Source organism: Strix aluco, chromosome 17 (assembly GCF_031877795.1).
Source record: "Strix aluco isolate bStrAlu1 chromosome 17, bStrAlu1.hap1, whole genome shotgun sequence".
Classification (NCBI taxonomy): Eukaryota; Metazoa; Chordata; class Aves; order Strigiformes; family Strigidae; genus Strix; species Strix aluco.
In genome coordinates, this window is record NC_133947.1 from 15968611 (window position 1) to 16019466 (window position 50856).

The 50856-nt window shown below is 44.4% G+C and overlaps 2 protein-coding genes and 1 long non-coding RNA gene across 3 annotated transcripts in view; 2 read left to right on the forward strand and 1 right to left on the reverse strand.

Moving 5' to 3' along the window:
• The first annotated feature begins 600 nt into the window (after positions 1-600).
• MMP24 (matrix metallopeptidase 24) lies at positions 601-46863 on the forward strand. The gene is made up of 9 exons (XM_074843383.1): positions 601-751; positions 2742-2890; positions 7860-7976; positions 9988-10292; positions 28359-28520; positions 40337-40551; positions 41719-41857; positions 42774-43040; positions 44317-46863. The coding sequence occupies exons 1-9, from the start codon at positions 653-655 to the stop codon at positions 44652-44654; spliced, it is 1791 nt and encodes a 596-aa protein (XP_074699484.1). The 5' UTR covers positions 601-652; the 3' UTR covers positions 44655-46863.
• On the forward strand, positions 20535-22557 carry LOC141931364 (uncharacterized). The gene is made up of 2 exons (XR_012625557.1): positions 20535-21025; positions 22144-22557. It is a non-coding gene; the product is annotated as an uncharacterized LOC141931364 (long non-coding RNA).
• Positions 46864-50314: 3451 nt separating the features above from the next.
• The window catches only part of EIF6 (eukaryotic translation initiation factor 6), a 6141-nt gene continuing 5599 nt past the window's right edge, over positions 50315-50856 (reverse strand). Inside the window, exon 6 of the mRNA XM_074843385.1 lies at positions 50315-50856. This exon is cut by the window's right edge and continues 701 nt beyond it. The gene's annotated coding sequence lies outside the window, so the exon portion shown is untranslated.

Consider the following 50856-nt stretch of genomic DNA (forward strand, 5'->3'; position numbering starts at 1 on the left):
CTTCAACCCCTCCAGGGATGGGGACTCCCCCCTCTGCCCTGGGCAGCCCATTCCAACGCCCAACAACCCCTTCTGCAAAGAAATCCTTCCTAAGAGCCAGTCTGACCCTGCCCTGGCGCAGCTGGAGGCCATTCCCTCTTGTCCTGGCGCTCAGAAGCATGTCACCTCCTTTCAGACGGGGCCGGTTTCAGGGCAGGACCAGCGGCCGACGAGCTGCCAGCCCCTCTTCGGGGCTTCCACACGCGCCTGCTGAAGACCGTCCGGCTGCGGGCAAAGGCAACGCGAGGCAGCCCCGGCAGGGAGGAAACGACCCCGCCGTGAGATAAGAGGCCCCGGAGAAAGACCTCGGTCCTCCCGCATCTGCTCGGACTGAGGCAGGGCCAGGCGCCGCCGCGAGCCCCTCGGCGCCCTCCTGTGCCCGCAGCCAGAGGCGGGTGCGTGGAAGAATCCCCGAGGGACGGCGACCTAGAGCTGCCGGTGCCCGGCTCTGAGCCCTTCCCGCGGCGGAAGCGCACCCAGGGCCGGCCCGCGGCAGCCCCGGCCCGGCGCAGGAAGAGGCGGTGCGGCCGCCGCCGTCCCCTTCCGGCCTCCCCGCGCAGCCGCAGCCCGCGCCGCCGGGCCGGAGCGCTGCCCGGAGCCCCGCCGCGCTGCCATGGCGCCGAGGCGGCGCCGGGGCCTGGTGGCGGCGGGCTCCCTGCTGCCGCTGCTCTGCGCGCTGCTCCGCGCCGCCGCCGACACCAGCACCGGCCGGGTACGTCTGGAGCGGGGCCGGGCGGGGCGCTGAGGGGCGCGGGGCTTGGGCGGCTCAGCGGGGCGGCGGGGCTGCAGCTGGGGCCGGGGGAGCGGGCGGCGGGGAGCGCGGGGCCGTGCGCTGTGCTGGCGCGGGGGCGGGCGGCGGCGCCCCGGCTCCTCCGCGCCCGGTTCCAGCCCCGCCGCCGCGCCCGGGAGCTGCCGCCCGCCGGCAGCCTGCCCGCCTCCCCTGCAGGCCCGCGTCGTGCCGCTCTCGGCAGCTGCTGCCCGGCTGGGCTCAGGAGTGCGGCCGCAGGCGCTGGCAGCTCCTCTGCCTGTGCCTGGCAGGTGGAGGCAGCGTCCTCTCCTGCCTGCTCTTCCCTGAGCATCGGCCTCCCGCGAGGAGCCTCTTGGTGCCTGTGCGGGCCCTTCCCCCGCGTCCGAGCCTGGCCGGGAGGGGCAGGGGGTTCGGTTCGGTTGGTGTGCGCTGCCCTTGCTGCTCAAGGACGGCTTCTTTTGGTCAGACCACTGGGGCGTGAGTTCCAGCACGCCGTGTTTGTCAGAGGCCAGCGCTGGAGGCCAAGGCAGGGGTAGCAAATGTCCAGTTTCCACGCAGTTTTGCAGCTTGGCTTGTCCTGAGCCACTGGTGATGCCCATGTTGAATAGCGCTGCGCGTCCATTGACTTGGTGAACTTTAATATGCCCAGACCAGATGCTGGCTTATACCTTCTTTCTCCTGCTTTGGAAGCAAGCCCCTTCTCTCCTCCCAACGGATTCGGGTATCTTGTTGCCCTAAAGAAATGGGGATTGTTCTCCTTGTGCTGCTCCTGATTTGAGCCCCTTTCCTCTGTAATGTTACGGGACGACGTGTCTCTGCTCTCCCCCCTGCTCTGAGTGATCAGGCTGCGGGTGTGAGAGCAGCACACGCAGCTGTTTCATCAGCGTTTGTGTGTTGAGGACTGCGTCCTGTGGGTCAGATGAATTGTCCTTGTGGCTGGAAAAAGCTTACAGGATATCTGTCGATCTTGTAGTAATCCTGGTCTAAGTATTGAATCACAGGGCTGGGGTACTGGCCAGAAAGAGGAAGCACTAGGGTGTGTGCATGAAAAGTTATGGTGAAAAGTTTTTGCAAGCAAACCTTCATTCACGTTTTATTGGCACTTGCACTTAATGGTGCATTAATATCCCTTGTTCTCATGGTATCAGAGTGAGAGGGGGTGAAAAGAAGGGAGGAAAAAAAATATCCTGAATTAATGGGTGGTTTTGAAAATGCTGTCCTTAGTATTTTGACAAGTCTGACGTGGTTTTTATCTAAGGCTGCATTTTGGGGGGGAGGCGGGGAAGGAGACAAAGCTCCTTGAGGAGAGTTGGCTGTTTTCCTGTTCTGACAATTTGCTGGATATCTGCTATTAGTAGAGGAAGAGTCCATCTAATCAGAGTCCCTGCACACTTTCTAAGTGTGGGGTTTTTTTGTTTGGTTTGTTGGTTTTGGTTGTTTGGTTTTTTTTAAAGAAATACTCCTGTGCTCAGTGCAAGCATAAAGCTGAACTTGTGTTTGTGGGGATTGCCCAGGCCTGTTTGTTCAGCTGTTTGCTTGGAGTGATGGTCCAAAGGCAGGAGTAGGTGTTGGGCTGTGGGTTACTGGAGGCGTGCTGCTATGGGGACTGAGGAATCTCGTAATAGCGAGATGACAGAGTGCACAGGAGGTCTCTAGAACAAGGACAGAGCTTCTTGGGCATTTCTGGTGCTCCAAAGACCTAAGTCTGCCCCAGTTACTTATTAGTGATGACAGCTATTTTTAATTGGCAGGTCTGCATTGTCAGGACAAGTGATATTAAGTTGGGTCTTCAGCCCTTCCCAGGGATCAGATGATATTACCAAACCTAACCAAAAAAAGAGAGGTGCTTGAGTTTTTTGCACTAGTCCGTCACTTTTCCTTTGGAGGAAATGTTCTGATCTGTTAAGTTGAAAACTTACCGTGGCATCTTACCATCTGTTTCTTTCTTTTTCAGGGTTGGTTAAAAACTTACGGCTACTTACTTCCATCTGACAGCCAAATGTCTGCCTTGCAGTCAGGAAAAGCTGTGCAGTCTGCGGTTGCCACTATGCAACAGTTTTATGGGATCCCAGTAACAGGAGTTTTGGACCAGACAACTATTGAGTAAGATTAACGTAGGCTAATTGTCACATTACACGCTGTAATATTGTACACATTGTCATATTACTTGGATAATTATTTAAGCTACAAGAAGCCCTCAAAAGGGATATATTTGACTGACTCAACCAGAACAGTCTTGATTATGAAAAGGTGACCCTAACAAAAACGTGGACAACTCCACCTTTTCTTTTTGCCAACAGTACTGTTGGCAAGTGTGAGGAGAAGCTCTTGTTAAATGTTGTCCTTTGTACATAGATGCCCATTGCCAGTGCACAGGCAAAACATGAATCCTGTGAGCTTCTGAAAGCAGAGAACATCAGGGATTTCATTTATTTCCATCTCCATCTGGATTTAGGTGAAAATCTGGCTCTAGAAATGGCTTCTAATGTATTGCTTGCTTAATTGGAGTTGTGGATCTCCATAGATGCTATTTGTGGAGATCTGTAATTCCAAGTTGAAGTGAGTGGTTGCAGTCTTATGATGATAGTCAAGACTACTTAGCTGTTGATAGTTGCCATTTGTTGCACATGAGATGTTCTCTGCTGTATGTTGACCGTGTGTTATTTGTTGTTTGTGATCAGTGTCTTGATAGCACAGAAGCATTGGTATAAATCACCTAGGCCAGAGGGACTCTGTTCTTTGAAGGCTGTTGCCTTTAGTCTGCTGCTCAGCGTGTACTGCGAAGCGTGGTGTGGAAGTGGTGTTTGTTGCTGCTACTTGACTGGCTTCCTGTCCTCTGATTGCCTGGATGTCGTGTATTGTCTGAATCTTTCTGCTCTTGGTCTGGACTAGGGGAGCATCTGTTGACTAAAGCAGAATGCAAATAAGGTCTTACTGATACTTTCTGGGAAGAAGCAGCATCTTGTGGTGAGCAAAAAAAAGAAAGCACAAATAATAGAACTTGTTTAGGCCCTGCCTAAGAGTCTTCCCTTGACCTTTTCTTACTGTATTAGCAGACCCTTTTAGAGTGTGTTCTGCCTAGTTTTTCATCTCTCCTGTTAGGGCACTCTGCTGGCAAAAGGGACACAGCAGCACAAAAGAAGGGGACGCAAAGTAACCAAATAGCATGAAGAACAAAGGGGGTTGGTTGTATGCCTTCCAGACTATAAGAAGAGGGAGAAACAGAAGAAATTAGTGAATTAGGCAGGAGGGGATCATCCTGGACTGGGAGTGCCTCTCCAGTGAATGTAATGTTCCCTCCTTTAGCTCACAGGAAAAGCCCTTTGTTCTCCATTAAGGGATAGAGAAAATCCTGTTTGTTTGCTTTTCAAATAAGTTGAAAATGAAATGCTTTGTAAAGGTGGGGATTTCCCATCTGAGATCTCTTTGCCGTTAATAATACAGTTTGTAAGTGAATGCTGAAGCAGAGCCAGAGAGCAAGGTTGTGTATGTGCAGTTGCTGTGTAGAAGCTTGCAGCTGGGATGCTTTTGAGTTGGAAGGGGGTGGGGGAAGAAGGAGCTATGATATTGGGATGCGAGTTTGGAAACTTAGGGAGCTGCTTCTGCTGCCCTGTGGGTGACAGGGGAAGGGAGCAAACTGCATGTGGGAGTCCCTGCTTTAGTAAGGAAAAGTATTTTTCTGGACGAAAGGAGGATGTTGCCCACGTTTTACTGAGTTTATATACAGTCAGGGCTTGATGGGTGCATGAATACCCAAAGGCTGATTGATGGGTGTAACACCTAGATGGTTCTCTCTTCTGCAATTCGAGCCTCCAAAGGCTTGAAACCTCAGCTGCAGCCAAACGCGGGTGTGCTTTGCTGGCAGTTCAGTTGCTCTACTTCCATCTGTCCTGCATCAGTAGGTCCATATGTTGTGTGGCAGGGTGGAGCAGGAGTACCTACCTAGAGATTACAGGAAAAGAAAAAGAGATCCTAATTGCTGTTAGCAGTGAGCCTGTGTTTTGAGTTGGAGGGCATGTCTGGCTGGGCCTTCTTGGGCTGTTGCTTCCTCAGACTTGGTTCTGGAAGCTGAGCAAAAGGAGAACTGGCAAGGCAGGCTGGCTGTGAGAGCTCTGAATTACTTGGGCGTTTGCTAAGCTGTTATTTCAGTCTGTGTTACGAGTTTTGAGACTGCAATTACAAGTTTTTCTGTCACTTCTGTCAGTGTCATAAGCTCTGTCCCTTTGAAGTGACTTTAGAATCAGTCAGAGTGCGAAGTTATTATTTTCCATGGTTTCTTTGTTAGGCAACAAATTCTGCATATTCTGTTTACACTTACTATGGGAGCCTGAAGTTTTTCATCTCTTTCCCCACACGCCCCCAAATCCTGAGCTTGTTCTTTCCTCCAAGAGTGGTACCCAAGTGTGTGAAAGTTACCCTGCAGGTGCTGCCGGTGGGAGTGGGAAATGGGAAGGAACAACACCATTGATGTTGCTTACTGGTACCCGAAAGGCAGGTGGGATGGGAGTCTGTTCAGCAGAGGGGCTGCCTTGAGGTAGCAGGTTGAGGATGTTTAGTTTCCTGTAAGGAGATCAGGGGAGAATATGTAAAATGGCCTCCTCATACCCTGCAATTGACAGTGCAGCAGCAAACTTTGTGTCTGCCTGCAGCTAGTGGGTTGAATTGTAATTTTGCTCAGCAACTAGGCGAGGGTATAGTCCTGGGAGCGAGCTGGGAGAGAAGGCACGCTAGCACCTAACAAAAGCGGTGGCTGTTGCGTTTGTCAATCATGTGGCCCTGGAGGGAACCAAGAAATAGTCTTGCTTGTGTTGGAAGTGTCTTGTGTGTATTGTGCTTTGTCTGGAGCTTGTTGTGTAGGTCCCTCACCTTGGGATGCATGACACAGATATTTAAAAATACCACTTCCACCAGCTCAATAGTAGGTGATTGAGAGTGACAGCTTCCTCTGTTTAGGAGAGTTTTGTGGAGGGCTTGGAGCCTGAACTGGGGAAAGCAGCTGTATCTGAACAAGAGCTGTATGTCACTGCTTTTTGAAATGACCTGTTTGCTGCATGCCGAGCAGCTGGAGGAATGCAATAGTTTATGTATAAACAATACCAAGTATAAATTTTGATGATCCAGTGTTATTGGTGCCCCCATTTAAAAACAAAAAAAAAAGTGGGGTGGAGGGGGCAAGCCACCATAAGTTTCTGAATCCTGCTTCAAGTGATTGTCTTTTGTTGTTGTTTCTGATGTGGTGTGTTTTTATAAATCTGCTGGAACACAGAAAGGGTTAATCCAAACTGCTCAGTAGAGAGTGGCTGTCAAAAAACTCAGATAAAGAAGGTCAACGGCAGCAAGCTACAGCTTTGTGATTATTTTGCCATAGATCTGTGTTGTTGAGAAAAGAAGAGATGACTGGACTTGTACCCTGGCCCATGTGATTAGATGAGGGCCCATATGTCTGGGAAGTAAGTTGAATCAGGGAACTGATCCAGATTCATTCTCAGCTTGACATTAGCACAGGCTGTTGACAAGTTGAGTGCTGCCTAGCTCTAACCAGGTAGTTGGGCTTTTTTACAAAGTCTATTTCAGAAAGCGTGTAGCTGAGCTCTGGAACAAACTGTGGTAGAATATGGGGGTTCAGACAGGCCTAAGTGGAGCGGGGTTGGAAGAGGAGTTAGACAGCTGTGTGTAACGTAAGTCTGTCGCAGCTCTGCAAATGCTGATACCTTGGAGGCTTTGGCTCAAGAAGCCCTTCAAGCCCAGGGTGCCGGTATTACAGCTTGCTTCTGGAGCAGCCCCATGCCCTGCCCCGTGTCCATACATTGTGATGGAGCTGCCGCAAGGGCAGGGAATTTGACTGTTATTGAGGGAATTAACTTTTGGTCAGGTCTCTTCTGATGGGCTTTGACAGCATGAGGCTGATCTGTGTGTGGGCTGATTTCCTGCAGCCTGCTCGGCATAGGGCAGGTGTTGGGAAGGTGCAGCTGGTGTTCATACAGGAAACAGATGTTGAGGTGTGAGGGACTGGGTGATGTATTGCTACTGTGTCAGCACAGCCAGCACTGGCCTGGAAAGTCCTGGTGACTTGTCCTACACATCCACGTTGGTTTGGTAGTACTCCCCTGTTACCTTTCTGTCTTCTAGATGATACTAGTAAAGATAAAACAGAAGGTCACTTTCTGACTGTAATCAGGGCCTGATGATGGTGATGTTCAGAGTACCGGAGTTCTCATGAAGCTCAAGAGATGAAAACCTGATTCACACTACAGTTTGTGTAAGGTTATGCTAAAAGCTCTGTACCATATCATATGACTGGAAATGTAAAAAAAAAAAAAACCCTTGGGAAATATCTAGGAGAATACAGGCTACAGGAAGCCTAACATCTCTCTAGAAAAGTGGTAGAAGCAATGCAAAGAACACAAATAAAGGACACTTGGAAAAACACAGTGTGTTGAGGTTGAATTAATACGGCTTTTCTAAAAGCAAACCTTAGATGTACCACTTTTCTTTGAAGGTGGCAGCAGTTGTGTGGGCAAGACAGATCTGATTTCCACAGTTTGCTTAGATTTCTGAAAGACATACCATACTGATAAATGTAAAGTAATGTAAGTGGGGAAGATCTGTGCTAGCTTTATATACACAGCTTGGGTTCTTGTTATATATGTTGTACTGTACCTGACAGCTCTCATTTGCTCTGTTCTTGGTGGGCAGAAGTTGACAGATGACTGTACTGAAATTTGTAAGCACCCGTAGTTTTTGCATATAGGAAGTGGACCAAGGAAAGGTCGGCTGCTTGGCCTGAACTGTGAGCAGGTATGGGTGCTGTGAAAGAATGTTCTTGTGAGGCTGTACAAGGCAAAGTGTCTGTCTATTTGTTTTTTATTTAAAAGGTGTTCCAGAAAGAAGTCTTGCAAACCATCTACTGGTGTTGGGAAGACACTTCCTTCCTGAAGGTGGGGGGCTAATATTTTTGATAGATAAGATGTACATTGTTTAGGCTTAGAGGTCTTCCAGTCACCCCCTGACTTCTTTTGAATCTGATTTCCAAGCTCTTTGTTAGCTTGCTCTTTCTTTCCTTCCCTTCCAGGTGGATGAAGAAGCCTCGCTGTGGAGTTCCAGATCATCCCCACCTACGCCATAGCCGGAGGAAAAAGCGGTATGCACTAACTGGACAAAAGTGGAGGCAGAAGCATATAACCTACAGGTACAGCCCCCTCCCTGCCCCTTTTTGTTTGGGGAAAAAAATGTTCTGTACTTGTTTGGTATGCAAATTTTGTAAGTACTTTTAAAAACTGGATTTTCCCTGTGATGCCTTGAGGCTTTCATTCTCAGAACATGGTGGAGGGAAATACTTTCAGAGAGCTGAAGTAACTGAGAAGTCTATTCTTAATTAGAAAATAACTGATCAGTAAAGACTTCTAATTCCCATCCATCAATTGTGTAATTTTGGCAGGAAAATCCTAGTATGCCCCTTTCTGTTCCCTTAGAAATCTAAGGCTCTAGCCCTTAGATCACGTGTGGTCTTTAACAAACCATTAAAGCAGAAGGAACATCTTTGTCGAAAGGTGTGATGCTTTCTCCCTCTACTGATTTGCAACATGTTACTGAAAGTTTATTTTTGCAGAGGTTTTTCTTTTGCTCGTGTAGTAGAACTCTTGCTTTTGTCCAGACTTGGTTGAGGCAATATGCTGAAGTGAGCTACAGGTGTCAAATGATTGTTACATAATGATGATAGTTTCTCAGAGATGTGTTTTGTTTGTGTCATTTAGGCCCTTAGCTTTTGAAAGGCAATTGCAGAATAATGGAAGTTTCTGACAATAAGAATGTCACTTAAAAATAAAATTAAACACCCCTCTAGTTCAAAGTATAGGCTTCTATTTTTTTTTTGAAGGGGGAAAAGAGGTTGCAGAGGAGAAAAAATTAGGAGTGTAGACATTAAAGAAAAGATACGGGTGAGCAAAGCTAAGACAGAAAGAAAGTGTGGTGAAGAGGTAGAAATATGAGTGACCATCATGGGGAAGGTGCCAGAATGTGTAGGAAGAGGTATGATGGATTGAAGGGAAAGAGAATTAGGGGCTGGGGCACCCTGTTGCTTCTGCTGAGAGCTCTGAGAAAGAAGGAGAATTCTTCAGGTAATAGTGAGGGACTGCAGAGACTGGGAGGAGGGACTCATTCAAAACTTCCACCAATAATCATTCCTTTAACTCAGATTGTAAAGGGACATTTCCTGTATGTGAAGATCTGAGAGTCAGATCCTGATTTTAACCTTTTCTGGACCTTGGGGCAAACTGGTATCTAATCATATAAATAAAACATACCTTAAGTTTATGCTTAACCACAGGAAGCAGGTTGGCAGATGGCTTCACTTCTGCCATTGTCAACTAGTAGTTGTTTAACTTTCCAATTTCAGTATTTGTAGTGTGCCATTGAAGTGATAGATATCTTGTTTTACCACTGAATGTATTACAGTGTCTTTCCTCTGTCAATCATTGTATTAAATTGAACCAGTTTCATTAAAAACTGAAAGTTGTTTCCATGACATAGATATTTCAATATTCCCCAAGACAAGTTTAACAGATTTTGAGTCTGTTATATGCACACACAAAAAACACCCCATGAACAGCACTTTTTAAGCTAAAGTTTACAATTATGGGAAATTTATGTGCACTTAATCTCCACTCACCACTCCCCATAAACTCTGTATCACCAGCTGTCATGGACTGGGTTGCACAAAACTGGCAGGTCTGTCGCTCCTATGAGCTCTTAAGTATTTTGAGTAGTCCTGAGAATGAAGCTACTCATATAAGTAAGGTTGTATAGTTTACTGAAAGGTTTGTTTCTCAAAAAGAATTTTAGTAGTCAGGTTTTTTCATACATTGGATTCCATTATAGCGTGATAATTTCAGACAAAATCTGAAGTAATTTACATTTTTAAACTAAGTTACACCAGGATTTGAAAGGTTGTCAGGTTTTTAGGAATTGATGCAAGATCAACCAAAGTATCAAGAAGATTCTTACTAATAAATGTAGACTTCAGGGCTGTAGTTTTGTTGGTAACTTTATTTGTAACAGCAAAGCTTTGCATGCACAAAGTAGTGTCTGCAAGAAATAAAGACCCTTTGGAAACTGTAGATGTGGTTATGTATTGAAAATAAAATAAGAAGTCTCAAATGTATTCTGCAAATTTAAACAACCCTTCTTTTTCATTCACACAGTGTACACAACTATACCCCCAAGGTTGGAGAGATTGATACAAGGAGAGCCATTCGTCAGGCATTTGATGTTTGGCAGAGAGTGACACCACTTACCTTTGAAGAGGTCCCTTACCATGAAATTAAAAATGACAGAAAGGAGGCAGATATTATGATATTTTTTGCTTCTGGTTTCCATGGAGACAGTTCTCCGTTTGATGGAGAAGGTGGATTCCTAGCTCATGCTTACTTTCCTGGACCAGGAATAGGAGGAGATACTCACTTCGATTCAGATGAGCCGTGGACCCTGGGGAATTCTAATCATGATGGTAAGAGCGCAGGTCATTTTTTTGAAACAAGGATAAATTGAATGTGGATACATTGACAAGCTTTCAGTTAGAAAGTATTTGGTTAGTGGAGCTTTTGCCTCCCATACAGCGGTTCCAATGTTTTCTAAAACATGTATTCTATCTTAAATGGGTAAATTTACTAGTAAGTTTGTGACTTTGCGTGCCTCTGTGCACATGTGTGAGTGTTGAGGAGTGAACAGAAGTATGTGCTGGCTTTTTACATCTCAAGATTTGGACCATAGTTGCTACAGAAACCACATCTCTGGGAGGGAACAGGTGAACAAGAGAGTGTTGAAATGTAAACTCTATCTCATGGAATGCTTAACAAGGGCTATTAGAGTTAGTTGTAATGGTGAATAGAAAGTTGAGAGAGTGAAGACATTTGTATGTTGTCAAGTCATTTTGATCCATATTTGTTTTCCCACAGTCTGAGTATGATCATAATCCCTCCCATCAGAAGTTGGGGATGGCAGATTTGTTGAGGAAGACTGATGATTAGGACAACTCTCTGTGTGATACTAAGCAATGAAGAGTTTCTGCATCTTTCTAGCTTTATTTTACTCTCTAATGGCAATGAGCACTTTCTGATCTATCTTCAAACCTTTGCTTGAGGACAGTGATGACTTGTAAAGTGTTTAAGTTGGAAAACCAGAATTTTATAGTGGTCTCGTAAAATATCACTCCGATTTCCACAGTCTTAGTGATTTGGGAAGGACAACGTGTCTTTAAACCTTTAGAGGTTCAAAATTATGTTTTGAAACATTTTATAAGGATTAGAAGTTTCCTTGGAATGTAAATATGGCTCGATTTTTAAATTGTGTAAAAACATAGTAGTGTTGTTCTGGCCATGATGTCTAAGGACATATGCAGAGGTAATGTCTTTCATTAGACCAAACAGTGTAGGTTGAAAAGGAGAAACACTTTCAGTCATGCAAGCCATCTTCAGGCCTGACCTAAAAGTGACAGCTTGCTTTCAGAATGGAATGCAAATTGAGAAAATCCCTCAGAGTTTTGAGTCAGTGTCTATCAGATTATCTTTGAAAGGAAATGGAGCTGGCAAGTTCAATGTGGGAATGCTAATTTGTAGGAAAGCAGAAATGATATGGTACTTGTCTTCTCAGGGAAAGAGATGTAATGTTTCCTGGCATGTTTAAACGACTACATTAGATGTAGGCAGAGAAAGAGAGAGGTTATAGCCTGTGGGATGTGGATAGTGTGGGAGGTTATGGTGTGGCAGAACAGCAGTGTCTTGCTATCCTGAAATGTTCTGAATTTTTATTCCTAGGTTTGTGGCTGGAGGGCAGTTTATAGGTTTCTCTTGAGGATCAGGATTGACAGTCCAGAGACTGATTATCTTGTGAGAGCTGCTTTTGCAGCAGTTAAGTGTGTTTGTGCTTTATCAGTGGTCTGTGCAAGTTCAGTCTGATCTTGGTAGTTATTTGATCTCGACTATGGGGTGTGAGGGTGGCTTGTGTGCTGGATATGACTTCCCAGGTAAGCCCATGTATGAGACCTGGGAGTGCTGGTGTCTGGGATAGAAGGTCTTTACAGGAAGATGGAAGGGAAGATTTTGACAAGTTGTACTTGTTTTTTTCTTTTTTTCTTTTTCCGCACGACAATCTTCCTTCTGATGATAAGCTTACCAAGGTTGGGAGGCAGTTTAAAGACTGGCAGGGATGCCTCTGAGGACAATTTTCCACTGGGTAGGATGTTCTAACATAGATTATAACTTTTTTGAGGGTTTTTTGTGTAGTTTTTAGGATGGTCTTGGAGAGCAGTGTATACAATGAGTAGAGGGTCTCTTTTTTTATAAAAGCTATTTCTTATGCAGGATCCACGTGGCCCTTTCAAAAACATGATGTATTTCTGGGGTGTGCTGAGTGTCTGTCATGAGCAGTGTCCTCGGAGTGCATGTAAGTGGTATTTGACAGGCTAGTGTTGGTTTTGAGTGTAAAAATTGATAGAAGAGTTGAGATTTCCATTCTGGAGGATACATGTCATTTGTGTATTTGTTTTCAAATAACCATTCTGCATAGACTGAGTGGCACGGTTATTTGAAAACTCTTTTTTTAAAAAGTCACCAGCAAGGATGTTGAGAATGGTGGGGTCATATTTGTCCCCTCCACCTGGGGGAAGTGCTGATGATAGAAAGGGAATTTCATGTGTTGAGGATGACAGGGGTAAGCCTATAGTCAGAGCATTATAGATGTGAGTGTTAAATGTGAGGAATTTGGTTTTGCCTGTGTTCTTCACCTTGGTATGCAAATGTGAACATGGCCTATCTCCTCATTGGATGATCCAGGCCTTTTTAGGAGGGTTTTCCCTTCTGTTTCACGATTTCTTGTCATTGGAGCTCTCACTAGCTCCAGGTTCTCACCTCTGATGTGTTTTATTTGAAATGCTGTTAGCAGGTCTTAAAGAGTTTCTTCTTGGTCAGAGGTTTCCTGCACTAATCAGTTCATTACCTTTTTTCATTGGAAATAAGGTGTTAGTAAGGACAATATTATCTTTTTAACAGGAAGTATTCAAACATAGTCTTGCTTGTCCTTGTATGTATTTTAGGGCGGTGGGGTTGTTCTGGCTGGAACTGAGTAAGTCTATCAGTGAAAGGATAAAAATACCCTACCAGTAGATCAGTAGCAAAGCTCTCATTTGTTCACATGCAAAAAAGGAACTGTTTTGGCCATTCAGCATCCATTCAGTGATTATAGAAATCTTAAAATAGCCGTGAAGTAACAATAGTATCTTTACATCAACACGCAAAATATCACCATGTGAAATGTTCCATTCCTGACAGGAATGTGTATTAGTTGAAGGGAAAATTTGAACAATCTGCCTCAAAGCTCTCTTAGCCTTGCAACAATTATAAAGGTAAATCTCTGGTCTGCAAAGCAGGATACTGAAACTGGCACTGTAGGTCCTCATAATATTTGGCTGATCTGTTTAGTCCCTATAGTTTTGTAACAAACCAGTACGGTCTGAAGCTTTGCTTGTGTTGGTGTACATTTGTCTTACTGTGTGGTGGCACCTGAAGAGTTTCAGTAAGTCCATGTTTGGATGCGGCTGTCACCCCACAGAACTGTTTTGGAGTCCTCGCTAGCAGTGCAAATCATGTGGATAAAAGCAAAACATTTCAGATGAAGTACTACCCAGTCAGAAAAAATGAAGAATGATTTGAACAGATCTTTCTGTGAAAACAGATTTGTACATGGAGAACATGATATATCCTGTTGATGGAAGTGTCTGTTTTGTAAAGATACCTTGTGGTAATCTGCTAGGGTTCATGAGTGATTCATCACACCAGCTAGTCGGTTGTTAGTTGGGATTTATTATTCATTACCATTTTGCATGATCATTATTATACTGATTTTTGCCCCTTGTGGACAGCATGACCATTACCATGTCCCTTAAAATTATTAGTATAATCATAAGAGCTGTTGGTTGTCTTTATGAGACTGTGGTAATAGGGGCACGTGCACCAGCACTTCTGTTATCTGCTGCTGTGAAGAATGATCCTGCATAAGCTTTCAAAGTGAATGCAAAGTTTCCTTCCTCCTGAATATTAGTTACAGTTCCACTCATGCATACAATTCCTTTAGCTGAGTAATACTGTACTTTCAATTCAAGATTGCTGATTTATCATCTTAATTGTCCTGCCTTCTCTGACATTCCCGTAAGCAAGCTGTGGAAGATTAATTTAGATAATACTATGATGAGGATGTGCAAAAACAGATAGGAAGTTGACTCCTGGAGCAGTCCTTATTAACTGGGGTCATGGGATACAGAATTCATTTGTGAAGTTTTCAGATGAGATGTCAGTGGGAGCACCTAGAAGCATGAAGCAGACTACTGGAATTTGGAAGGATCAAGGCAAATCAGAAGTGATATGGCAAACAGGATGCAACAGAAAAAGAGGAGGAATGTGGTTTTACATTTAGAGATAAATCATCTACACAGCCACACAATGAGGAGCAACTGGCATGGTCACGGTTGTGGGGACTGCCCATGTTTTTCCTGGAAGGTGCTCCTCAATAGAGAGGAAAGCAGCTCTTGGCCTTTAGTTTATCCTGGACTTGTAGCAGTAAGGGCTCCAGTTTATCAGACTTTGATGTATAGGCACTTGGAGTGCCTATTGAAGCTGGTTGGAGTCTTTTAGTGGTACGTTGTGTGTAGCTGCTTGCCAGCCAAGTGGCCCCTTTTGGCTGCTTAGATGCAGCGTTTGGTCGCTGAGTTACACGTCAGTGCAGACATTCTCCGTATCCCAATTGCTTGCGTTACCAGAAGGGACACCAAAGGTGACTATGTTCTATTTTCTCCAAGTCTTGGGCTTTTTTTACTTGAAATGTGCTGTAGAAACAGCCAAGCAAACTTTAAACTGCCCATCTCACAACTCGCAGCCGCTGACATACGTTGCTCACTGTAGGCAGCCAAGCTTGTGCCTGAAGGAGGACAGACAGACTTGGCTGTGCTGGGATCTCTCTCCCTTGGCTGCCTCAGTATCTTACCTAACTTGGCTCAAGCACAGAGGTGCTGCATCAAATCTTTTATTAACTGGCCAAATCAAGGATTTCCTAGCCTTTATATAAAAATAATAATGATACTTATATATTATCTCCAACAATGGGTTGAAAAGGAATCCTGAGTGGCTGAAAGTAAGTTGTGTCAGTTTAAATATCCACATTACACATAACTGCTCTTACACCCCTCTGACAACTCAAACGTTTGTTTAATCCAGGTTAATTACAGAAACTAAATTTTAATGTCTGGTTTAACATTGAAAATAGTATCAATAGTAATCCCAGGTAAATCTTCTTTACGGTCTTTTAAAAGTAAAAGACCATTGCTGATATGCGTGTTTTCAGCACTATACCACTAAGTATTTGGTGTCTGCCAACCCACTGCAGATATTAACTTTATAGCTATATAGTTATAGCTGTATATAGCTATGAGCTATATTCCTCTGTTGGTAGTGACAATACTTGCTCTGTCACCATCACTGCAAATAGCAGTACCTGTGTCTTGCTGTGCTGGTGCTAGCGGCACGCACCTCCGCAGTAACTGCCCGTGGCTGTTGCTGCAGGGTGGGTGACCAGAACTGCCACTGCTGGGGCTCTGCAACAGTGATACCTGCTGTCAGTCTTCCTGCGTGATCCAGATTTCATTCCAAAGCTTATGTGTACCAGGCACCGCACTGGTCAGGAGATGCACTGAAGCAGTAGTAGAAGGCTTAAAGTGGAGCGGGATTGATTTAGGGAAGACATTAAGAGAACTGTTTTAATGCTAAAGGAGCGTAAGTACTGAGGTATCCATGCCCTGCCAGGGATCACCAGAATTTTTTTCCTTCAGCATGCCCAGAGTTGAGCCCTAAGACCCGCTCTATCATCTGCTCTTGTGTGGCATTGTAAGTGAGAGTGTGCCCAAGGGCAGCCACTTCAGCTTCTTCAGGAAACAATCCCAGCTGACAAGTTATTCCCGTCTCAATTTCACATCAAGTTTGATCATTTTGCAGTTCACAGGATTAATCTTTCAGTATCCTCTCTCACAGGGACTCTCCCACACTGCACAGCTTCACACCTGTATCAGGTTCCCTTTGTAAATGTAGGATTAACGCTGTGACTGCTCTTAAGATATTGGCAAGAAATGCTAAGCTTTGCTAACAGCAAGTAAACAAATATTGTAGTTGTTACAACAGACATGTCCTCATAGATCCCGGTGGGTTCCTCCAGAGGTTTCTTTGGAAAACATTTTGTTCAGGGCTTCTGAAGAAAAGCCAGGTTTACAAGGCACTGCCAGAACCAGTACAGGAGATGAGACCTCGTGGGTTGCTTTCAGTGCCAGAACACTGCAGGATCTTCTACAGAAGTTCTGGAGGAGAAGGGCCTGAACCACCTTCTGGGAAGGCTTCTGTCAGCCACAGAAGAGAGGAACTGGACAGATTTTCCTCTGTGATTCCACCACAGGGACTAGTGTTGTTTCAGTGGGCGTCTGCCTGGACAACAGAGCAAGCACTCCTGAAGCCACCATCTGTACACCGCATATGTTCAGGAACCTGAGCAGGTTTTTCAGGACAGCCAAATACTAAGCTGACTAATCTGAATGTTCGGCAAGGATCTCCAGGAGAAAGTTATGATTAGAGTAGCTAATTTTGGAGAAGAATCTTGCTGATAGCCAGTAAGTGTGACAGCCTATTGGACCTGTTGGTGGGGTCAGGCGTAGCTTTGAGCTGATGCTTAATCTGCTGGTCAGCGTGTTCAGAGTGGTGTCTTCACTGGAGATTTGTTGTTTTCTATCATGGCAGCACTAATATCACAAACCTTCTTGATTCTGTTAACATTTGTAGTCCTGTTTCTAAAGCTGGGATTCTGTCTCTCATCTCTATGTTTACAGTGGAATTCAGTTGTACAAACAGGCATTTAGCCAAGCTTTGAGGGAGCCACTCTCCTATCACAGCTTGGACTGGTCTTGTTATGAAATCAGGTGCACAAAATTAATTTGAGCTTGAACTTGAATGTCCTGGTACTCTTTTTTTATTCCTGCTACGAGTACAAAGTTCTTAAAATTGCCCAGGCACCTGCAGATTTTCTCCCACAGTGGTGCCTCTGCTTGGAGTCTGATCACTGACCTTTATCCGTTTGGTCCATCTTAGGTGTCTTATGGACAATGTCCCATGCTTCTGATACTTGTCTTTACCATCTCATCTGAGTACTTTAACCTGCTCACTTGTCTTGAATACTCTAGAAGCCATTACAGATACAATATGGAAGGTTTCTTCTAAAAATGCAGTTGCTGAGCAATATCGTTACACTTTATGGACTGTGTCTGGCTAGAACAGGTTCTTCTACAGACTGTCTTCAAGGAATAGGTGTATTGGCTTTCCCTGTTCAGATTCCTGCATCTTGGAGGGATGAGGGTCTTTCAAAGCCCTAAATAATTTGACCTTGAATGAGAAACAGAATTCAAGTACCATGCTTTTATTCCTAGCTTCTGGAACTTGGTTTGCAGACTAGTGCTCTAGGTCTCCAGTCAGATGCTTGAGGTCTCCGCTCAGTTTAAACTCCTGCACGAGGGATTCTGCACATGCTTCCTCCCATCACTGTCATGTTTTTCCCAGCATTTCTTTCTCTCATCCCCTTTGAACCAGGGGAAGGTTGAAGTGGCCACAGTGTGAACCAGATAAGGGAATGGATGTAGCCAAATGTTGTTTGTCTTTCTTTTCCTTTCTCCTGATTTGGTTTACCTTAGAGCCACCCCAGCTCTTAGGCCCAAATGAAAGAGTAGGTAGAGGTGGGTGGCTGGGGCAAGAAAAAGGGCTATTGCCCTTTCAGCTGCAAGATGCACATCTTGATAATAGAACCACAACAGAACTATTGCCTGTCTACGTTCTGGGTAGAGTTTTATTTCTTCAGACTGATCTGTTAGTCTCTGCCTGCCATTTTCCTTGCCTTTTTTCTTCCTGTTCTTTGTCACTATTTTCATCCAGAAAGCTTTTCTTGTTCCTTCGCTGGGTCTTTCTGCAAAGCCACCTTCACTTTTGTCAGTAGTGCATGGTTGAAACCAGTGATGTTTCAAGTTTAACAAGAATGGAGTGTGGTGTTTGAGCGCCTCCCGTACACGAAAGGTGTCAACAAACTGGGAAGAGTCCAGTGCAGGAGCGCTGAGGTGATAAGGGATTGGAGCAAGAAGAAACCAGGGGAACTGGGCTTGTGTAGTCTAGTGAGGAGGAGGAGGAGGATGGGGTGGGGATGAAGCATCTAATAGCAGTCTTCCACCTGGGGAGATACTATAGAGAGAACAGAGCTGCACTCTTCCTGGAGGTGAACAGAGAAAGGAACAAAAGGCAATGGGCACAGGCAGCAACAAGGAAAACTCCATCTGGGCATAAAGAAATAAATTCTTTGCTAACAGAGTGGTACAACTCTGAGGCTGTGCCTGGAGAGGTTGCAGAGACTCTCATCATTTGACACTTTGAAAACTTGGCTGGATGATGCCCTGAACAACCTGATGCAGTTTTGAGATTAGCCCTGCTTGAAGCAGAACATTAAACTCTATGACTTCCAGACATGCCTTTCAATCTAAATTTTTCCATAATTCTTTAGCGTTGCCAGATAGAATTTTTGTTCCTAGAACTTAAGAGCAAATTGCAGTTACTTCTCATGGCAACTCTGAGCTGTAACAAGGTATTTGGCTCATAAAACTCTCTTTTCAATCACCAAATTCCCTGCTAAAACCAGAAATCTTTTAATAGTGAGGTTCCTCATGAAGGAGAGCTGGTGATGCTCATACCTGCATAAAAAGATTGCTGGCAATATTTTTTTCCCAATATTTGATGTTTTTGAAGTACCACCTCTTACTGTTTTTTTTTTTTTAATGCAAAAAAGTACAAGGTTTCTGTAAGCATTCACTAGATTAATCATATAAATATTGAATGTGTGTTAGGATGCATTATATAACAGATCCCCTAGTATTAAGCAGTATGTGTAAGCAGGTTTGCCTTTTTTTTCACCTGGTAGTTCTTTATTATCAAAGACTTCCAATCACTTTGGCAACATTGCCAACTAAACATTCTTTATCCTATTTAATTTGTTTGATTACAATCGTGATATTTTAGGTGGAGGAAGTAGACTAAGAGGAGTGAAGAATACCCAGTTGTTGCTTTTTTTTTTTTTCTTTGAGATTTGTATTGGTATCCACTTTTCTAGGCTGACTCTTTACTACCTAGTCCAGCCCACTTACCTAACTTGTACAGGTACAGTGCACGCTTGCTTAAAAAGAAAATACAGCTTCCCTTAACCCCTGTACATTCACCCAGCATATTGCCAGAACTTGGTACTCTTTTCTCCTCAGTTCCTGTTTCCTCTGCGTTTTGCCTTGCTTTCTGCCTCATTTCTCTCTTTACCAGTTTTTTCATGTTCATTTTCCATGGAAATGTTGAGGCCAGCAAAGACAATCTACAAAATATCAATGTAATGAGCAATTTGACAGAGCGTGCATGTACACCCAACACAGTACACATATATTCTTTGTGCTATTTGGCTGTTAAATACTTTTAAAATTTTCTTTCTCTGATTTCTCAGGTATAGAACATCTCCACATCTAAAGAGTTTTGTTCTAACAAATGGCATTTTGAATTCATCATTATTTTTCAGGCTTCTGACACTGTTGTTGAAAACGAGCATCAGTATTTTTCAGAGCGAAAATCAGAGCTGCTTTGAAGTTACTCATGTGTCCTTTAATGCAGAAGACCTGTTATCTGAAAGACTTTCATCTAGATGTTGGAAGTCAAGTGGGACATAAGTTGTATTAAAATTTTGATTTATTCTATCAGGCCTTTTTATGATACTTCACCAGATCATGCTGTTGGTCAGTACTTTTGTTCGTTGAAGACCAGTTCAATATTTAGTCTCTAGAACATACCTACTTAACATTGGTTTCATCCTGTAGCTGCTTAGAGAGACTTGTTCTCATAAGCCAGAGTTCTCTAAAATCATATATTCATGTTGAACCAAATTTGAGCAAGCATATAGACACGTGGTCTCAAGACAGCCAGCCACAGTAAAAAGAAATCAAATCAGGAGGCTTAAATCAGCAACAGTTTGAGAGTACCCCCCTGTCATGTCAATCCAAACATAGAAGGCCATAAATAGAGAACTTGCAAATTAAAATTTTTTACAAAAGTGAAGAGAGAAAGCCCACCAGCACACACGAAAGACTTCTGTCTTCAGATTCTTCTTCTTCGCTACTGGACAGCATCTCTGTAAGTAGTGCTTTCTTTTGTTGTATATGCTGTCATTATACAAACATAGAAGTGGCATTACAGTAGTGCTGTGCTAGTGCAGTCTGAATTTTGAAGCTTTGCAGTATTGACAGTGCTAGTTACTGATTACAGCTGAAATTCATTAATAAGAATCACCTGCAGATTCCACTTTCAAAACAGTGTACTTGTAAATACACCTGATGTTCACAGTGTTCTATGGAGAAAACTATTATCTGTTGCTTTTGTCAGTAATTGTTTAATACACAGAGTATGAATACAGTTATGTAGGTGTTTGGAATCCTATTGATTTCTGTATAATCAAAGTAAAATATTTTATTTCTTTCCACAGAGAATGAGGTACTCTGAGATTCATAGGAAGGAGCCAGTAAGGATCAAAATGATGTGTTACTCCCTTAAAAAGAGAGAGGAAAAAAAAAAAAAGGCAGGTCATGAGAGTCAAGGTGAGCCAAAAAGTCTCTTTTTGCTGCGTTCCTTTGTAAAGCAGAAACAGATGATGTGAAGTGAGCCAAAACGCAGCAGTATTTAATAAACTTGCTGCATTCCTCTTGCTGAAGGGGAGAGGAGTAAAATAACAGGCGTTCAGGAAGAGGAAAAAATGAAAAATAGATGAATTCTTGAAGAGAGTTTGCTGGTCATTGCAGTCAGAGGTGGATTGTGGCATGAGTAGTGAAATGACACCTAATACTCTAGATTTTGACATCACAACCAAGCGGCAAACTTGGGAGTTGTTTAAACTACTTTTTTTTTTTTTCCTCCTGTTTCTGAAGAGCACAAGATTTGAAGACGGTTGAACTAGTATTGCCTTCTCTACCCAAATCCACCAAGAATACCACTTTGAGCAGGGAATGTCTCTTACATCCCAGTTCTCTTACTTCTCAGTCCTGCTCAGTCTTTGCAGCCCCATCAGGAATCTCTGTGTCAGGGGAGGACAAAACCAGTAAGTCTCCTGTCCCAGGTAGAAAACACCCTCTTTGAAGCAGAAAGCTACTCTCATACCTTGCAGAACAGCACTTTCTCTGTTGCCAGCACCAGGAGTTAAATATAATTTAAACTTGACTGGCAAAAAAGATTCCCAAATAGCACAAACTGGGTTGTATCCGCACTGCTTATGCCAGGACCTGTTTGGAACATGCTGGGCCAGCCCTCTAACTGTTTCAAAATATCTTTTTTCTTTTTTTTTTTTTTTTTGTAGTTACCTTCCAGTTGTTTCATAGCTGGGTCAAGTACTAAATTCTGTCTGTAGACCCTGGTGTATTTAAATACTTAAAAAAAATAAAACCAGCAGCATAACTTCTTTTCAAGACTGATGGAATGAAAGTCATACCTTCATTCTCCATGTTTTTATGAGTATTTTTCTTTTCTTTACCATTTGTTCTACCAAATTAGGGAATGATATAGGCAAATGTGAGTTTTCATTTGGGGATTGGTAATTCTTTGGTATTGAATTACTTATTGAATTACAACCTACACTTGTGAAAGATAGGGGAACGTTTTTCAGCAGAATGCTCTTACTCCACTGAATGTCAGGCTGCTGAGCCAGCTGAAGCCGTCACGACTTTCGCTCTCTCTGACTGCCCACTCTTGCCTCCACATCACTCAGTTTTGGTCTCTAAAATATATTTTACATTTTTCCTGTGAATTTCTACAGGACATTGTCCTCATAGTGCCATCTGTGCCATGTCAGATGAAGCACAGCTTGCAACATGAATCAGGTCTGTAACACAGCAAAGAGACCTGGTTTGCACACTGACTTTCGGGGACAATAAGGCAAACTACCTGTCTTTCATGATGATTGGTGACATTATGCAGCTCTTTGTCCTTCTGCAGTCACTTGATCTGGTAGAGATCAGTTTGCTAAGGTGGCTGTGGTACAGTTTCTGTTAACACCACGTATTGCTCATTCTTCTTTCTCCAGTGAAGGTGTTTAAAGACACTCGTAAGAGTTCTCATGAAGTCCTTAAGATGCATTATATTCATTGCTACATTTATAATGATAATAGTTTTGAACAAAATGAAACCTATATTTCTTTTTACATGTATTTTCTTCCTTTCTAGATTGAAAAGCTGTTTTCCACATCTCATTTGAAGCAAACAAATGGAAGAGCAGTATTGCCACTTCTTCAGGGTCTTCAGAAGATTGAAAAGCTTTTCTTGAGCAGAGCATGTTGTGGAGGTGAATGGAGGAGAACAGACAAACAACATGTTCTTCTGTTTGACAGTTCAGATCTACCAGGTCTGAAGATGCAAGAGCCAAGGCATAGCTTAGAGTAGCCCTAAAGCTTCTTTAAGTTGTGCTTGGAAAACAGTTGTCTCTACATGGCTGTTGGAGTGGAAGGGATCATTTTAGTGTATTTAAAGCATGTTTAGTTCACACCATCTTTTCTGTAATTACCCTAGGCATGCTGTTGTCACAACCAATGGTCTGATTCTTCAGTATCATTCTTTAATAAAATTTCAAAATTTAACCTTTATATGTCTTTTTAATTATGTCTGAGTAAACTGCAGTACATAGATGTGTTAACATGATGATACAGTTCATAAAGTTTAAAACTAATAGTTGAAAACTAATATGACAAAGATTGGAGATTCACAATCAGATATATGATATTATTTGTACTTTTGTTGTCTTAGAAGCTCTGTCCTGGATTTACACTCCACTGTGCTAGGTGCTCTACAGAGTCTACCTACACTCATTGCAGCTATATATACAGCTACTGTTGCTCAGGAGTAAATGCTGATGGTAATATCACAACATTGCCATAATAGTATCCCTGTGACCTATTACTGTAGAGGTATTTAAATCAGTGTTTTCGCTGACCTACAGCAATTGGATACCCTATTATGCAATGAGTTACCCAACCAAATAAAGAAAAGGGTTTGATATGGGTTTTCATCATTAAAATGGATGAAAATGTGCAAGAAGGCATGTGCTAGCAGTTTCACAAAGAAAAACCTTTCTCAAGATGCCTGTTACCTGATTTAACAGTTGTTTTTCCAGCTGAAGATAAAAATCAAAAAAGCATGGGTGATGGAATACATGACTAGAAGGAAGATCATACATAAATCAGTTTATCTGTGACTGCAGTGTTCTCTGTGTTGTTGCAAAAAAACCATGTGTTTCTTATCTCTGCAGGGAAAGTTAGTATATTGTAAACAATTTGAGAGTACTTAACCAAAGAGCTGGTTTTGATGTGATTATATTGCAATTTATCTTAAGTAAGTTAGATCAGCTGGGAATACATCAGCTAACAGGAGGTTTATTGAACACAAATTTAGATTACTAATACTTTCTAGTTGAATTTTTTTAAGCTTCAAGTTGTGTGTATTCTGTGTCTGATGTGTGCATGGGGAGTATAGAGCTATTAAACAATGTAAGATAAGCAGTGTATTCACCTCGTTTGACATCATGATAATGGGCAATGCTTTTATATTGTTATAGGTGTGTCCCCAGTTATAACTCCTCTGGTGATAACATTGTTTTGGTGAGGACAACACATCAGCGACTTTAAAGCTGAATTAACTGTGTTTCTTTATGTTTTAGTGTAGCAGGTTAAACTATTTCACTCAATGAATCAACTTACAAAACTACCCCCGGTTTTACAGGTCATCCTCTCTCTGGTGCTTATTGGTGGACTTTTGGATGTGTCCTGAGAATCGAGAAGGAGGAAGCTCAGGCAGGTCTCTGACCAGACCTGCTTATTTTGTACAGATGGTGCAAATGAGCAAAAATGGCTGGATTTCTCTTGGGACCTTTCCCTGCAAATACAAAGCAAGGGTGGTCAGTTCCTTCACGATACTGTCTTACCCACATGGCTGGTATACACTGAATATAAGTTTTACTTGGTCTTGGTCGTGGGGAGGAGGGTTGAACAGGAAATTAAGGAGCTTTATCCAATTGCCTGACCTTGTTTCCGTATGAGTAGCAAAGTATCAAGCTAGGTTATTGGTTCTCCCTTCTGAATCTTGATCCAAGGAGATGGGCGTTATTGAGTGCTGTTCAGACAAGAACTGTGGAGAACATGAAGGTCAGAGGCCTTACTGCATTTTCGAGAACTAACAGAAGCAATTTGAGAGTTACAGGCTCCGTTCAAGACTCCTGCAGATCAGCTGAGTGGACAGTTTCCAAACAGCAGCTAAACAGCAGTGGGTAACAGTACACAAAGAGCCATCACAGCTCCAAACTAAGGGCTGTGGGATGACATAAGTACGCTGTCAGACTATAGTTTTATGCCTTGATACTTTCTTTTCAGAGCAAATCCTAGCCCACGCTTTGAAATGAAAATGAATAGTGTGTTTTCTTCCATGCTATGAAACTCCCTACCATTTGCAAAAATAAAAGGAACTTCTTCCTTAACAATATTATTGATATAAACTGACCCCTCAAGAGAAGTAGGATGATGAATCCAGAGCTGGGTTTTCAAGCACTCTGTGCTTACAAAATGATCTTAGACTTTTTTTTCTCCTGTCTCCACTTCCTATGAAATGCATGCTGTCCACTTGCCCTCTGAGAATGACTTAGCTGCTTTCAGACTTGGGACCCTCTTACAGAATACAGCAGGGTGGAGAAGACATGACGTGGGCATGTTGGGAGAGAACTATGAATGTGTCTGGGAGGAGGCTAGAACAAAAAGAAGGGTGAGTGGATGAAACTGGTGAGAAATCTTTGGCCAAGGCAGGGAGCAGAAGGAGAGGGAGCTCTGCTCAGTCTACTGCCTTTCAGCAAAGGCTTTGAGATGAGAAGCAACCACAGCACTGAGAACCAGAGTATTTGTTGAGAACCAAGAGGAGCTTCTTGTCCTACTTTCTGTGGAAGTCATTTTATTTCCTAGAAATTTTCATTAGCTCCACTTCATCTGCTCCAGCCACCACCTCACAGCACACTGCTGCTCTGGTTCGAGTGGCCTCCTAGCAATGTATCCTCTCTTAGGAGGATAGCTTTTCTACTCCAGTGTTGACCTGTCCTCTGTGGCTGTGCTAGAACATTTCACAGTGAGTCCCTTACCTTTAGATGCAAGGAAGCAGAGCTCCCCAGCCAAATTTTCCCATGCTCTGTGGCACCCTCACACACTGCTGTCAGTCAGAATGGTGTTTTAAAACTGGACAGCAGTATCTGTTTTCCTCAGTTGTCTGTATTTCCAGGTATAATTATTTCATAAGGATAACTATGAAAAGGTGCATTTCTGTTCAGTAGTGGAAGAGCCGGTTGGCCTGCCCACCATGGTTGGCCTGCTTCCTCAGGTACGAACTTTTGTCTTTCTGATCATCTCAGAACTCTTCCTAGTTGTCTCACTGGTGATCAAGGAACCAACAAAGACATGATCTGCTGAACCTGATACTTAAGAAGGAAGAATTGGTGGGTAGTTGTGAAGATCAGTAGCATCCTTGGCTGCAGTAACCATGAGATGGTGGAGTTCAGGATATGTGATACTGAGGTCAATACTGTTCCATATCTTCATAAATTACCTCAGTGATGCAGCAGACTACACCCTCAGGAAGTTTGAAGATGAGACAAAATTCAGAGAAGTGGTTGATATACTAAATAGTGGTGGTATCACCTCGAGAGGCTGGAGAAATGGGCTGGCAGGAATCTAATGAAGTTGAGCAAAGACAAGGGCAAAGCCTTGCACCTAGGCTTTACTGGTGACCGACAGACTGGAAAGCAGCTTTGCAGAGAAGGACCCGGGGGTCCTGGTTGACACCAAGTTGGACATGAGTCAGCAGTGTGCCCCTGCAGCACAGAAGGCCAACAGCATCCAGGGCTGCATTAGGAAGAGCATTACCAGCAGGTCAAGGGAGATGATCATTCCCTTCTACTCAGCACATCTGGAGGGCTATGTACAGGGCTTCCCAATGCAAGAAACTTGAAATTCAAAGCCTGACTGGATACAGTCCTGGACAACCTGCTTCACTTGACCTTGCTTGAGCTGAGGGGTTGGACTAGACAATCTCCAGGGGTGTCTTCCAACCTCAACCATTCTATGAATCTGTGTGACTCTGTTTTCCAGCTGTAAAGTGGGCTGGCATTTGTTTTGGGCAGAAACAAGCTATTTAAAACTAATTTAAATTAGGATAGTGTCTGATCTTATGCTCCTGATAAAGATTTAGCACATAGAGGCAAGTAACTTAACAGGTTTATATGTAGACTTACATAGAGATAACTTCTAGACATGCTGTCAGTACAATGGCTCTTCGGATGCTTCAGCAAGGAGGAAAATGCCACCAAATTCCTGAGGGAAAAGGTCTCCAAGCACTTAGCACAGGCACAGCCCATGAGTCTGTGGTAAAAGTCACTCAGTACAGAGTGACTTACCATCGATTTCCATGTGTGAGTAGCTGTGGTAGCAATGAAAACCAGGCTTCCATGAGCGTTTAAGTGACATAGGAGAGTCCATTTAATTCTCAACAGGACTTTGTATCTTTGAATCCCTTTTGAAAACTGGGTGCATCTTCTAAGCTTAAGTGTTTTTGAAAGCCCATGAAGAGTGATCAGTCCTCCGGACTTTACCATGAAACTACTTAATGTATTTTATACTGTGCTGTTGGACATTTTATTGGCTTGTTCTGCACACACCAGATTTTTCAGCAACAGATAAGAAAAAATTACTATGTAAGTCCCCATTTGGATTTCCTGAATACAGAAATTCTGGAATTTTAAATACATATATGGCTAAATTTTATCCCACATATGTTTTCAGACATTTGTATTTGAACAAATGTATTTGAATATTTGTTTGAAATGCATTTGGATATTTTAACATGTCTTGCATATTCAGGTGCTTACACCCTCCGACTCAAATGTTTAGACAATTTAACCATTTTGGTGTGGTATGTATGACCAGTTGAGCACTGTTGGTTACTGACTTTAGGTATCTTGAGATGCTGGTAAAGCACCCTACTGTGAAGACTTGCAGACCCCTGAACCTATGCTGTCACATTTTTATGGGTAACAGCGAAGCAATAAGTATTTAAAAGGTGGAGATAGTTCTACATGAATCCCTGTTGCAAGTCCTGTCCCAAGCAGATCTCAGCTGTGTACACAAAACTGAACTTTGTTACCTCTAAGATAGGTGCAGTTTGGAGGTGTGGGGAACAAAGATACACTGCTTGGAGATGCTGCAGATCAGCCACTGAGCTGCCACTGCCAACTGCTTTCTCCCATGTCTGATTGCAAGTGCTCTTGGTTTGTGCCTTGCCAGAAAAAGCAGAGAAGCCCTATTCAGGCAGAATTGAGGGCTCATTTTATTGACATGGGGAGATTCTTATATCTGTCCTTGCTGGCTGCATCTTCATCCCTCTCACGGCATTGCCTGTGTCACCTCCCATGTCAAGGTGCCCTCACGGAGTAGGACATCCAGGGACCACACTAGATCAAGGAGATGAGGGTCCCAGATCCATGGGACTGAAGAGGAGTGTATGCCTGTAACATAGAGTTGAAGGTACCCCTACTTTGCACTCCTACCAGCTTCTGGACCAGAGAGGGCTCCTCAGCCCTTTCTCTTCCTGGCAGGAGCATGTCCCTTCTTTCCTCCTTCCTCCTTCTCCCTCCTGCCATTGGGATCCGACCCAACCTTTCCCTGTGTGGCTCTGCCTCCTGCAGGATGGTGCTACCTGTGCTCACCTCCTCCCGCAGACATGGCAGTGCCAGGAGTCCAGCAAAGTAAAAGCATGTTGAGGAGCCTGTGCTAGAGGAGATGGGGTTGTGTCAGGTACTACATTGCTACGGTGGGTGTTAGCCCTGATCTTCTCTGTCCTTCCTCCTGCCTTGCCAGGTGCCTTACAGATCTCCCCTAGGATATGGTGATCCAGGTCAGCACTGGAGGACCCAGAAGGGGGACAAAGCTCCCTTCCCACCATGTGCCCTTGTTGCTAAGCTGACTGGCAGTGCTCTCACCTCTCCTGGCAGCACTCAGATGAGGAGGCAATGGTATCGGGGCAGCCTATTTTGTTGGCCATTTTCTGTAGACTCTCTACAGAAGAGTCTACAATCAGTATCCTTTCACTCCAGGCAGCTGCCTGTTTTACTTGGCCTGAGGATGCTCATGGCCCTGGGTGGTCATGGACTAGGAGCCTCCTGCCCATTCTGTGATAATGACTGTAAAAGCTTCACAGACCTTCAGGACTAAAACCATCTCCAGGAACTGACCCTGGCACTGTGACCTGCTGTGCAATAGGATAGCAAAGCATTTGCTTCCTGCTTTATGAGTAAGTGGGGCTTGGGATTGCGTCAGGCTGTGGCTGTGTACTAACCTGGCTGTGTCTTCCTTCCACAGGGAATGATCTCTTTCTGGTCGCAGTCCATGAGCTGGGACATGCGCTGGGTCTGGAACACTCCAATGATCCCAGTGCTATCATGGCTCCTTTCTACCAGTACATGGAAACACACAACTTCAAACTGCCCCAGGATGACCTCCAAGGAATTCAGAAAATCTATGGTGAGCAACGCTATCCACTCATCTGTTTACACTGGGCTCGAGTCTAGCGAGTATTTTAGAGCCACAGACAGGTAGCCCCCAAAATGCTTGCAGCTGGTGGACTGGATTTCCTGCCATAGCTGAATGGGGAACCACGTAAAGCCCTTGATCCACAGCCAAATGTCAGATGACTGTCCCAGTGGCAATATCTTTGCACAAGTCAGGATAACCAAACTTCTGTGATCTCGCTGCTGCTCCATCCCTCACTATATCCCCAATATCAGGAACACTAGAAAGGGAAGAATAGGCAATTGCTGTGCCCAAGGTTTGTCCATTAGGAACAGCCAGTGCAAATAGAAGGGAAGAATGTGAAGAACATGGAACATCAAGGAAAGGTATGCACTGGTTTTTTTTCTCCATACATAGAAGGTAGGGAAAAAAGTTTGGATCTGCTTAGGGAACACTTTACTTCTTTTAATCTCCAGCTGAACGTTGTTGTACAACATGTGCCACAAAGATACGGGCTCAGGGAAAAGAGATAAAAGGAGGCAGAGAGATTATGGGAGAAAACCCATAGGGAAGGGGCTGGAGATGATGTGGTACCATGTGATGGGATCATGGGTACCAGGGTGTGAGGACAGGGAACTTCAGAGAATTATTGGCTGAAGAAAACCTTGGGAGCAGAGGGAAATGCAGGTTTTAGAAGCCACAGTCAAGGGGAGGCTGAGCTAGAGGATGCTAATGGATACAGACTATGGCAGCCCATGGAAAACAGGTTTTGTCAAACATCCCTGATTTTGTTCTTTGAGGAAAGTACAAGCTAAACAGAGAGGTTACTTAATAAATGTAGCCTAGAGCAACTGTGCTATGTAACTATGCAACATTTGCCGTTGCGTGACATCTTGCGTGACATCAAAAATTAACTCCCAGTGTGAACAGAGCAGATATTATATGAATTAGACCTGAAAAAACACCCCTTATGAGATGGTTGTCAGTGTTTCTAAGGGATTGCTGCTGGCATCAGTGGTAGACCTGACACTAGTCAACATTTGCATCAGTGATCTGCCAGTGGATTTTAAATTATTGCTAATAGAACTTGTGCCAAGACCTATAAGACTCTGAAGCAGTACAGCAAGACTTTAGAGTTCTAAGCTGTATGTCAATTGTTTGAGTCTGATTTTTTTTTTTTTTTTTGGTAACTGGAATGAGATTCATTTGTTCAAACATAGATGCCTAAAGAAGAGAAAGCTCTTTCTGGGCTAGTTTCCCTGATACCTGTCTGGGCAATAGGAAGAAACAGGCATTTATAGAGTGCAGTTCATCCTCGGTGTAAGGCAGATATCCAAGTAAGGTCCAACATTTAAAATAAGATGGCTTGAAATATACCCAGGGGGAACTGGCTCTTCCTATTAGTGCATATGAACTTTTCTCTTTATTGTTCATTACCAGGATGAAGTTGCATGGCAACTGTCCTATGGTATCATTTAATTACGCATACTTTAACTTAGTGTATATTCAAATACTCAGGATAACAGAGATTCTGGGTGATTTTGAAATAAAGTGCTGGGGTAGTAAGTGTTAAATTTTCATTAAATAATATACCTAAGTTTTCCTTTTTTAAAGCTGCTAAAATGCCATTACGCTGTTTCTATTTTGGAATGTTGATTTAGTTCCTGTGAACTTTGACTAATGAGAAAGAAAAAAAAAATTTATCACTGACAGTGAAAGTGCAGTCAAGAAAAAATTACTGGTCTCTCTGTTTTCAGATACCTTTTTTGGAAAGGGAGCAGATAAGGAATTGACACCCATGCTTCTTCACATTTGTGGTTCAAGCCAGTATCAGCAGTGGCTGAGCTGAGGACCAGCACTCCCCCAGTACAGCTTGGGCAGGGACCCAGTGCCCAGGGCTGAGCTGAAATGGGGCTCCTGGGCCCATGGGTGGGGGTGGAGGTACCAGGTGGTGCTGGTCAGGGCCATTAAGACCTATTAGTGCCCTCAGGGCCCTGGCAGTTGGTGAGAGCACTGCACGATGTCTTGTGCACAGCTGTGACAGAGCAGAGAGCTCAGGATTCTACTGCCTATGGCTTGGTAGCAGCACCACTACACTTCCACTTATTTTTTACTTAAACTTCACTTGACATTAAACTTTAGCCACATACTATGTTAAGATTCTCTGTATGCAATATAATATGCTTAAAATTTTAACTCTGCTCGAAAAAAGCAGTGTGAGCGAATTACTGCCTGGTGCAGTAGTAATTAGGAATTAGTTTGGTGACTATTCATGGAGTTGTGCAAGGCTCCTCTCTGAGGCCTTTGAACTGGTTGGGGATGGTGTTGGTGGTTGCAGAGATAACCAGTCCTGTGGGGAGAAGAAGGAGCAGCTTCTGCAGTAGGAGCTTTGATTCCCCCAGGTGGAGATTTCAGCCCTTAGCACAGAGTTACCGACCAAAAACTAAAGTTTAGTTTAAAACTAGGTTTTACTCTTATGGTTCACAAAGAAAAGATGGAGAATGCAGATTATGTTTCTCCCTGGAACTGGAGATAAGAGAACAGATCCTTTTATCTGAGCTTCTTACAACTGAGAAGGGTCTGAAATATCCTTCTTGTAGCTTTAGCAGGAACATTCAACTAATGTGTTTTATTTCCACAGTGCCAGTCTGCTTTGTTGTGCCTTGGGAATGCCAAAAGCCCATCTACTGGAGCACCTGTCCAAAAATCAAAACCTCCTGCTTTCTTGCTGTTTTGACATTCTCTACAGTGCAGCAGCATGTGCTCAATACGTATTATTTAGGAGCTTACTATGCAAAATAAGTCATAGAGCCAGAGCCACTGCCTTGCCTGTAGCATCCTTTTTAAAAAATAAATCCAATTAAAACTTCCAATTTTTCATTCCGCTGAATTGCTAGAACAAAGAAGAGAAGCTCTACTAAAGTTTAAGTCCATTTTGTCTCCTTCTTTTGAGAATGATGCATTTCAAATGTATTTTTAGGTTGTATCTGTGTTTACCCATTAGGAAAGAAATATGTCTAAATCTGTCATATAATGATTTGTTGAATTACTAAGTTATTTTCTGCTGGATTTATTTCAAAACTCACCTAAAGAGAGGCGATACAAACTCTTGTTTGTGCTTCATGCTGGTTAGTATAAGGTCAATGTTTAAAATGTTATTTCCACTTATGAGCTAATGATGAAAAGGCCAGCAGCTCACTGTGTGTGGCAGAGTAGACTGTATGACAATTCAGCAGTATTTCCATCTTCTGATAGGTGCTTCTTGTAGCTTGTTCCTTGACACAATGAGGGAAATATCATCACTGTTCTTCACATGTCTTTTTCTGAAGGATCTCTCGCCTGTACTCGTACCCACGTCACAAGTGACATGCCCAGAAAGGAATTAAACTGGAAGTAATACCATTATGTAGGTCCCCTGGATACCCTCTTAAACTGACTGTCTCTTAATTTTGCTAGTGTTGCAGCCAGGGCTGCATGCAGCTACAGTGCAGATGGAAAGGGGGGACATACTCAGCCAGCCATGGCCTTGTCACACAGCCTGAACTGTTCTTCACATCCTGCTCTAAGTACCCTTTTGCAGTAGGCTGTGAAACATCCTCCCATGTTAGGAGTGATTCTTCTGACACTGTGCCTGGGGAGCAGAAGGGTTGACATCATATGCAGGAAGAACTCGTGTTCACACAGATGCTTGGAGCTGGTAAACCAGGCCATTACCTTCAGGGCCCTTTCAAAGCCTCAGGTCACAAAGGAAATGTCTCCTTATCACTCAAAGACAGACCAAATCATTAAGCCTGGAGAAAACCTTAAGGATCTGGGTCGTCCCAGATCTCACTGAGGACATGTCAACCTCACACATCCTTTCTGCAGCTCAAGAGAAGAGCTCCCTGTCAGCGTACATGCTGCATCCCATGAGGGCTGAGGTCCAGGGTGGTCATGAAACCACACCAGCCCCTCGCCAAGGAACTAGACACCAACTCTGACATCCAGGAACAGGGGATCAGCAGGGCACAGTGTCCCTGAGCAAATAGCACCTTCTGCCGGCCTCATTGCTCCTGTGCAGCAAGCACGGGTTTCATAACCTCCCTCCCCTTTTCCCAGTGGCAGTCCACAGAGCAATCCCAGATCCTTGTAACCCACATGTGTGTGTGAGATGGCTTGTGATGGAACAGCAGAAAGACCTGATGCAAAATGCTTCGCGTGGTGACACTGCATTGTGGGTGACCATCAGAGATGATCACTCAAGACTCAAAAATCACATCAAGATTCGCTGTCATGCAGCACCTGGAAATGTTAGGCATAGGACTGTTTTCTGATAATGTCCTCTTGAATGTGGAAGAAAATGGAGTAACATGCAAGACCTTGTCTATAGAAGCTGCAAGATCTGGGACTTTTGGATCCCTGCCCCATGGTACTGTGCTTGTAGGAGGGTGGGGAAGGAAAAATGTGTGGCAATAAGAGAGCTGGAGGGACCTGCCCTGGTGCCATATCTCTGGCACGTTGCAGAGATACCAGACTCACTCTCTATGTTGCATCCCTTCATTTGCACCTTTCCTCCTGTCCAGAGACTCTGTTGGACCCAGCAGGAAATACCAGACTCCACCTCCGGTGCATCCACTGAGTCTCACCTGCCCTGTGCCAGGTCTGCATTCCTGTTCCTCTGAAAAACAGGCAGGGAGGAACCACCTGGTTCCTGGTGCTGTCCTTGGGGTCCACCTGCCACGTGGAGGACTCTGCCATGACACAGGGACTCACCTGTGCCCACATCAGCCCTGGAGCTGCGCACATGGGGTGTGAGAGGAGGGAGCTGGTCAGCTGCCTCCTGACGAAGGAGGAGCTGAGGAGGAGCCCACCTCTCTTGGGAGGTTTCTGAGCTGATGGAGAAACACTGCTTTATGTTATGGCTGTGCATGAAATACTTACCCTACAGATCCTTCTGAGTATAAAAAAAATGTTCTGTTTTGCAGTGGAGCAGATGTCAGGCTTCTTAAAGTTTTTCCAGAGGGGAACTGGGCTGCAAGCACCACCGCTGGAGCATCTTGCAGAGCCCCAAACTTTCATCATTTGCCTGCCTAAGCCTAGGAATTTTGGACCCAGTTTTCTTGCACCCAAAGCAGAGAACCCAACCCAAGGTGAATCGCCTCGTTACAGAGCCCAGGAGAGCATTCCCTCTGGCTTAGAGCAAGGATTTCAGCCACGGACACTTGTCTTCCAGGTGAATTCTCTATCACCTGAGTGGCAGCTGGTCATTCAGAGGAGAATGTCTGTGTGAGACGGGCTCGAGAAACCCTTCCTGATGATCACGAGGGCCTTGACTGCCCAGCTCTTGGGTAGACTGTGGGTGCTGGGGCTTGTTCTGCAGACTGTAGCACACTGGGGCAAGAATACCCAAACTAACTGACATGTCTGACCCCAGAAGTGCAAAGTGCTCTGTGGACAGGTTTACCAAGCGGGCAAGGAAAACGAGTCCTTTCTGAGCTCTGAGCTGTTGTGGATGGACCATCTCTCATCCCTGAGATAGCTTGTTGACAGCTAGCTTATTTAATATGAACAGGAACCACTCTCCACTGCCCTGGAGTCTGCAGAGCAGCCAGGTGGGTTTCTCTCACTCTCCCTGGCTCATTTGGATCATACGTTTTGATTTGAAACTGAGGAGCCTTTCCAGCTGGTGCAGTCCTGCAGAAACATGCAGGCAGCTCAGCTTTGTGCAGCCAAAAAACTCCTGTATGTTATTCAAAAGTGTAACTGCCTGCCTGTGGTCTGGATGATAGTTTTATTCTTGGAGTGAATATGAAGGAGATAAAGACAGGCCTTTGTTTGCAGGTGGATCGTTACCTCCCCTGATCTGAAACAAAGGGCGTCCTCTGCACTGGCAGGCTTGGAGAGCCGCCTGGCTCACGCAGAGTTGGCTGTGACGGACGCTGAGCCATGCGAGATGCTGAGCCTCCAGGCAGGTGTTGTGCAGTTGAGGGAACACTCTGTCCATAGCCAGGAGGACAGTACAATTATATTTTGTCCTCAACTATCGACACAGTGGCTCCTAAATGCCTCCTCTCTCTGTGTTATCTTCACAGGTCACCTTGGTATTCAGATGGTCTGCGACAGAGGAAGCATGAAGGGAGGAGGCTAAGTGCCAGTGGCGGGAGTCACACTCTGAAGGTGATCTGCTGTGACCCAAAAGCTTTCTGACATTCTTTGCCTTGGTTGTGCTAGAGAGGAAGAAAGTCTTCTTCTCCACACAGTGTCTGTAAAATCCCTGCAAGTTGCTTCCCTCCAGAACCTAGAGTTTCCAGCTCCAGCAGGTTTCTTCCCTGCTTCCCGTGTGGAAGTGGCTGCAGGTTCAGCCCTGGGGGTGGGTTCGTCTCCGGTGCTGGGATCACACCCAATAGCCAGGGTTCAGGCCCAATTGCAGGCCCATGCAATAGCCTCTCTCGCTTAATTTTTCTCTCAATGAGAGTTGCTCTGACTGATTCTCTGAAGTTGCTTGGAATCGTAGTGATAGAGGCTGTGATTTGCATGCGATGCTGCCTGGTTAGTTGTATCGGTGGTGGGTGTAATCAGCTCCTGTAATAAATACCAAGGTGCCAGCATCTCTCGAGTAGCTCTTAGTTCACATGGTCATCTCTGCTGCTCATAAACCTGTTGTATCCTGCCTTTACCTGTCTGTTCTGGAGGCAGGTTACTGTGATGAGATTCTAGAAATAGTAATGACTGGCAAACTATATCAGGTCTATTCATTCTGCTTTCATGCCAGGTTGTGCTCAGAAGTGGCTTAGGTCTTACGAGACAGCATCTTTCTTCAGCAGTGGAAAGTCTGTGCTTCTGCTTCCCATCCCCCTAACTATAGACCAAATTCTGCCCACTTGGACCCGAGGATTTTCATGTTATATGTGTTCTGCTCTGCTCTTTGCATGTGCATAACTGTAGGATTACCTTCCACCTTTAGCTGTAAGTCCACCCTCACTCAGTGACAAAGTGAAGGCAGCAATTAAAAATAAAAATGCAATCTGTATAACCATAAGAGGAGACAAGACTTTAATCAGGATAAATTAGAGGGCCCAGAATACATAAAAACAAGAAGAGAAGCAAAAGATGACAAGGAAAAATCCATGGCTGGCAGGGAAAGACAGTAAGAGGAATATTTGAAGTGAAATGACAAAGCCTGCGTCCCAGCAAGTTGCAGTACCTCCTGCAAAATGTTTGGGAAGCCTTGTCAGTGCTGGGTACCTCCTTCGGAGCAATCGCCAGCACTAGTTTGGCCATTACAAGCAGTGAGTATATACAGTGGCCCAGCTCCCGTTGTTAGTCCTGACCTGTGAGCTCTTTGCACAGCTCTAGCAAATGTTTCAGTGGATGCAAATCTGGGGTTCACCTGAATCGTTGCTGATTTGCACCATCCTGACCACAGTGTGTACAACTGCTTCTGCCTTGCAAGTTTACTGCATTTTGTTTCATCTTAGGGCTCATTAAAATCAGTCCCCTGGGTTGCAGGTGCTGTTTTAACTTTCCTCTTCTCCATGGAAGACTCTGACAGACTTTGGGCACTTAAGTTGAACGTGAGAGAGTTGAACACGACTGCTGTCCTGCAGCAGGGGCAGAGCAGGCTGTAACCTGGTATACGAGTGGTCCTCACTTGTGAAGAGAGAGTGAATCTTTAATAAGTCCAATCATGCATGAGATGGTAAATTTTTAGCATATAACCACAATCCTATAGTCCCTGTTCTGCACCTTACTACCAGATTCTACGTGTCTTTGTGACCCATCAGGCACATTCATCATAATTTTCTTTAGCTGGTACTCCTGTCCTGTCTCATACTTTTTTCTTTTAAATGAGAGGGGGAAAAATTAATGTCATGTCCTCACCTTACTGCTCATGGTCATCTCTATAAAACTCTATTCTTGCTTTCTTCTCCTCTCAAAGTGTGGAGTTTTTGGCTTGTGATTTCTGGAAATCCAGAACTGCTGTTGATTTGAGTATCTCCATCTGTTTGCTGTGGCTGAGAAGCAGAACCGCCCTGACTTGGCAATCACTCCCTTCCGTACTCTTGTGTCTTTCCAGTGAGCAGTTTGAATACGTAACATACAGTGACTTCTTGTGTCACTCCCAGAGTTCCCTCTGACAGCAGGTGTGCTTCTGCATTGCAGGTTGCTACACGTCTCACCCTGTTTAAAGGCAACAGTGCTCCTTGGAGTCCTCCTTACAATCACGTTGTGAATTTCCTTCTAGCTGCCTCTCACAACGCTGGGGTCTATCCTGTGCTGGAGCTGGTGGCAGTCTTCCACAAACTACCAAATAGCTGTCTGATGAAATTGCTCCACTGTGACAATTAAACTGACCACCAAAGAGGCTTTTCTGATCCATACATGGCAACAGAAATGCGTCTCTCATTGGTCAGCGCACGGCAGCGTGAGCCTCTTGCAAAGAGGAGGGAATGAACAACGACACCTCCCTTGTGCTTCCGTAGCAAGATGCTGTAGTGTCATTTTGAAAGGTGATCCTTGTATCAGTTGTTGGCAGGGGAATCCTATGGTGTAGGACATGCATTAGAGGTTTTTCAAGGTTATTTACCAAACACACGCACTACAGCCGTGTGGATGGCAGCACAGGAGTGACAAGATCCCACTGCTCTTTAATGAGACCTGCAGCTTGCAGTGAGTCACTGCTTATTGTTTCCTGCTTAGGTCCCAGTCGAGACTTACCTTTCCTTAATGCAAGCATTTCCAGTCTTCAGCAAGCATGTAAACTGCTGGTTTTCGAACTTAATTTATTCAGGTACTATAACTGGCACCAGGTGCCATTTTTGGCAGCCAAAGCAGGTTACCAGTTTCCTGCTCCTTTAATTCACCAAAGCAGGAGCTGAACACTGCTCCCACATCCCATCTCAAAAAAACAGTGTAAGATCTGCCTGGGACCTATTTCCCTATTCCCATCCCTTTCTCTGCAGCATATCCCACTGTACCAACTTAATCCTACCTCTGTGAGCTTTCCAGCCTGAACCAGAAGTGTCAGCTAGTGTAACGCTTGGAGGAGATGCCTTTGCACAGCCCATGTGCTTCACACCACAACAAGTTAACAGTCAGTGTGAGGTTAATGGTTGGACTGGATGATCTTCAAGGTCTTTTCCAACCAAGATGAGTCTGTGATTCTGTGAAGTTGCCTATGGCTGCATTAGCAAACAACGTCTGTGGCTGCTAGCAAGAATAATAGTAGCACATCTGTAGATAGAGCAGTATTTAGGGATGGTTTTAAGTAAATAGAAGGCTGAGTACTTGACAGCCAGTCTGTGTGCGTTTTGGTGAAGGGGTGGTTATTGTGGGTTAGCTCTAGCTGTGCCCTGTGATGCCTATTTGCAGCTGCAGCATGCTTGATGCACTCCAGAAGTGCATCTTCAAGTTGAGCTTTGTCCAAAAAGAATGCATTTTGTGAACTTCAGTGTGAATCAAAGCACAGAAATTGCAAATGATGGAGCAGCTCTTCAAAAGCAGACTCCTGAGCTGTGCTGAAACATGAGTGTGGATGCACCCATAGTGCCTGGCTAACAAGGGGGTCCAGCCCTGTTCCTCCTGTGACGGGCAATGCCTGGAGACCTTTGCTGCACACCATTTGGGGAGAATTCACAGATCACTAGCAGCAGCAGTATCACAGTTTGGGAATTTTATTTAAAAGAACTTTATGGTCTGCTAAGATTCTGGGCACTGAACAGCTAAGAATGGAGGGGGATGAGAAGTATACAATATCAGTAGAATATTTTTATCCATGTCATGTAGACAGCTTTCCAAGAATAATTATCAACAGAGAATCCTTGTCTAAAGGATTTCTGTGAGCAGTATTTCATGTCTTTTATTAAAATTCTAGAATAAAAGTAAATAGAAACAGTTGCAAATAAAAATAGTTGCTAATAAAAATTGCATATGACACAGGATATCACATTATGAGGATGTCACCTTGAAGAAATATAGTGATCCATTTGAAAAGCTTTAGAAAAGAGCTGTAAGAGTAAGTGTCAAGATCTTAAAACGAAAAGACACTGAAGCAACAGACAGAAGGAACTGGTCCATGTAGCTCCTTAAGGAGAATTTAAAAAGCATCTTCATCAAGGTCTGTAGATGATTAAATGTTGAGACACTAGAGATAAGGAGAAAATATTGACTCTAAAGCTGCACAAACTCAGACAGTAGGTAAGACACAGACTTTAGCAGTGACAGGGCTTAATCATTGGAACAATTTGCTGTGCATTATAGAGGATTTTCTGTGCCTCGAAATCTGGAGAATGTGCTGTATCTGCACCAGAAGCACTAGGCTCATCACAGAGCTCACAGGTGGAGGTTTCTGGCCTGGTACTGCAGAAAGTTGGACTATGTTATCTAAGTGGCACTTTCTGAACATGATAGCCATGAAACCTACACACCAGATTCTTCCTGTTACAACGTTAATAACAATTAAGTGTGATGGCTTTGATGACTATTGTCACTAGCTGCGATGATTTTGTCCAACCCAGTCACCGCTCCAGGACGTGGTAAACACATTTGTTATTGGAACCCTTTCAAAATGTAACATTTAAGAGCTAAGTTGACACAGGGACTTGAGACCTAACCACCATTTTAGGCAGCACAGTTCAAAATGTTTATCTGCAGAAGTCCTCTTCTAATCCCACAGGTGCACAGCCTCCGTGGGTATCTAAATCCTTACTCTGACATTCCTCCTCTGGGTATGGGCACGGCAGTCACCCCCACACAGCGTAACCCTCCTGCAGCCTGTGAGGATGAGCCTTGTCCAGTGCAAGTGGTCAGTCATTCCAGCGGTTGTGAAGCGCATCAGCAGTGCTGTTGAACCCATAAAACAGTGAGACTGATAGAGCAACTGCAGAAGTCAGCCCCCGTTCTGCCCACTGGTGGAGGTCTGTCCTGCAGGCTCTCCTCATAGCCCCTTCAAAAGCACCGTTCAGAAAGAGATTGAAGCCATAATCCATGCAAATAAACAATCAAAGCCCATTTGATTACATCAGATATAAAACTTGCCAAAATCTCTTGCTTCGAGTAGCCTTCTGCTTATTGCCTTATGAACTTGTGGCCTTCTCTGAGAAGCAACAAGAAATCTATGACTCTTAATTAGATTTGGTCCAGATTTTATCACTACCTGTTAATGAAATCATCCTGCGGCAGAGTCTGTTTAAAAGCAGACCTCTACTCCAAGTCTTAAGAAGTCACTTGTCTTTTTATAGCTCTTTACATTCCAGCAGCCTTGTCAGATCTCAAAGCTGAGCTGGGTAAGGCTCGAAGGGGAGAGCTGTGCTTGTGGGGGAGCATCATTTGAATGAGAGCATGGTCCCTGACACCATTGTTGGTCAGCAGCGCAAAGATTCCTGACTAAACTGTAACAGCTTTCTAATTTCTAAATTCCCCTGCAGTTCCCCTTAGATTGTAGCATTGGTTTTCACACCCTAACTTTTTAATGGTTTTGCTTTGGGGTTGGTTTTTTTTTTTTTTTTTGGCCTACTAAGCATTTCTATTCAAGGGTTATTAACTTTCATTTCAGTTGGGAACGTGATTGGTGTGGCTTCTCCTTCCTTTTAGCTCCAGCCTCCTCAGGAAGACCTACAAAAACATACTGGCTCTTCTCCAGTTCTTATCACTCATCTGTTTTGGGACATCTTTTACGTGTGGATGCATCTCGTTCTGCTCCTCATTTCTAGGGAATCAGCTCTGCACAAGGAGTATGTAAATTCCTCGTAATGCTATTCATCCAGCCTGTTGCCTTTTAAAACCTACGAGGGAAGCACAGAAAATCCAAACCTGTCCACTTTGCTAAACGTTTTTCTTTTCACTTCTAGGTCCTCCTGTTGAGCCCCTGGAGCCAACCAGGCCTTTACCCACTCTTCCTGTTCGCAGAATTCACTCCACTTCGGAAAGAAAACACGAGAGACAGCCAAGACCTCCTAGTCCTCCTCTGGGTGATAGGCCATCTCCTCCTGGCATGAAACCGAATATCTGTGATGGCAACTTTAACACCGTGGCTCTCTTTAGAGGAGAAATGTTTGTTTTCAAGGTACTAAGAATTCCTGCTTACCCATGAATCTTTCTTTAGTTTTATTGCTGGAAAAGATTAATAGAAATGTAAGGTAGTAAGATTTGAAATGTCTGTGAAAATAGCTCTGTTCCAAGGCTGATGAATGAGCGATATTAGAAGGACATGTAAGCAGATTGGCTCTGTAATATTTGGAAACAGCGCCTGAGGGGATTCACAAAATGCCCAGGCAGCCTGTGCACCAAAATGTGAACTGGATGCACTGGCAGAGACTTCAGACACCATCAAGCTCAGAGAGGAGCTACCTGTAAAGCCAGAAAGCAATACCAGTACTTAAGCAGGAATTAAGCATCGTTGCCTCCAGAGATGGCATGCAGTGAACCCTGAGCTTCTGGGAGCACTCAGCTACCTGAAGCTTTTGGGGAGTTTGAGTCAACCTTGCTTGCAGACTGCAGCCAGGGAAGAAGGAGAGGCTTTGCACAATAACCCACGTCAGAGTGCCTTGAATATGGAAATCCATGGTCCCATTCACAAAATACCTGTAGCTTTCACTCTGCCCAGTGGGTGTGAATGTGGAGAGGGATCTATTGAAGGTCATTAAACCACATCAGTTGCAGAAAATGCCTGAACTGAAAATAGTTGAAGGCAGGGACAGTACCTGGGAGAAGGCTCACAGGCTCACTCTTCCTGGAGCATCCACTGTGGCTTTAACTAATGATCTCATATCTAAAGGGATATTTGATAACTCCTTTGTGCCTTTGGACACCATGTGCTTGACACAGTCACCAGGTATTGTTAAGGCTGTACAGCTCTCCTGGGGTCCGATAGTTGAGCACCAGTTGTACCGGGACAAGTGTGACACACAGAGAGGTCGCTCACAAATGAGTTCATAATGCTTATAACTGTGGACTTGCTTCCCCCTGCTCCTTTTTCCTCTCCTTCTTTCCGCCCTTTTTCACAGCACCAGCAATCAACTTCTCACCCTTTTGGCTGCCATCTTCCCCATGAAGCGCTTCCCTCACTGGAGACAGTGTTGGGCTGGGTTGGAGCTGTCATCTGAACCAGAACTGCTGTCTTTAATGGTTAGGGGCCTAGGCAGGGATTAGTAATGCTTGATGCTGGACACCCAGCCTGATTTGACTGCAAGATAAAAAATACTCAGTCTGAAGACGCTTCTGGTTTTCTCAGGATCGCTGGTTCTGGCGTCTGCGCAACAACCGAGTGCAGGAGGGATATCCCATGCAAATTGAGCAGTTCTGGAAAGGCCTCCCCGCAAAGATTGATGCAGCCTATGAGCGGTCTGATGGAAAATTCGTTTTCTTCAAAGGTACAGTACATTTCAGTACAAGCCTACCACACCTGCCTCACATCACACTGTTATGGCATGAAGAGGGTGAAAACAGGTACGCTGCATCCTTGTCCTTTTCCAAGGGGACACTTCAAGCAGCCACTGATCCTTAAAATAGTGGGGCTGACTTTGCCAGGACAATCTCTGTATAAAGCTAATGTTGATTAGTGGCAGTTGGTTTCCATGGGATAACAAGAAATAGCTCCTATTTCCCAGAGAGTGTCAGTCTCTTGCCCATCTCCTTGAACGTGTTTTGGCAGGGCATTAGGGCCTCTCCAGGTATAGGGCACTCCCAAACCACATTTCTGGACAATTGTCCCCTAAAGAGACAAAATGACCAACCTTATGCTGGGGCCCACATTAGCTCCTTGCACTGTGACAGTGTCTGAACAGGAGCCTGTAACTGGAGAGCAAGTTGTGAGCAAGGAGGAGTGGCTGGAAAGCATCAGCCTGTACAAAAACACACTACCTGCTCTTCTGAATTTCTGTCTGCAGCTTCAGCCTCTCAGCTCAATAAACTGTACTGAAACTTGAGAAGGCTCAGAGAAAGGCAACAGAAATGATTGAAAAATAAGGGCTGACCTCCTGCAAGGAACTCCTCAGCCTGAATGAGGGATGGCAAAGAGCAGGTATGAGAGAAGTCTTTGAAATCATGCCTAGCCTAGAGAAGGTGAATGGGGAGGGGTTGTTTAGCATCTCTTCCAAAACAAGACCCGAGGAGCAGCAAATGAAATCAGGAGGTTTGAGGTTCAAAATGGAGGAACAGCTTTTTCACATAACACAGTTAAGCCTGGAAGTCCTCACCGTGCTGTGGTTCATTGGAGCTATTTTACATTTATATCAGTTTAACTACTAATTAGGCAAATCTGTTGTTTGTGTCCCCATTTATCTTTAGGAGATAAATACTGGGTTTTTAAGGAAGTGACAGCAGAGCCAGGCTACCCACACAGTCTGGTGGAGCTGGGGAATTGTCTGCCCCGGGAAGGCATCGACACGGCTCTGCGCTGGGAGCCGGTAGGCAAAACCTACTTCTTCAAAGGTGACAGGTACTGGAGGTACAACGAGGACAAGAGAGCAACGGACCCAGGATACCCAAAGCCCATCACCGTGTGGAGAGGAATCCCTCAGGCCCCACAGGGCGCATTTATCAGCAAAGAAGGCTGTATGTATCTGCAGTCGTTACGCCCGTTAGATCGGTAATAGCTTGTCCACCTTGGGAGCTGGGTTGTTGGATGGGGGGAGTTTTGAATATCTCCTGAGACAGGAATCAAGTCTCTGAAGTCCTGGGGTCACACCGGCACCTGTGAGCACTGGCAGTCTGAGATCCCTCCTGACCCTCAGCCCAACCCATGTACCCCCTCAACTGCTGAACCACGTTACCGCAACGCCAGCTCTGGGGGATGGGAAGGGAACTTTTTCTACTTTTGCTGTCACAACAGTCCCTACCCAAGTTTCCCTGGGCCCTGATTGTGAGGACGCCAAGACTTACATTTTCCTCAGTTTCTTCCCTGTAGCTCAGTCACTCTGTTACAGCTCCAACCTGCCTGGTGTACTGCAGAGCTAACCATGCTCTGAGTAGGGGGTTGGACCTCCACAGGCTCCTTCCAACACATTCCTTTCTCTGATTTGAAGATTTCTTCCTCTTCTTCCAGCTGGGGAAAGAACTAACAGAAGGAGCTTGTGCTGTTGAGGCCATGTTTAAATTTGGGGCTGTGGTGTGAGACGAGGGCTGTAGGGCTGGGCTAGGCTGGAGGAGCTGGAGGAGCAGTGAGAGCCAGCCAAGCGGTCCCAGAGACCCAACGCTTTCACCACTGCTCCCTTCTCCTTTTTTCTTTTTTTTTTCTAATCACTTGAGAGTGGTCTGGGGAGATGAGGGGTACTTCAGACATGTAGCAGAAACCATCAGCCTTTTACTAGCAGCAGGACAAGACTGGTCCTTAACAAAGGCCAAATCTGGATTCTGTGCCTGAAAGGACTCATCTTATTCAGCATCAACTCCCTCAGGCTGGGTGAACAGAAACCTCACATATTCTTCCAAACACTACTGCACCCAGGCACACACTGTCATTCCGCTGATTATGTTAATTGCTTGGTAATGACGAGCACATATTTACAGATGCTTTAGTGAAAAATAACTCATTGCACAACACTTTAAAGTTAGTTGGGGTTTTTTTATTCACAGATTGTCTTGGCCAAGGGAATGGTGCTGTGTGGGCAACGTTGCAACCACAAGCCAGGGTTATGGCTTCTCCTTTGAATCCTGCCTCCCAAACCACCTTGACTGCTCAGTGGTTTTGGGATGCCCTGGATGAATGTGTTTTATTGGCCCAGGCAGCCACCACCTCCAGCCTTTCAGGCTCTCTGCACGTCCTCACACAAGCACAGCTTATCAAGTTGGAAGCGGTGTGGTGAGAAATTTTCTCTGTTTTGTCTCCTAGTTTACACCTACTTTTACAAAGGGAAGGAGTATTGGAAGTTCGATAACCAGAGGCTGAGTGTGGAGCCAGGCTACCCCAGGTCAATCCTCAAAGACTGGATGGGCTGTAACCAGAAGGACGTTGAACGAAGCAAAGACAGACGCCTCCCCCACGACGATGTGGATATTATGGTGACAATAAACGATGTGCCTAGCACTGTAAATGCCATTGCAGTTGTGATCCCTTGCATTTTGTCTCTGTGTATCCTTGTCTTGGTATACACGATCTTCCAGTTTAAAAACAAAGAGGTGCAGCAAAATGTTGTGTATTACAAAAGACCTGTCCAGGAATGGGTATGACACAGCCCGCTGCACATCTCAACTCATTGATCTGATGAGGACTATGGACAAAAACAAAAGAAAAAAAAAATGCATTCAAAAGCCTACCAAACAAAACTACTTCAGTGACCTACAAGTTTTGGACAGCCTGGGACTGAAAGAAGCAGGAAAACTGGAAAAAAATACAGGCAGCCTTGCAGCGTGGAGCCTCTTTCCTTCTTACTGCCTCAGTCGCGTGTCAGTCTTGGTGTGCCATCCTCCACAGGCTCACTCTGCTAACATCAGTCTTCAAGACAGGTTTCAACTGACCCGGGAAACTTCCTTCAGTTCCCTGCACCAGTGCTCCCTGTTAAACCCAGCATTCTCCAGTGTAGCTAAACCACCTCTGAACAGAACCATTTTTTTAATAGCTGTCTCATAAATGAATTAAGATCATGAAATCTATGAACAGGAACAATTCAGTATCATAAGCAGAAGACATTCTGATGCTGAACCATTCTAAAAGATCTTCTTAGTTTATTACAAAGTCCAGGGAATTACCTGGATACAATTTTCCAATACCTGCTGGTCAGATGTTTTGTACATTCATAACTAATCAACGCTGCCACTCAGCACAGTGCATGAGGAACCACTAAGCACTCAGAGAGGTAAATGAGTGCAGAGCAGAAGCTCAAGAAGCACCAAACCAGACACCATAATGTCACCTGGCAACATCAAGCCCTAGATTGGGACAATCTGAAGACGAAGTAATTGGGTCTAAAAAAGCAATCATGGGAATACATGTTTTTGTTTTGGGAGCCATTCATGAAAGAAATATTTAAATGTCATAGGATGTTGTTTTAAGCTCCCATCAGCACAAACCAACGAACCAACGGTTACAGATATACTGAAAAATATGTATAGATGTAGACTGCACTCTGCCCCTGTTAAGATGCTGGGAAAAGATGAATTGTTGTTATGTGGCATGTATAACTAGATTGTGGAATTTGTATGTTGGGTTTCAGGAAAATGGAAATGTTTGTTTGGAGTGAGATAATCATTATATTTTGCTGAAATAGTCAAGATACAGTAAGAATTAGGCCTGTTTATAAACTAAATCCAATCCCCATAGATGTTACAAACATTGTATGCCTTCGAAATTTGTTCTTTGTTTTTGCTCACTTCTTCACAGGCAAATATTTGGCAAGGACCAAAGGAAGCATGCCACACAGTAGAATGAGTTCATCACTAGCCACATTTGACAGAGACATAAAAATCAGGTAAAGGCTAGGTCAGTATCTGAGCTTCCGGCTAGTAACTTTTCACAAGTCTCTTCCTACAACAGTAGCTTCTGCTTATCCCTCTTACAGTTGTGAATGGTTGAGGATGTTGTGTCCTAACCACAACCCTAAGTGTTGATGCTGGTATTTCTACCACATGCAAGAGTGGAAGAAGAGTTTCTTGCAGTGCAATGTAATGGTGAAGTCCAGCCCTGTACAGAAGTGCCATTCACGTAAGTGTATGAACTGCTTTGCACACTCCCTAAGGAACAGGGATTAGTGTAAGCCCTCTGCCTATAACTGAATTTTATTCAGTGCAATGGAAGTGCAATGCACAGAATGTCCAGTTAGTATAGAAAAAGTACAGCTCTATAACGTCAGCTGTGAAAAAAAATCCAAGGATGAGAAACACGCTAAAAATATTCCAAATTACAACGATGAGGAATGAAGAAGCAGAAAGCTTGTCAGCATTCTGAATTTCTAACTAGTGCTCAAATATTGCTATGGTGAAGCAGGATAGACAAATAGATACTTCTAGTGAAGCCCACTAGGACTGCATAACACATGGTCTCAAACTGTATTTTGTCCTTCATAATTGATTTCCATAGCCAAGTTGTTTATTGTGTTTAAACATAAAAAAAATATTACAAACATATAACAAAGTAAGTGAGAAGCTAGTAGATGCAAAACTGAATTTTAGTGAAAAAAATGTGATAACGTCTCATGATGGGTGAAGGAGTGCAAAGGACCAAATGAAATCGGAGCTACTAATTAGACACCCCCCCACATGCTACTCCGTACGTTGCTATGTGTACTCTGTATGTGGTAGAATGCACACTATGAACGCCACAGCCACATGGCACATCGAACTCATCTGTACGCTGCCATCTCCTCTGGGACTGTGACAGCCCAAACCTTTGAGCAACTTCCAACAGCCATCATTAAAAAAAAAAAAAAAAATTTACAACCTACAGAAATGTCTGGTTTTGTTTGTATTTGTTTCCTCCTGCCCAAAGGTAGATTTTTTTGTGGTCTGTTCAAAACCTTGCACTGAGTAACAAGCTGTCCTGGGTCTGTAGCCAGCTGAGCCTGAAAGACAGTGTTTTAATGGCAAAAAACACCTCAGACAGCTGTGTGTCACCTCGCGGAGCCAGGCGCCCCACGGCAGTAAGCAAGCTGCCTGCCCTGTACTGCCAAAGTTCACCTTCCTCAAGGAACTGCTGCTTCAAAGAACCAAAGAAATAGTTTTGTGCCTTTTCTAACTGCTTCATAACCAGCTCCTGGTGCAGATGCTACATATTTGAGCTTGCCAGGGGTGAGAGGTTTTGTGTAGGGGTTTAAGGGACGGAGAAGCAGCCCTCTACAGTTACAAGTGCTGGTGGGGCTGGGAGGTGAGCAGCTGACCCACTTTCCCCAGTACAATCCCATTCATGCTGCTGTCATCTCTCTCTTGTCAAGATTAGCACCTCTGCAGTCCCGGGGTGACCTGGATTTGGGCACAAACATCAGTATTCATGTAAGGGATAGTTCCTTAATATTCCCACACCTCAGCTCTTCGCTGGGATCCTGTATTATGCTACAGCAACACAGCACCTGATCAGCAGTGTATCGACCCCCCCTGCCTCCCCTCACACAGCTAAAGCATCTCCACGGACAGGTGGCCATGCTGCAGTTCCTGTTCAGAAATGCAGCGCCAGGACGTGTTGCCAGGGCAGGGGAGCAGGGAACAGCAGTGAGCAAGAGGCTCTCCCAGGCGTGCTCCTGGCGCGGGACGGCTCAGCCAGAGGGGAGGCCTGGCCCGTGTCTACCTCCAGCACAGCAGCTGCAGCCCCTCCAGCGAGCGGCCCACTAGTACACTGCACTGCACTCACCATTCCACATCATGGTTTTTTCAGTTTTTGACTCCTTTGAGTAATTTCACCACCAGTAAGGTAATTCTTCCAGGTAAGGTAGGAAGATGCTGGGATACGCAGTCACTACAGTCAGAACAGAGGTGGTCCTCCACCATAAAAGGGATTAGCTGTTCCTAACATAATCAGTTATTAAACCTCAAGGGCATCTCCCATCTCACACCATGAGGACTCAGGTTTTTAAAAACATCTGTGAAGGATTCTGGCAAAAGTTTCTGGACATTAAAGCACACTATGGCAGCCAAAGCTGCCCACCCCACAACTTCTTCACTGAACCTTGAGTTGCAAGACATTAATTCCTCCCTCAAAAACCTCTGGACAACTCTTCTCCACCCTGTGACATTCATCCCAGGGCTTGATTCAACCTTTCTCATAGTATCAGACTTACTTGTCCAAGCTGGAATCACCTCAGATCATTCCTGCAGCCCTTCCTAATATCTGAAGTCACGTGTTGCCTTCCACTGCCCGATAGCAAAGGTGGTATATAGCTGTGGTAGGGAACCCACAGCTTCCTAGTTCAGCAATTAAATTTTCAAGAATCCCGAGATCTCATGTAGCAATACCCAGCACTGGGAATATAGAACTTGATTTACTGACTATTCCTTAACACCTTCTTTTGGCATCACCACTGGAGAATGCCACCTTTGAGATAAAGTACATAAAAAGGGGTCAGTGAAGTGTTGCCCAGTGCTTTATCTGCCTCAAGCTGTGCAATGCCAAGGGCCTGCCACTTGGAATTCTGCCTTTCTGTAACCCTTCACCGTTGGTTTCTCCCTTACTGTTTCACTGTTGTTCTCAGTCTCATCCTCGTGGCCCTGCACCTGCAAGCTCTGACACTGCTGGGCAGGTTCTCATGGGAAATAATCAGCAATAGCATGAGAATCTCACTCCTCCTTTACCCTGGCTTCTTTTGGAGTTCGTAGTTTACAGAAGAACAAAGAAGTAGATATGCATTACCCAAAAATTACATATTTGCAGAAAAACTTGGCAACCACTGTGCAACACTTGCACCTAATCTACACGTAGTACTCAAGATGAAGATGTGTCACAGATTTACAGATAATGATGCTTTGGGCTTGCCTTTCCTAATTAACTCCAAACATTCAGTTTGGTTTTTTGACTGTTACTGAAGACTGAGCACATCCTTGTTCAGATACATACCTTCAGGCCAAGCATTTGCTCTTGCACTGCTCACAGTTCGTCACTACAGGTGTGAAATCTGGATTCTTAACCACAACATGCTTCACTTCACGTTCAGCTGCACTGAATTTACCTTTCTATCAAGCCATCAGCCAGTCCTCATCCTTACTAGTCTGAGTCAGTGAGCACGGGCAAACCTCCCTGCACTAATCCACTGCCTCTCCTAAACAGGACACAGTAACGCTGAACCTTGTGGCTCCCAACGGAGCTCCCTGTGAAACTCCTGGAAAATCTAAACATTAACTCTTTTTTCCCCCCATCCTCAAGCATGTGAAAGGGCTTCCCTCTCCCTCTCATTCCATGGGATCACTCACCCAGGGTGTTCAAAAGCCTTTGGCACAAAAACCTTCAAATGTCTGTTGGAAATACAAATAACAGACCTTCTCCACATCCCTGTGGACTCCTTTAAAACTCCACAGGTCTTGCAAGACATGACTTGCCATTAAAACACCAAGTTTCTACACTCTCATGACATCATGTATCCATGTTTCTACTAATTCCATTCTTTATTACAGTTTCTGTTGTCCTTGTACAGAGGTCCATCTCACTAATTCAGACTTCCCCAAACCCTTGTTTAGCATGGGTATCATGTTTCCCACCTTCCAGTTCCCAAACCTCAACACAACTTTTGTAACAGGTCACACACCACAGTTAGCAACACCCTATTCTGCTGTCTGTCTTCAATCCTCTTCAGCATATCACAACCCCCAACAGCGTACCAGTATCTTTTCTATTTAAGGATCTGGATTACACAGAGACTGGATCATTTTTCTTGTTTACCTCTAAGTAATTTTTAACATGTAACACACATTGAGGCCACCAATATAAACCAGGATTCCTGCCTATCAACCAGAATGGAATGAGTTACAGAAGTTGCAGAGGAAAACTTCAGCCTTACTCGTTTCACACTTGATGAATACACGCTAACACCAACAGCAATAGTCAGACCTTTTGCCATTTACACCCAAGAACAGCCCTGTGTCGTGGCCAAAGGAAAGCAGCTTCTCACTCTATGCTACGAGGAGACCTGGAGTCAGTTCCAAGACAGGTAGTCCACAATAGCAAAGGGGCCATAAACACTAAAAATTGTTAGCTGTAACAGCAAGGAGCTGTGAGCTGCTCACAGGCTTCCCCAGCAGCAGCAGGAAGGTGAGATGTCTGGAAATGGCAGCCCCTGGCTCAGCCACCATTCCAGACAGACCAGATGCGAGGGCTGCTATGATCAGAGAAAATCCTATGGCAATCTTCGTCTAAAAGGTTAAGGAGCAACTTTTAATCAACCCAAACTTATAAAACCTTCCCTAAACATCCAGACAGTAAAACAAAAAAATGGAAGTTTATTTGATTTTTTACAAAGCCTGAAGCACCAGGGTCAAAAAAGAGCCCTGCCCACCCTGCCTTCAAGACAGCACTCCTCAAGAGAACCCAGCTGACAGTAATGCAGCCGTGTGGAAGCAAACGAGGAGCTTCCACATACCCTTAGGATGGGAAGTGGAGGCATTTCTATGCCTTCAGTACACCTTTAACGGGCAAGCAGAAGAAAAGCAACTGAAATGAGAGATCAGTGAGCAACAGCTCTGTTTAGAGCAAATTACTATCTTCTACCTGAAAGCAGTATCTACAGCTCCTTTTTGTCATCATCACTCCCTGGCAAAGGCAGAACTCTTACTCAGCAAGCTCCCAAATCTCTAACATCTGACTGAATGTTAGAACCATGTTACTTAACCGTTGTCTCCAAGATAACTCAAGATGAGGTGGGTTAAATGTTTTTTGATTTGCTGACTTCTAAGAGTTTCTAGCATAGGTGGCTAACTCCTGTAGAACAAATTTAAGCCCACTGGCCACAGCATGCTT

What these genes read in the sequence shown, in the direction of transcription:
- MMP24 (XM_074843383.1), top strand. Translation starts at nt 653, where the DNA reads ATGGCGCCGAGGCGGCGCCGGGGCCTGGTGGCGGCGGGCTCCCTGCTG. An exon ending in AGGAATTCAGAAAATCTATG is followed by an intron (nt 28,521 to 40,336) that starts GTGAGCAACGCT and finishes TTTCACTTCTAG; the next exon opens with GTCCTCCTGTTGAGCCCCTG. An exon ending in GAGAAATGTTTGTTTTCAAG is followed by an intron (nt 40,552 to 41,718) that starts GTACTAAGAATT and finishes TGGTTTTCTCAG; the next exon opens with GATCGCTGGTTCTGGCGTCT.